Source organism: Cibotium barometz, chromosome 9 (assembly GCF_041138505.1).
Source record: "Cibotium barometz isolate CiBa-2024 chromosome 9, ASM4113850v1, whole genome shotgun sequence".
NCBI classification, from domain to species: Eukaryota; Viridiplantae; Streptophyta; class Polypodiopsida; order Cyatheales; family Cibotiaceae; genus Cibotium; species Cibotium barometz.
The window spans coordinates 15,372,899-15,444,987 of record NC_141054.1 but is presented as its reverse complement, the minus strand read 5'-3'; the positions used below and the strand labels follow the sequence as shown (position 1 = coordinate 15,444,987).

At 40.9% G+C, this 72,089-nt stretch overlaps 1 protein-coding gene across 1 annotated transcript; it reads left to right on the top strand.

Moving 5' to 3' along the window:
* The first annotated feature begins 31,903 nt into the window (after positions 1–31,903).
* Positions 31,904–61,918, top strand: LOC147635296 (mitochondrial dicarboxylate/tricarboxylate transporter DTC-like). Its single transcript, XM_086802541.1, has 6 exons — positions 31,904–32,233; positions 33,214–33,297; positions 56,645–56,706; positions 56,802–57,163; positions 57,513–57,727; positions 61,484–61,918. Exons 1-6 carry the CDS (start codon positions 32,114–32,116, stop codon positions 61,538–61,540), a joined length of 900 nt encoding a protein of 299 aa, XP_086658667.1. The 5' UTR covers positions 31,904–32,113; the 3' UTR covers positions 61,541–61,918.
* The last annotated feature ends 10,171 nt before the right edge of the window (positions 61,919–72,089 follow it).

Genomic DNA, 72,089 nt, shown 5'->3' with positions numbered 1-72,089 from the left:
TCCCATTTGCACGACACGATCCCAAAGTGAGGATTCCTATTGTACACCACCCATATGTATATATATATGCATACATGTATATATATATGCATTTATGTATACGTATATATGGATATGTATACATATACATATACATATACATATACATATACATATGTGTTTGTATATGTATATATATACATATACATATGAATATGCATATGCATATGCATATTTATTTGTCCCATACACACTATAGAGAAAAATAAATTTGTGTTGATAATATAGCGTTGAAGTAAAGTCTGATTTCACTCCCTTTTAATATTTGTATAGCTTAGATTCCAAGTTACTTGGACCCTCAAAGTTTAGAATTCACATATTTGTATAGCTTAGATTGGAAGTTACTGAACTACACTCAAAGTTTAGTATGAATTCACCCCTTGTTGCTCAAACGTTTAGATGAAAAGCCCGCCTGTTTAATTCATAAGAATCATACAACCCTAAGCCCTCCACCCAGTCACCCTGCACCCCCGCGGCCGCAGTACACACACAATGGGCGAGACGAGCTGCGCTGTGGCTCAGCAATCTCTAGCTGGCGGAGTTGAAGATCCAGCATGGTTACGAGTTATCGAGCTGAGCTTGCTGTGTTCCTTGCCCATGGCCTTAAAAGCTGCAATAAACTTGAACGTGATGGAGATACTGGCCAAGAACGGTGCAGAAGAAGGATTATCAGCAGCCCAAATAATGTCCGGCATCATCATCAACGATTCGTCGACTGCCGCCTCCAATCCTGCAAAGGCTGCAATCTCACTAGATCGCATTCTAAAGCCATGGAGTTCTCACAGCATCATCATCATCTCCAGAAACAAGCGTTGATCAATATGGCAAGGCTGTAAGCAAGTATGGGCTCAACTCAGTGAGCAAGTATTTTGTGATGAACGAAGGTGGGGGCGCATCCCTAGCTCCACTGCTGCTCCTGTTGCAAGACGAGGTGTTAATGCAAATTACTTGGCATGATCCCTTGAAAGAGGCAGTCCTCGATGGTGGAAACCCTTTCACCAAAGCCCACGGCGAACATATTTTCCTCTACGGCCAACAGGATGTGAGATTCCGCGAGCTCTTCGACCGTGCAATGGCATGCGCGCACTGCTTCAAACCACCACGACGTCCTACCATGGCTTCGACCATGGTGTGAATAGCCTTGTAGACGTGGGTGGCGGATCTGGATCCTGCTTAAGCATGATTATCTCTAAGCACCCTCACATTAAAGGCATCAATTTCGATCAGCCTCAGCTGCGCCCTGGTCAAGAGCTCTAGCCCTCAAACTTTTATTACTGTGTGTGTTTTGCTAGCCTAATTTTACGGTTCTTCCAATAATATTGAATTAGTCATTAAGATAGTAATGCTTTCCTTTCAGGTGTTAATTTTTGTGCTTGAATTCTTCTGAATAAAAATAACTAGAAATTTAATCGTGAGATCCATTCGGTGATCTGCCATTAAACAGGCGTAGAGCATGTAGGAGGAGACATGTTCGTGAGCATCCCCCGAGCTGACACTATTTTCATGAAGGTAATTTTTATCCACCTCGATCAATACTGAAGCAACAAAAAAAAATTAGAATTTCTTTTACTTCAACTCTTTTTATCCACTCTATTATTGGTGGAAGGAACTTCTTTAGACAACATCGTATAGTTATGATTTTTTAAATTCCTCGTTTTTTTTAAATAATGGATTTTGCACGATTGGGATGACGAGCAATGTGTCAAAATCTTGTGGAATTGTTACAAAGCACTTCCAAGCCAAGGGAAAGTTATAGTGGTGGATATTATCCTACCAACTACATTGGAAACTGGGCTAAGGGCTCGTGTTGGGTACTAATTTGACCTCGCAATGTTTGCTTATTGTCCTGGAGGTCGAGAGCGCACCCAAGAGGAGCTTCATGATCTTTGTAAAGTTGTCGGCTTTGCACACATGCAAGTGATCTGCAAGCTTAATGAGTTTAGTGTTATGGAAATGTATAAAGCTTAGGCCTAGGTGAACAAACTTACAAAGTTGCTTAATTAATATCATCCCTCTAATTTTCATATGTATTCAATACCACTTCAACATTTCTACAAAGTGCTACAAGCTGTGAAGGCAAAGAACCTAACAAGAAAGAGATGGAGATTGTTCATGCTAAGATGCACTAGGGAAAGGCCTTTCGAAGCCCTTTCTGACCCAAGAGGAAGATGGAGAGCTAGCGCTAGTAGCCGGTGACCCACCTTGGGAAAGGCTGATCAATAGCCTCTCTCCGTTGTCATGGTATAGGGGGAGCTTTGTTAATAGTAATATTTACTACTGTTTTGTTTTAAATTTTAATTGTTGATGTGTTCATTTGTGATAAGTTTTGAAGTTTTTATTGGATCCCATCACTACAGTGGTTGGGCGGTTGGCTAACCCATGGGACTGGATGGGTTTAGGTTAGACTGATGGATCCGTAAATCGAGACTCAATTTCTGTATAGTACGATAGATGAGGTAAATCCTAGATAAAAATTGTTCTATGGAAAAGAACCTAACAAGAAAGAGATGGAGATTGTTCATGCTAAGATGCACTAGGGAACGGCCTTTCGAAGGCCTTTCTGACCCAAGAGGAAGATGGAGAGCTAGCGCTAGCCGGTGACCCACCTTGGGAAAGGCTGATCAATAGCCTCTCTCCGTTGTCATGGTATAGGGGGAGCTTTGTTAATAGTAATATTTACTACTATTTTGTTTTGAATTTTAATTGTTGATGTGTTCGTTTGTGATAAGTTTTGAAGTTTTTAAATTATGTTTGCTGATATGTCATTGGTTTATTAGTTCTACATTTTGTTGTAATATTCTAAGTGCTGATGTGGCACCTTTTTATTTATGTGACTTTCACTAGCTTTCTATCTGTTGATGTGTCAAGGTCCTATTGAATTATGAGGGCTTTTATTTAAAAACAAGGCTTGCTAATTGAATTGCCAGGATTTAGATTCCTACAACCCCTGACCATGATGAAGTAGGGAAAGGCCTTTCCGGGCCATAGCACAGGGGATAGTGAGAAGAATCAATCAATGTAGGCCACATAACCCTCTACAAGATGAATTCGTGAGATGGACCAAATTTTGTCATCTTAGATTCTACCTCTAATAATGACAAGCGACTACATGAGCTCGATGGTGATGTGTAGGTACCGAAGATTGGATTTCTAAAAAATAAGGCCTGCTCATTGGACAGCCAGGGTTCTATCTATAATGAACCTTGTCTTTGAATTCCACATAGTGATGTGTCATGATCCTGATAGCTATAGGGTTGCGTTTGGTGAAATAATACAACTCGATTTGATGGCTACGATCGATCTTCCCATGACCCCAATCCTCGATGGAGATGGAGTCTAAGTTATTTAACTTTTTTTTAAAACTCTTGTATATTTTATGAGACACTTACAGTTTTTTTAAAATCCGAATTCATTGTTACCATTTGTTCGATGGTTAGAAAAAAATTAAAGCTACACATTCATCATTACTCTTTGCAAGTATCGAATCTATTATCTTTTAGATTTGTTTAGAGTTCGCAATAAACACAAAGCAAACGGTCATGAACCTTTTCCTAATCAAATCATTCTAATTGAGGGATTAAAGTGTCTTTAATCAAGAACGGAGTAAGGTTTTATTCACATAATTAAGAATTGATGTTTTGCATTTAAGGGTATTGGAGAAGATACACGTAGTTCTAAATTAGCACATAAAGAAAATTCTATGAGTGCACGATATTGATTGTTTCTTTACTTGGGTAGGCTAGGAAGATATTTTAAAAAAAAATTAAAAGGAGCCACATTTGGTAAAAAAACAATAAAATATATGACGATTGTATGTACAATGAAAATAGATTTGGAGTTTTGGTGTACATTTAACACACGATGACCACCACCAAGGGGGTATACATTTAATACACAAAACACCAAGGGATTTTTAGCTTTTCTTGTATACATAATGTTCAAGGGGGTTGTACATTTAACACACATGAGGACAAGCCTCAGGGGGTGTACATGAGCCACCAGCAGGGGTTGTTAGCTTTTCCAATTCTCTGGTGTGAACTAGTAGGTGGGAAACCATTTGTCCTCCAACTTCTCATCCCTTAATACATGAACCACCAAGGGGTTTTTAGCTTTTCCAATGCTTTGGTGTGAACTAGTCTCTTCCCTTAAAAAATTAACGACCAAGGGGTTGTTAGGTTTTCTAATTCTCTAGCATGAACTAGTAGACGGGAAACCATTTGTCCTCCAACTTCTCAATATCCCTTCAAGTACGTGAATAGCCTCATGAAAGATCATATTTCAAGTTGCTTTAGGAGTGTTTTTACTTTATGTTACATCAATAAGGTATTCTACCACATACGTCATAAAGAATTGTATCAAGTCCACGACACATTGAAAACCATGCATTAGCACACACATACATCGCAAATAAATGTGCTCTGATTGTTATGGGAATATATTTTAAGCCCTCTTAAAAATATTCTTCTACCCTCTTAGATAATTTGGGGACGCTTGGATTATCTTTGCGTCAAGCCAAATCATGTTAATAGCATGGGTGATGCCATTACAAATATTAATATGTTTGGTGTATATATTGTATGGCTGGGGCCTCCAATGTTTGTTACAGTTTGGTTTGTATGGGAGGGTGATTCATAGGTTACTTACACCTGGAAAACATGTGTGTGGTTATGGTTTGTATACTTATGAAATATTTGTTTACCAATTTATTGTTGGTTATTTTATACATGAAGAGGATTCCGAAGAATGAGGAGAACTCACACATAATTATTACTTGGCACACATTTTTGTAAACAGTCTTTTTATATACATGTGCTAGCTTGTGCACATTTTGATTATTTTTGGAAAGCTTTAGTTTATCAAGCATAGACTTGAACTTTAATATTTTTTAAAGCATGATATACTTTAAACCTAGCCTAAATTTATGGAAACTCTATTTTGAGCATAAGAGAGTGTCGTGCAAGAAAAGCACCTTTTTGTATTTTTGGAAGCTATGGCCTAATTCGGAATAAAGTATTACGTAAATACTCATGTGTAGGGAGAGGCCACACACATGACGACGGGGCATGATTGCACCCAATGTTGGAGTCATGATTTTTGAGCTAAGTATTATTTGTTATTCACTCAAATATTAAATATGTTGAACTTGTGGTTTTTGATGAGTTATTTGGTTTGATTTAATCAATTTCTTTTGCAAGTTCCTTTTTACTCTATTTTCCTAGAATTGGATCCGTGTGAGTGGTATTAGACCTTTGGATTAATTCAATCTTCTTGAAGCCCATCAAAGACTTATGGACAAAGAGGTGAAAGACTTTGGACAAAGAGGTGAAAGAGACAAAGGCAAGGGTGATTTTTCAATTTAATTTGAAGAAGAATATATTTATGGATTTGTATGGTTGAAAGAAGGCTTGTTTTTAACCATTGGACAACAAATCTCCATCAATCTACTTTTCAAAGGCTAAAGCAAGGTGGAAAACTATTAGTGGGTTTGTGAAAACCATAAAACCACCTTTAATCTCACAAATCCTCTTCATCCGTTTGTACAGGTCGAATCAGCAAGGGAAGGAGCATAGAGAGCCATAGTAAGATTGCTAAGCTAGTGGAAGTGTCAGAAATCTATCATGGACGGCTATGGAAATCTCTCAAGTCAATTTGTTGATTTTTTTCCAAATTGTTTTTGCTTCACAGAGGCAAATTTGATTAATTATTTGATAAATTGGAGCAAGAAAGGGTTGATTTGATACAAATATAGCAAAGAAATTGTTTTTTCAACCTCTCCACCTCCCAATTGATGGGGTGACCACTTTCATGATTTTCATGATGCATTATCTTGTATTTGTTGATCGGCTAGTGTATTTCTAGCCCCATGGCTGTAGCTACAGCTTAATCAAGCTTTTAAAGCTTCCAAAAGGCCAGAAAATAGCCCAAAAATATTTTAATTACTCCAATAAGTCTACAAAAATTTAGTCAATTGCAAATGAAGTTTCTACAGCTCATATCAAATTTCTATAATTTTTTAGATCTATTTATGGTCCAAAATTTTGATTTTTTGGATCAAATTTGCTATTTTTTAGCTTCCGTAGCTCTAAAAATTGCGCAAAAAATCCAAGACATTACCCAAAAATTTTCTTTAAAAATTTTATAGCCTCTGATATAGTTTGGGAAACTTTCCAACAACTTATACCTCTTCAATCTAGCCTCTATAGTTCAAATCTATGGATCTCGCTTTAAATTCTGAATGTAAAACATCTATTTATAGAGATTTCAGGATGTAGGATGTCTTTTACAAAGTCTTCTAAATCATCTTTTCCTTCAAGTAATTTTGATAAATCTAGAATGAAAAAGGGTGAAGATGTGATTAAAGGAGATGCTCAGAAGGAAAACAACAACAAACCCTCAAATGATCAGCCCCGCGAAGAATCGAGTCGTCAAGGGTTTTAGATGTCACATGGAAGGACACCTCATAGAAGACTTTCCTAAGAAGAAGACGAAACCCACATATGTGGCTCGACTCAACGTTATTAAAGAAGATGATGATGATTCTTTCAAGCAAGAGAGTAACTCTAATCCTAATTATTCGAATGAAGGTAAGCTTTCAATTCATGCGTTATTGAAAATTCAAGGCAAAATAAAAGGAAAATCAATTTCTATATTGCATGATGATGGTAGCTCACATGATTTCATTTTTAAAAAAGTATTGAAAGCACTTAACCTAGATGCATTGCACTCTAGTTATAAAGTAAAAGCTGTATTTCAAGGTACTAAAGTACAACTTCACGAAAGAGGTTAAGGATTTAGAATTGGAAATGGGTGCTCTAAAAGAAAAGAGAACACTCCTAGTGACTCCTTTGCAAGGAGTGGATGATGTTTAACAAAAAGATTAATTAAACTTTTCTTATTGTTTACTCTCTTGGAAATTGAAAATTGTGTAGATTGGAGTCCTTTACATCTATTTGGGGTTAATTTAAATTGAAAATAGAATGTTAAGAATGATAAATGGTCAGCCATACAAAGGAGGTTATGGCAAAATTTTCTAAAATTTTATGAAAAAGAAAGTTTATTTTTATGTTATTCCAAAAGAGTAATTCCCACCGTTTGTGCATTCTAAAAGAAATAATCTAATTTACTCCATGTACATATTCACCTATGAATATGCATGGATATCACTGATATTAATTATTGAATTTAATTTCTATGCATAGAAAGATTCCTAATGGAAATATTTTTATTATAAAAGTGTTATTTTCATTGAATTTAATTTCTATGCATAGAAAAGTGCATAATGGAAATTTTTATTATAAAAGTGTTATTTTCATTGAATTTAATTTCTATGCATAGAAAGGTGCATAATGAAAATTTCTATTATAAAAGTGTTATTTTCATTAAATTTAATTTATATGCATAGAAAGGTGCATAATGGAAATTTTTATTATAAAAGTGTTATTTTCATTGAATTTAATTTCTATGTATAGAAAGATGCATAATGGAAATTTTTTTATTATAAAAGTGTCATTTTTCTTAAATTTGAATTTATGCATAGAAAGATGCATAAAGGATTTATTTTTATTTCAAAAGTGTTATTCTCATTAAAATTGATTTTATGCACAGAAAGATGTATAAAGGAATTATTTTTATTTCAAAAGTGTTATTTTCATTAAAATTGATTTTATGCACATAAAGATGCATAAAGGATTTATTTTTATTTCAAAAGTGTTATTCTCATTAAAATTGATTTTATGCACAGAAAGATGCATAAAGGATTTATTTTTATTTCAAAAGTGTTATTCTCAATAAAATTGATTTTATGCACAGAAAGATGCATAAAGGATTTATTTTTATTTCAAAAGTGTTATTCTCATTAAAATTGATTTTATGCACAGAAAGATGCATAAAGGATTTATTTTTATTTCAAAAGTGTTATTCTCATTAAAATTGATTTTATGCATAGACAGATGCATAAAGGATTTATTTTTATTTCAAAAGTGTTATTCTCATTAAAATTGATTTTATGCATAGAAAGATGCATAAAGGATTTATTTTTATTTCAAAAGTGTTATTTTTCTTAAATTTGAATTTATGCATAAATTGATGCATAAAAGGATTTTTATAAAAGTGTTATTCCCACTGAAGTTTATTTTCATGCATAAATAGATGCGTAAAGAATCTTTATATCAAAATTAGAATTCTCTTAAATTCTATGTTTAAATTCTATGAAATAAATGAGATGTGATGTGAATCAGATAGATGTGAATGAATTGGATGGATGGATGTGATGTGAATTGGGGATGGATGGATGTGATGTGAATAGAGGTGATGAGATGTGAGGTGAATAGATGTGATGAGATGTGATGTGAATAGAGGTGATGAGATGTGAGGTGAATAGATGTGATGAGATGTGATGTGAATCAGATAAATGTGAATGGATGGATGGATGGATGTGATGTGAACAGAGGTGATGAGATGTGAGGTGAATAGACGTGACGAGATGTGATGTGAATCAGATACATGTGAATGAATGGATGGATGGATGTGATGTGAATAGAGGTGATGAGATGTGAGGTGAATAGATGTGATAAGATATGATATGAATCAGATGGATGTGAATGAATGGATGGATGGATGTGATGTGAATAGAGGTGTTGAGATGTGAGGTGAATAGATGTGATGAGATGTGATATGAATCAGATGGATGTGAATGAATGGATAGATGGATGTGATGTGAATAGAGGTGATGAGATGTGAGGTAAATAGATGTGATAAGATGTGATGTGATCAGATAGATGTGAATGAATGGATGAGATGTGATGTCATGTGTGAATCAGGATGTAAATGAATAATATGGGATGTGAGTGGATATATATGAAGAATGGATGTGAATGAGTATGTGAAAATGGATGTGGATGAGTATGTGAAAATGGATGTGGATATGTTTGTGAAAGAATGGATGTGGATGTATGTGAAAGAATGGATGTGGATGTGTATGTGAAAGAATGGATGTGGATGTATGTGAAAGAATGGATGTAGATGTGTATGTGAAAGAATGTGATGTGATGTAAAGATATGTGATGTGACATGAATATATGTGGATGTGAAGTGATAAATATGAAGGTATGAATAGACGTGGGTAGCCGTACAGGTGAACGATTGGATGGATGTGGATGAATGAGATCGATGTGTTGTGAATAAATGAGATGTGATGTCATGTGAATTGAGATGTGAATGAATGTGATGTGATGAGATGTGGAGATGGGTAGATGCGAGTGGATGAGATCCGATGAGGATAAATGAGGAAAGATGTGATGAGATGAAAATGATGTGATTGGATGAGAATGGGAATACATATGAAATGGATGTGATTTAAATAATGTGGATTGATGAGAAACAATGTGGAAAGACGAGAGTTCGTTATAGAAACTGTATTTATGACCTGTTTTTAAATAACTGTTTTATGTAAAGAATGTTGGGGAAGCATTTATGACCTATTTTTAAATGACTGTTTTATGTAAAGAATGTTGGGGAAGCATTTTGACCGTCTTGTGAATGAGGTCGTGGAGACCTAATCTGATAAATTTGCAACAGCTAACGGAGAGTCAATGGAGGATGTCTTGGGTAGCAAGGTCGGCCAAGGTCTTGACCAGCCTCGATTAAAATGGTGAGCTTCGGGTACGGTGGATGAGGAACCAAGGAAGCGGCCTATGAGTGAAGCGCTAGGTCACCTGCAAAGGATCCTAGAGGGTGCTGACCATATGGTGCTTGGGCTTTGGGTCACCGAAGATAACCACATGTGCATCGTGAAAGATATTGGAATAAGGAGTAAGAGTTGTTTTCTGAATTCGGGCATGGATGTGGTTGATTGACCTTGCTGGTCCTCAACGGATGAGTCCATGGTTCTTTTATATAGATCTGTTGGTTGATCTTGCTCATCTTCAATGGAGATTCCATTTTGATATGTGAATATATTGCCGAGTACTATGAGCTAGGAACCATCGAAAAGGCCCCTGAGTGGATAGGTGGTGAGCGTTCTGGTTGCCAATGATACCATAGGTACACCAATGAAGGAATGATTAAAAATAAGGATTCAACCAGAGATTTTGAGGATTATGATCACTGACACTATGATTTCATTTAATGATTGTTTTAAAGACAGCTAACTTTGTGAAAAAGGCAATTTCATATTGGGTGTGTAGGTGGTGTGACTAGCTTTAAGTTTGCATGAATATCCGGCTAGGGGGCCTGGGAACTCTTTTCCCTAGTACCCGGGACAAAACCTAACCAAATTCCTAATTGGATCCCATCACTATGGTGGTTTGGCGGTTGGCTAACCCACGGGACTCAATGGGGTTAGGCTGGCTTGATGGATCCCTAAAATGAGACTCAATTCTGTTATGGTACAATAGATGAAGTAAATCCTGGATAAAAATTGTTCTATGAAAAAGAATCGACGGATGTGCCTCTCAATGAGGAAAAATGTGTTGGTCTCTATGATCGAAGTGCAATCTTTTCCTTGATCTGACTATGGGACTTACGGGTTCGGTCAGATCAGTTTAGTTAGTTAAGACTTTTGACTACGTTAGAGTAAAAATATCCTCGAGGAATCGCTCGTGCTTTCCGGTGGAGGGAAGTTTTTTCGGGTTTGGTTTTGGAAGAACCGAGGGATTAGTCTCTTGTCCGGATATTCGTGGGCAAGGCCCCGAGTGAGGGACCCTACCCCGCGCAAGAAGTGCTACTTCCGCTGCTAGTACCCCTGAATTCGTTGCACGGAGGGGACAGGGATCTTTCACCCTTCTTCGCTGTGAGGCTTTCGGTGCAAAACACTCCTTAATACTTCCCTTTTGACATGGAGGAGATTAATGTCTTATCCAGAATGCACAAGGAGTTCAACGATAGAGTTATGCATGCTATTGTAAGGTTTGCTATGTCCATGTCCTAAACTTTAATTTAAAGTGTTATGCTTTCTCAAATTAATACAATGTGAATTATTTGTGCAGCTTGGTTTTGTCAAATCTTCCATGGGAAGCTCAGCGCAGGGTATATATTTTGGATTCTCTTATATCCTTGCTTCTGGTTTCAAAGAAGGTTTCCTATGTGGATATATGTCCATGGTTTAGGCATGTAGTTTTAGACTAATCCCATATCTTTGTAATGGCCTACCATGAAAAGTAAGTGTCATGTGACCTAGAGCATACTTTTTGTATTCTGACATAGATACTAGATTTATCATCTTATACTATTTTTTAGCTTTTGTTAGTGAACAATGGAGTTTGATTGTTATAGATACTAAGTCGGAGCAATGTTTTCTTGCTAATTCAATTGCAAGATTTCATGGCAATGTGAAGCAGCAAGTTCACATGATCATTTTTTATTTTAGAGAGAGAGACAGAGACAGAGAGACAGAGAGAGAGAGAGAGAGAGAGAGAGAGAGAGAGAGCTAGTATTGATAATTGAAAAATAGTGTACAGATCTATTAGAGTGATAGTAGCTAGTATCGAGGCCCTTACCCAAGAGGAAATGTTAGAGACAACCGAGATTGTTTGATGAAGGGTCCCACAGCAATATGATGGCTTTAGATGTGGTTGGAGAGTGTGCTACAATGCCATGTTACTGCTACACTTAATGTTGACACTGCCCTTAGAAAATGTAAGCATGCACTTCTTCTTTTAATGATATCTTGATTTCCTTATACATTCACACTGATAGCACATATGTAATTTTTCGTATGTATAGAATCTACGATTAGCAAAATATATAGATTTTAATGTATGACTATTTAGGGCCACAAGAATTGAAAATCTAATCAACAATATTGGGCAGCAAGAGCCTGATGTGCCCCCTCCACAACGATGAAGACCAGTGCCACTTCCGCAACAATATCCGTAATAAATGCCACCGACAAGGAATGGATATACCTTGGAGGTTCATCATCCCCTCGGTGGAAGCAAGCACAACAAGATCATGCTTGTGACTCTCTGCAAGCTTACTCTCCCCCCCAGAGAAAGAGCAAGAGCAAGCTTACTCTCCCTCACAGCAAGAGCAAGCTTCCACTACCCAACAATAATATTCTACAGCAGCCTAGATAACTAGAATTCAAATATTAAGAACACATCTCTGATGCAATGTGTAAATTCAATATAATTTATCTCTCCATGTTGCAATGTGTAAATTCAATATAATTTATCTCTCCATGTTGTAATGATGATCTCTATAATATAGTTTGTAGCACTAAGAAAACTTGCTTTGTGGTAATGTCTTTACATGAAATGGTCCTTTCATTCTCCATGATACCTATATGTAGAATTCAAAGTAATGTATGTAAATAATAGACTATTATGGATTAATGTTGAAATCTATACATTTGCAAGGTAGAGGAGCATGGATGCCTAGGATGTGTGACTACCACTAAAGAAAATAGAAAGAAATAGATGCAAAAAGAAGAAATAAGTAACATTTATACAACAACATATAGATCAAAGATAAGTCTTGAAATTTATTATAGCTGGAAAGGTTGCAATGTCAAGGTGATTCCACAACCTCTAGGATGTGTGGTTTGATACAAACAAAGCAGGTTTTGGAAGCTTCGCTCTTACTTCTGATTTTCCTACCATCTAAGATAAAAATAGAAATTCCTTAGTGCATCAATACACATCAACTGGATCTTTTGTAAAAGAAAGGCCAATGGCCGCTAGATTTCTAGATTGACAGTAGTAACGAGACTCAGCCTTGTGATTGGATTACATCTATGATGGAAGAGTGAGTTCCATCATGCATGTCTCGATCCAAGCTTTGTGAGACCTCTCTACAATGACCATCTTCTGTAATGAAATCACATGCATAATGTTTTCCTCCCAATAATGAAATAATTGGTCACATAGAAACAAAATTAATGGCCGACACCCTAATATAATTTATATAAACACAAATAAACTTTATGCTTTGATTTCACCTAAATGTAACATCTGGCATTGTTATTTTTCATTCAATGGCATCTTCTACAGAGGTCCTCTTTACATCCCATCCCTCCCCAAAAAACTGGTTCATCTAATTATTATCAAAGGGACATCACTTGATATGGTAACTTTGTTTTCTTAAGACCCTCACATGATGCAAACATCTGTGCAAAGGCACTAAATGGTATAAACCAACTCAGTTGGACATCATGAGAACTTGTTGATAGTTTCATTTACTGCATGCATATCTGTTCTTCTCTTATTCTTGTATGTTGCAATGATGCCTGTTCAAATCTGTGCAATGATTTCTGTGCAAGGACATTATTACCTAGGGATATGCCATAGTTGAGCACCCACGTAGTACATAGACTACCATGAAATACTATACAAATTTAAACTATAAAAACTTAACATGATTAAAAGTAGAGTCCATGTTGTTAATGAAGTTAAATTGGTGGGGCAGATATCCACTGGAAGATAATAGCTATACCAAAGATATATACATGAATATCCCCATGTAACTAGATCATATCACTGGGAATAGATATGCCGATGAATAATTTATTGACAAGGAACCAAAAAGGAGCCTTGAGAAAATCATCTCCTGCATGTAATCATAAACATACATTTGATGGCCAAGTCGAACCTATCCACCACGACTTGTTTTAGTTTTTTTATTTTATGATTTTTTAAATTCTTATAAAGTTTGAATACACAAAAGAAGGAGGATTTTTTTGTGAGACTCCTATCAAGGAACTATAAGGATAATTGTATAACAATAGTACATAGAGTGAAAATCCAGACTTTGAACATCCACTTTCATTCGATTGTCTTCTTTTCCTTGGGCAAAGGCATTAACTCCCATGTTGCATTTGCATCCAATGCTACCATCTCCTTATTCATGCATCTTTCCATTTCTTATTTTCAAGTGCCTACTCAAAAAAGTGGGCTCTAATTCATGTATTACTTTAACCATGTAAGCATAATGATGGTTTGTATATCCATCATATCTCAACCTCTCAACAACAAGCTACCTAACCCTTGTAGACCTACGTACACCAGGATCACTCCAAGTGTCTTGAAAATATCCCTCGTTCTCCTTACGCCAAAAGTAACCACCACAAATGGAATTCCAAGCTCCTCATCAAGGCTCTCCTCAGAGCTGCTAGAGTCACCATCCACATATGAGTGACTTGCTGATAGATTAGGCACAAAATGTAAGGTTCCCCCCTTCCACAAATAGGGGGAAACACTTAAGATAGTCCGCTAAGTCTTATCTTAGAGAAAATTTCCTACTCATCGACACCTTGACCATACAGAGATTCAAGGATACGATTCATAGGTAAGACCTAGTTCTATCCCGCAGGGGGAGCGTGGTCTTCTAAAATCAAATCACCCATAGGGTAATTGATCACATAAATTGGGCAACTACAGGACTTGATTTCTAGAGGCAACGCTTTTTTCCTCATCCATGCAAGGCACAGCCGCTGGCCTAGTCTTCTAGAATAGAGTTGCCCGAGAACCTATTTATCTAACGTAGGGCTTTCACTTAATATGTTGGAAAGCTACCCGACTAATCGGGTCCACCCGTCCGTAGGATGGTGCCATCGGGGCATTCCATCCTCCCACTTTCCACCCTACTCATGCGTCAATTTGTTTTCTAATTAATCCTACCACACTGTTTGACATAAACAAACATGTTCCTTAATTAAGACCCTTTTCACAAGGTTTGTTAAAACAGCCTTTTTCTACAATACAATCATACCAAAGACAAGATTTATAAAAACAAAGTTAAACATGAATCAATTTCATACAAGCCAAAGTGGCTCTCTTATTCTTTTCCTTTATACCGCCGATGATCTAGAATTCGGCCTTCCAGCCTCTACATGCTGGGCAAAACCCTACGGGACCATACACCTCATCGTCGGCCGTTGGCGACGAGGACTCAAGCCGGCCTGTCGCCCTCTCAGGCTCCATCGCTCGATCCTCCCGCCCCTCAGAGGGATGTCTGCGCACTAGGGTGGGCTAATTCACCGCACTAGCCTGGGCCCTCAGAACTAGGCAGCATCATCACAATCACTTGCCTCAATCGGCAAACCTCATTCTCCCGATGGTATGAGGGATACCATGGGCCAACTCCGGGCCTTACTAACGTCTCCGCCGTCCGGCTACACAAGCATAAGAACGGGGCAGCGTCAAGGCAAGGAGAAGTTGTACCTGTACCTTAATTTAACGAAGATAACAATCCATTTACTCACTAAACCATATGACTAGGATCCATGTCACCTTCTTTAAGAAAACAATCTTTTTCACAAAGATTTTAGCATTTCAACTTGAGATTGCGATAAGACATTCTTTTTTAAGGTATATGTTGTTGTTTAAATGAATACAAACTTTAAATGGTAAATCAATCAAATAGATCACTGTAACAATCAATAGAGAAGCCGGGGCCATACCTCAACCCCTAAAAACAAAATATGTATATACCTTATAGAAATTTGTCGTTTATCTCGTTGTCTTTGCTTGTCTTCAACAAGAGCTTTAGAACTTGACATATGAGAATAGAGTCTTCTAATACCTTGTCCTTTGATTGAAATCATCCAATAATCTCCAAGCTTTATCTCCTCTTACTCATACTGTGATTCTTCTCTCTTTCTAAGATCTATGGCAAAATAGCCTTCTCCTACAGGGCTACGGCATACTATTCTTTCTCTAAAAGAAAAGCTATGGAGTTTTGGTCTCTTCCTCCGAAAGACTATAGCAATCTAAGCTTCTTTTCTGAGATATTAGATAAGAATGAAGGGATATATGCATCTCAAACTCTAGGATTACCTTGAGGCTACTTGCTGTCTTCTCACAGTTTTCTCTATGTAAAGACCCTGACAGAAACAGCAAACTGTTTCGGCCATAACTCTCTGATAAAAACTCAGAATATGGTCATGTAACCAGCCAAAAGAACGGGAAGGCATCTGGTCTACAAGCCATCGCGGGCAGAATAGGCAAAAACGTGTGTATATAGCCACAAATGCGCCATCTTTGGAAACACATTGTTTTTTCACATTTTTAGTATGCATGGACTCTAAATTTGTAAAAGTACTCTAAATATGATCTCTTATCACCTAAAATCGAAATTCTATTTTTGGGAATACTTATCTCTTAATAGAACTATTCTTATGTTCTTATTTCTTTTAGGATTTTTGGAGTTAATATTTTTATTCTAACACTTTCCTAATGTTTCTAGCCTTATTGTCTCACTCTTCTCTAAGTACACTCTCTTTCTTTATTGAAATCTATATTAAAAGAGACACATATATACGTGGCTTGGGAGGGACCTTACACAAAAGGTTGATCTACCTTTTCCTTCCCTCTGCGTGATACATGTGTAGATACATCTGTCCTCAACCTGCCTGACCATGGGCTAACATTGGATCCACTGCTAGAGAACTCTCTAAATCCACTAAGCACCTATGATTGTGTAGCATCAGTACTTCTTACATCTGCATCTTTTGTTGCCTTCACTATTGGTACATACTAGCTACTCATCTCATCAAAGATAACATCTCAACTTACTCACATATTATGAGTGGTAGGGTTATAACATTTATAACCTTTCTTCTCCATAGCATAACCAATAAAGATGTATTTATCTACCTTTGTATCCAACTTTTTGCTCACTTCATCAAGAACATGCACATATGCAATACACCCAAACACTTTCAATTGAGCCACATCCGGTCTTATGCCTATAAACTTTTGTTCAGGCATCATACCATGAACAACTATAGTGGGTGTCTTATTATAATGTATACATCAGTTGCTATTGCTTCTACCCAAAAATAATGTGTCGTATTCTTTTCATCCATCAAGGCACATGCCACTTCTGCAAGTGCCTTTTTTTTCTTTCTACAACACCATTTTGTTGTGGAGTGTACCTGCATGTAAACTGTCTCTTAATTCCCCACTTCCTCAAGAAATCATTGAACTCAATGGAGAAATACTCTCCCCCACGATCTGATCTCAGGCTTTTTATTTACATGCCTTTTTCCTTCTCTCGACCAAGGCTTTAAATCTCTGGAGTGAGCAAACACCTCCTTCATGAAGTAAACCCATACTTTTCTAGTGTGGTCATTAATGAATGTAACATAATACTTGCAACTTGCAATTGTTGCAATTTTGGTTGGTCCCCATACATCTGAATATATGGCATCTAATGGCCTTGCACTAACATTCTTTTCATGTGGGAAATCATGTTTGGCCTGCTTACCAAGCTGGCATGCTTCACATAATTTTTCACATACTTTGTGCATACCATCAACCTTAAGCTTTGGCAAACCTGCAACAATATTTTGGTCTTGCATAGACTTTAGTCGTTCTACATTCACAAGACCAATGCGCTTGTGCCATATGTCAATATCTGTGATGACAAAGGTTCCATGCACAAACATGGTTGCCTTTACTTCATGCATGTTTACATCCAAAGTAAACTTGCCATTTATGTTACCCTTTGAAACCAAGTGACTATGATTTTTGAAGTCTTCCACAAAACATCCTAGAGGATTCAACCTCGCTTGCAAACCCTGCTCAACCATCTCTCTAATAGAAACTAGGTTCTTTGTAATATTCTACCGAGTATTTCATTTTACCATCTTGCATATACAATGACACATTACCAACATACGCAATGGGATGAGAGTATCATCACCTATTTCTACATAACCTGGTATTTTGATTTTCTACATGTCTCTAAACCACTCAGCATGACTAGTCATGTGGTTAGAGGTGCCAAAACCCACATACCATGTATCTTCAGATCCTGACACTTCTCTTGTTATGGAACTGAGCATGTGCTGCATCACAAACAACTGCTCACTTCTGTCATCACCTCCCTATTTACTAGAGATGATACATAGTTGCCTTGCTGTAACTTTCCACTTTTAATATCATTCTACTTTTTATAGCAGTCCTTTACCATGTGCCCTGGTTTTCCATAATAATAGGACTCTATGCTATTTGCATTATGATTTCTTTGCGACAACCACCTCAGCCTCTTTGGCTCCCTTTGTCTCTAGACTTGCCTCTTCCACATGTGTATGATTGCTGCTATGAAACATTGGACTACTATTGTTGTCTACAATTCTGATTTCCTTGTTGGCCACCACCTTGGCCTCAACCATGATCTCTACCTCTACCTCTGCCTCTACCTGAAGTAGAGTAAAATGCCTATTTCGATGTGTTCTTGCTTTGTGAATAAGAGTGCACACCTAATGACTTTTCTTCTATTATCAGTATAGACACTAAGTCTCAAAAAGTTGGAAATATTCCCTAACTACTACAATGGAGGTCTTGAATGGATTGTACTCTTTGCCAAGCTTATTCAAACAAACACTCACCAAATTATCATCTTCCATCGATACATTGATATAGACTCAAGGGATTCAACAATTCCCTTGATCTTTAAAGCATACTCATTTTGATAGACATGCTTTTCTTTTCCATATTATGCAACTCTTATTTTAGCTTCAATTTTCTTGCCTTTGTGTTGGTCTAGAACATCTACACCAGGTTCTACCACGTAACTACTGGAGTGTCAGCCTTCTATATGTGTCTCGGTATCAGCGTATCTATATGACACTAATTGAAAGCCAATACATGACTTTCCTTGCACCGTGATTCCAATCCTTGAATGCCTTTATGTGTGTTGGAGTGACATTCTCTTCGGACAACTCATGAGGCTCCTCATTGTCTCCTTTTTGACATGGTCCCGAAATCCTTTATCCATAAGGAAATTCATCATTATGAACTTCCAGGCATGTAATTTGTTCTTATCCAGCTTCTCACTAACAATCTAATTGATTCCGTCACCAGACATGTTTTCCTACAACAATAAAAAAGCTACAGTAGACAATTTATGTATGCAACCTCTAACACAATTGTATCTTCTGTGACTACTACAACGGTACTTCATCACTACCTATAGGTCACCAGATCTCACCAAAGTACATGTACATACAAACAATGTAAATAATACATTTGCAAACACTATCTGCACTCTCAAAATACACTATTGCATTGCAACAACCAGATTTTGAACAGAGACAATTCTCAACCAGAACTTCCCAAACTGCTGAAAATACCTTATAGTGATAGAAAGAAGATCGAAACACACTTGAAACGTGATTTTGGATGTAAAATAATGATAAAATTACTATGTATCACGTAGGCACGTCCAAGCCTATGAACACAGCTCCTCAATCGGAGATTGTAGCTCCTAGAGCTACCAAGGGGTGTTGTACTACTTAAATCAAGAAGAAAAAGAGATAATGATGCTCTTACCTATGTACCGTTTCCTTGCTCTCTTGTTCTTACCTCATTATCTCTCACAAGAACCAAAGCTCTGATACCATGATGAAAATGTGTGGGAGTGAGAGAGAGAGAGAGAGAGAGAGAGAGAGAGAGCTTGAGTTCCTTGTAAGCAAACACACACATACATGCTTGAGAGAGAGAGAGAGAGAGAGAGAGAGAGAGAGAGAGAGAGCTTGAGTTCCTTGTAAGCAAACACACACATACATACACAAGAGAGTGTAAGACACAAGAGAGATGGATGGCCGAATTTTCTTTTATCTTCTTCTCTTCTCTACAACCATATACCTAAAAGATAAGATTACATGCATAAAGGGAAAGTACTCTCCTATAACAACATACAAAATGGTCGATCTATAGTGTGTACCCCAACTCTATGAGTTGGTGCTATAACTATGCCATAACTCCAGTACTCCAAAGTGGTTGTGACACAGCTTATCATCCAATGGTGGCATATCAATCATAATCTCATCAACCATGCCAGTGGGATAAGTGCAGAAGCTGTCACCCAAGAGAGTAATCAATGTCCACTCTAGCACTAGTTGAGCTTGATATCTCAACATTATGCGGTCCATAAATATGAGAAAAGATTTATTTTTTCCCACATTTCTTCTGCAGCTAGAAAGATGATGTGAATACCACACATACTAATCCAAGAATTATCCTAATCACACCATCATTCCTAGATCACCACTCTACTATCAAAATCAGGATCACACTCTACTTTCAGGATCACATCACCACTCTACTTTCAGGATCAAGATCACCACTCTTCTTTTTGTATCACCACTCTGCTTTCAGGATCAGGATTACCACTACTTTTAGGATCAGGATCCCACATCACCTCCTTTTTTCTAGTTATCTTTTTTAGGATCTTAGATCACCCCCTTGTATTCTAAGGGGGATCTGTTATGATATATGTGGGTATTAGAGGTTTTGATATCTCATAGAAAGACAGTGCGATATGAACGAAATGGGGTAATTGGAGTCACATAATCACGTCATCTTTCCATCCGGCTATAAGGTTTATTCACATGCCTGTTTTTGTAATGCAGGTTTTTTATTTATGCTTGCTTGAACATACAACATCATATGTCTTCTATTTGAATATTAAATACACTAGAAGAATGGTGCAAATTAAAAAAATAGATCTGCTGAAATTTCCTAAATCATGCCATTCTTCTATAATGCAGGAGGGTCCAGGTCCAAGATTGGCAGAGAAAACAGCAAGTGAAAGTAAAGTATCAGGGCAAAAGATGAAGAAGAGGATCAACAAGCATATGAATGCCTTCATCGAGATAAGGAAGGCCAAAAACATGTTGATCTTCTCATACCCAAGCTTGCATTCATGAGGATTGTGAGATAGATTTGTGATGATTGGAAGCTTGGAATAAGATGGGCCTCTAATGCAATATGTGCCATTCAAAAGGCTGTAGAGGATTTTATTATAGAATTTTTTATTTATAGATATATTTGTTCTTCCCATGCTCATAGGGTCACTCTTATGGAAAAGGGCATGCACGCTTGCAGACTTATAAGATATAGATTTGAAAAGCTATTACATCCTATACCATTAAGTGACTATAGGATATTCAATATCATGAATGTGCCATCAGCTAGGAAATCCAAGGATATTGGTATACACTGCACGATACCATGATCGACAACACTAGCTTATTTAAATATAAAAACTGGCATATTGCTATACACTACACGATACTGTGATCGACAATCACACACCATGCTTAGATTACCATCCATTTAACATACCTCAAAAGGTACCCTTGCACAAGCATCAATCATATATGTTAAACTCACAAGCATCAATCATTGCTCAACACCTACTACTCACAAGCATCAATCACATATGTTAAAATAATTAATTTGACTCGATGTATGGTCGAGCCAAGCTTTACCACATGCGTTTTGGCTTGAGGCTGTCATGTGTGCTACATATGTACTCAACAGGTGTCCCACTAAGGCCTTGCAGTCTATTACTCTATACGAAGCTTGGCATGGCAGGAAGCCTTCTATTGGTCACTTACGTGTCTTTGGTTGCTTGGCCTATGCTTTAGTGCCTGTGCAACAATGCAGAAAATTGGATGATAAGGCTGTCAAATGCATTTTTGTTGGTTACAGTGCTGAGAGCAAGGGTTACAGATTGTATCATCCGCAGTCAAAGCGTATCTTGATTAGTCGAGATGTTGTTTTTGTGGAAGATGCTGTGCAGCCTTTGTTATCATGTACCAAAGAGACAGGTGTGAGCTCACGGGATGTATTTGATACATTGTTGCCTCTGTTTACAGGTGGGAATTCAAATGTAAGTCCTAATGAGGCAAATATTCAGCCTATGTAGATTTCAAACGACATCATAGATCAGCCTATTTCTGATGCAGATTTACAGGATGTAATTTTTGAGGATAGGGCTGAAAATGAGCAGGCTAAAGGTATGCCTAAATGGCTGGTGCAAACCTTGCGTGATAGTAAAATTGATACACCTATATCTAGTCGTACTCGTTCAGGTTTTCAGCATGCCTCTTATGCATCAGATTGTTATGATTTGGCTGTGTCTAGTATGTGTGAAGAGGAAGAACCTCTTTCATTTGATGAGGCACAAAATTCAGAAAATTGGTTGGCTGCAATGCAAAGTGAATATGATGCTATAATGAAGAATAGTACATGGTCTTTGTGTGATTTGCCTATTGGTAAAAAGGCCATTGGATGTAAGTGGGTTTTTAAATTGAAACGAAAGCCAGATGGCAGTGTTGATCGCTATAAGGCTAGACTTGTTGCAAAGGATTATGCTCAAGAAAAGGGCATTGATTTTGATGAGACCTTTGCTCCCACTTGTCGTATGACTACCATTCGTAGCATTTATGCATTGGCAGCTCATAATGGTTGGAATGTACATCAGTTGGACATAAAGACTGCGTTCTTGAATGGAGATTTGCATGAGGAGGTGTATGTATCACAGCCTCGTGGTTTTGTTCAAAGAGGGTAGGAAAACAAAGTGTGCAAGTTGATGAAAAAGGCTTTATATGGTTTAAAGCAAGCTCCACGAGCTTGGTATGAAAAGATACATGCATATTTGACTGCACATGGTTTTCAGAATAGTCCAACAGAAAGCACTTTGTATGTTAAACATGTGGATGATGTACATCTAATCATTGCTCTCTATGTCGATGACATGCTGCTCACAGGACCAAATGAGAGTCATATTGCTGATTTTAAGGCTGATTTGAATGCCTCTTTTGAGATGTCAGATTTGGGGCATTTGCATCATTATTTGGGGATACAATTTAAGCAGTGTGATGGAGGTATTGCTATGTGTCAGACAAAGTATATTGAGACATTGCTGCGGAGATTTGGCCTTGAAGACTGCAAGCCTATTGCTACTCCAATGGAGACACGTTTAAAGTTGAGTCTTCATGATGCTGGAGATCACTTTGATGTCACACTCTATCAGACAGCTGTTGGTTGCCTCATTTATGTATGCATTACGAGGCCAGACATTCAGTTTGCAGTCTCACAGGTGAGCAGGTTTATGCATAGCCCAGGGTCTCAGCATTGGAAGGCAGTTAAACGCATCTTTCACTACTTGAGTGGCACCATACATCTTGGGTTGTTTTATCCCAAGGGGGGATCGTTGCCGCCAGATTTACATGCTTTTTTGGACTCAGATTGGGCTGGTTACTATGACACAAGAGTGTCCACAAGTGGTTTTTGTTTCATGCTCGGTAGCTCATGCATATCTTGGTTGAGCAAGAAGCAACCTATTGTGGCCACTTCTAGTTGTGAAGCTGAGTACAGGGCAGCTTTCACAGCTACGGTTGAGTGTGTGTGGCTCAGACGGCTTATAGCTGACTTGAGTGTTGGACAGGTGTTTGCCACCTCTATCTTCACTGACAGTCAGAGCGCATTGGCATTTGCGAGAAACCCAGTTTTTCATGCTCGCACAAAGCACATTGAGGTGCATTATCACTATGTCAGGGAGAGACTCTCAGCAGGAGAGATTAGCTTGGCCTATGTGCCAACACAGGACAACCTCGCCGATCTTTTCACAAAGGCGCTTCCTCGTGAGAAGTTCGAAGCTTTCCGCAAAGCTTTGGGCTTGCTCCCCTTTGTGGATTGATCTACTTCGGGCATGGCACTCCCCTATACATGAGTGCCAGCTCTCGTTCACACCATCACTCCCAGGGAAGATTTGTTGCCATATATATAGGCAGTAATGTGTGTGAACACATTTAGGACCGCCGGGGCACTTTTTCCCTCTTTAGGAGGTTTTTTCCCCCCGGCTTGTATATACGCCCATCATTCTAGGGCTAACTTATCTTTTGTACATTGACACAATCTAATATTTTGTGTTGTGTGCATTCTTGCTTCTTCTTCTCCAAGCTTTGTGTGCTTTCCTGCAACCCTAATTCCAACAATAGAGATCTTGTGTTGAGTGTGAAATCTCTCTCTCTCTATAGTCATGGAGTTTCTTGTGTGGTTTAATCCACCTTAATATTATGCTTAATCTTGTGTCTAACACCATGATCAATCCCATATTAGGATTGTTAACAGTCATGGCCATGGTTTCACTATAGCTAGAGGAACATATGGGTCACTAGCTAGGATTTCATTTGAGGCTCTATTCATGCTTGTGTTAGATGGTCCTTAGACCTTTTCTTGCTTTTGTGGAGAATTTGATGGCTTTGTCAAAAATCCCAGGGAACCACAAGAGTACAACACTGTACACCAAATTGTAGACAAGAATGATATTTGAGAGATTGTGCTCCAACACAGAGAATGTCATACACTAGAGAATGTTCTCTCTCTACCGAATGTGCTAGAGTGAATGTGATACAAGAGAGAGTCTCCCCTCACTACCGAGAGACTGCTCCCCTTATCTCCTCCTCCCTTTATCTCCTCCTTGTGTGTCCTCCTCCTTGGGTGTCCTTCTCCTCGGGCCTCCTCCTCCTCGAAGTCCCAACCCTTATCATGTAGTGTAAAGGGAAGATCTCAGTCTCGAGAAAAGGGAGATGGTGCTCAAGAGGATCTCGCCCTCCCTCGGGAAAGGGAGAGGGGTGTTTCCTCCATGAGTGCCATCGGAGTTCGCCATGCACGTCGGAGATGTCGGAGGGCATCGGTGGTGTCGGAGGGCATCGGTGGTGACGGTGCCATCGTAGGTATCGAAGAGCACAGGTAGCAGTGACGGTGGTCAGAGCCGCCGGAGGGTACTGGTAGTGATGGCGGTCAGAGATTTCAGAGGGGCACTAGCAGTTGGAGCCGTCGGAGAGCACCGGTGATGATGGTGGTCGGAGGGTATTGACCAACGGCGATCGGAGATGTTGAAGGGCACCGGCGGTGACGGCGGTCGGAGGGCACCGGTGGTGGCAGCGGTTAGAGTCATCACAGAAGGTGATGGTGGGATGCTCTTTGGTGGAGTGTGGAGACATAGCCAATACATAAAAGATCCACTTATCCCAAGCCTCATTTTAGCATCTGCCAAGGTAGCCTCCAACAGGACTTTTCCTTTAATGTCAAGACTGCTCATAAACTGCCACAGAGATGGCCATACCGCCACAGAGATGGCCACTGCAGTCAAGGGGTTGAGAAGAGTTACACATGTTGTGTTATGGTATAGCAGAGTGTTAAAATTATAGCAATGTGATAAGCTATGGTGGATCAAATGCTAGAATCAATATCATTAACAAAGTGATTAGATGATAATTAAGATCAATATCATTAACAAAGTGATTAGATGATAATTAAGATGTGATTAGCTTAATGTAGGCATGGATAATAAAAAACTAGCAAATTCTCCTTAGGCTAATGCCTCAATTTAAAGAGTTTACATCCAAGCATCTAATCCCACTGATTTCTCCTTGATTCACTCCACGTCTTTTGCTTGATTCTCTCCACCTCTCCCAGAATATCTCCACCTCTCCCAGAATATCTCCACACTTCTTAAATCTTCTCATGCTACCCTTTATTCTCTCCCAGTAGATTCTTCTCACCTTTTCACAGGTTCTATCACATTTACACGTTCTCTTTTACAACCTCTAACCAAGGGCTTGTTCCCGTATACACCCTATTTACTTGTATATTTCAATACCTCCCCTCAAGTGAATACTCCTAGAACACCTAGACCCTATACCAAGTTTCCCTCTTACTTGATAGTCCGCGAGCGACCAGTGTCTAGCACTCCTCCCCTCAAGTTAACTTAGCATACCTGGACCCTCTACCAAGTTTTTCTCTTACTTGATAGCCCGCGACCAGTGCCTCAAGTCCCTAAACTCATAGTCCTTGACACTCTCTCTCTCTATGTGTCCAAGGCTTACTACAAGTGCCCGTGACCTTGACTAAAGTGCTCACATATATATCTATCTACCACGTGACCTATATCATCGGTGGCTCAGAGGTGGTTTTACTTTGTTGGGGCAGGTTACATTGGGTTGTGGGGTCTCTCTCTCTCTCTCTCTCTCTCTCTCTCTCTCTCTCAGAAAAGATGATCCGACTCCACTTCTTTTGGAGCCTCCATGAAGTTTGCCGATGTCGTTCCTTCTCCACTGGGTTTGTTGTAGCAGTCTTTTGCCATGTGTCCTGGCTTTCCACAGTTGTGGCTTTCCTCCTACTCTGCCTCTTCCTCGTCCTCCAGAGAATCCTCCTTGGGTGAAGAATGCTTTTTCTTGCTATTGAGTCGAGTCATTTCTTCTCTTTGCCTCTACTCTCTTGCTCTAGTAGAACTCCTTCTATCTCATGTAGCTTCAATTCAGGTACAATCTTTAGTGTTGTTACATATTCTCTCTTTTAAGAAAACTTATTATTATCATTTTTTTGTTTAATATTATGATTTGATGAATACTTATTATTATGATTCTTTTGTTTAAGATACTGTCGTGACGGGTGTCTGACCGGTGCTGCCATCTCGCCCGCCGTTTCGTGCTGCTCAGCCTGCGTGTCGCGTATCGTGGCAATGCTGTTGTTCGTGCTCAACCCTGTGGCGCTGTTTGTCGCTGTGTTGTCATGGTGCGGCTGCTGCTTGCACACGCGTCGTTCTGTGCCATTTCGCAGCCGTGTTACGGTCGCTGCGCCCTCTCGAGGGCTAGCGGTGCTGGTGGCGGTCGTCTGCGCGTGCCGGTGCGTGATTACCAGTTGGGCTGCAGGAGCTATGCGTGGCCTGGTGGCCGTCGGACACTGCTGTCGTTTGTGGCCTGCCGGCTGTGTTGTTGCCGCGCTGTTCCCACCGATTCTCTGCTTGCGTTGGTGGGCCTTGTGCCTACCGTCGCCTCGGTTGTTGGATGACCTCCTTGTTCCAGCTTGGGCGTTAGGTTGATGGCCGACCGCCCTGTGCACGCCGCTCTCTTCCGCTCTGTGCCCCCACCAAAGGTGCCATACATTGAAGCGGCTTCTCTCTCTTTCTCTACTGGCAGCGCACGAGGCGAGAGAAGAAGACTTTTCTCTCTCTCTTTCTCTGGTGGCAAAACGACATTTCCCACATGGGCCGGCTTCATAGCTGCGAGCAGCGTTAGTTTAAAACTCTAGTGGCTGCAGTGAGTACAGCCGCGTAAGCTTCTACTTTCCCATAGCACCTCTATTTTCTACACCTTACACAAGAAGAGAGACACGCACACCAAAAACTCGAGATAAAAATAAAACAATTGAAAAAAATAAAAATAACATAAGGCTTATCTCTTTCGAAGCTTGTTCGTGTGGGGACAAACGAGAGAGAATGTAACTATTCTTAGCTGTGATATCAATGTTACATCGTGGTAACCACCACCATAGCTAAAGAAGGCAAAGGGGTCTAGAGAATGTGGATAACACGACACCCCTGAGCACTTATAGAAGCCTGCCTACCTATAAGCTTGCCTGGCTGCCTAAGTGCTCTGACTTGGGTGCCCTCACCCCTAGATCCCAGGTACACCCACCGCGCTCCGGCATATGGACTCTGTATCCAGTTGAGCTCCCACGACTGTTACAAGCTACACGACATCGCATCTTCCATCTCTTGGGCTTGTTTGAGGTTAGGGTACTCCTTGATTTTCTTTGGAAGGTTTGTGTAGTCAATGGGTTTTCTTTCTTTGGGGAGAGTTAGTTTGAATGTCCTTGTTGTCTTGGTGAGGGAGGGAGCCTCAGACCTATCGTCCAAACCACTTTCAATGGTCATGATGTCATTGCCCTTGACAATTGATTATGTGTTGTGTTTTGGCATGCTTTTTGAGGTCTTCTTCTTTTAGACCTGTAGTTATAGTTCATTAATCTCTTTAGAGGTTGATTTAGCCTTTGGGACTTGCACCTCTAGCTCTTGTGCTGTTGGCTTTGAGATCGAACCTTGAGCTTTCTACCTCTTCGTTGCTTTGGTGGATATTTCCTAGACTTCGTTTGGAGCCTTGTGATGGCATTAAGGGGGACTGTATGAATAAGTCATCCTTGTATGATTAGCAAGTTAAGGCTCACCGAAGTGTGGTTGATACTCTTGCCATTGGGGTGCTTATCACTATGTTAGGATAATCCTTGAAAGCATGTTCGAATCCACACTGGTAACATGTGCCTCCATATGGGACACTTGGTGTGATGTTTCTATGAGGACACTTGACAACATGGTGCCACTGAAAACATTGAATCGGTGGGCATGCATGCCATATTGTTGAGGTCTCTTGCTTTTTGTTAAGGTCTCTTATGTGCCATATTGTTTACGTTTTTTGTGCCATATTGTTGAGGTCTCTTACGTTTTATTGCACCATGGCTTCAAATAGAGAGGTATAATCTATGGCTAGAGGTTGCTCTTACGTTTTATTGCACCATGGCTTCAAATAGAGAGGTATAATTTATGGCTAGAGGTTGCTCTGGATATCTATATGAATCATATCACTCATATGACTCATAGCTCTTCTATTCTGGGCTCTTAGAGTTTGTTGGTAAAGTCACGAGTACTATTGTACTGGTCCAATTCTAGGAGGAACTAGTTGGACTAGTAATACTGGAGGTGGGTATGGCATCGATGGCGGTGGTCTGTACATACCTCTCGATACGGGGTTTTGATATGTAGGCCCTAGAGCTTGTGTCTATTAAGAAACATTTGGTATGGTAGGACTAGTGGTTGCTTTGGCACTGGGAGCATAGGTCGGGGTGCAAGGTTTCCCTTGTATAGTTGTGTCATGGTTCTTCCCGTGGCACTGGCAATGAGCACAAAACTATTGTCTAGGCTACAGCATTGGATACTTCTTACTTATATGATTTCAGGTGATAAAGTATGCATTAAGTCATATCTCTTCTTGGGAATAGATGTGGGTGTCTTGCTTAAGGTGTTGGTTGGGGCCCTTGGGAATGTTGTTGCCACCACTACTGGCCTAGACAGCTAAGCAAATTCCTTAACTAAGACTCTAGCTGGTGTTTGTTAGGCACCCTTGGTCGATAATGAGGCTTTGGATGATGAGTCCCCTATCTCTTAGTTTGGGTGGATAACTTGTACATCCTTGTACTGTAAGCTATCTTCCAGTTTTATTATCTTGTGATAGCACTCATAAAAAATTACCTAGAACTGAAGAGATGATTGTGAAGCCTCTTGCTCTTAAGAACAATCATAAGCTGATTGATAAGCAATAGATCATCTAGTCTTTCATGGGTGTTGCATCTCACATAGAGATACTTAGTTCTAGTAATGTAGTATTTCATGGGTGTTAATGCAAAATAAATTCCAAATCACCAAAAAACCCAGGGTTTTGACCTAACAATGGATGAAAATTTAATACCCTAATGCAAAATAAATTCCAAATCAAAATCAAACATAAAAAATAAACATAATAACAAACAAACACATCCAGTGCTCCAAAATTGTATGTTTTTTGGAGTGTGACCTCCTAATGAACATTAGAAAATATTAGATAGTTCCCAATAGCTTGGAATGGATGAAAAAATGGAGCCGCTAGGCTAGTCTAATAGCGATGCTAAATATGCTCAAGTCAAGAGCTTACCTTAGCCTTGCCAAAGAATGTGTCATTAAGCCTTATCTTCGAGCCACAAATGCAACTTCCTATTGTGTACTAGGTCGCTATCACTCGCATCCTTACTCCGTTGTTACATCGAAATGCTCCTTATCAAAGGGGTGAAGGGAGAGCTCTCAATGCCTAGATGGAAGTAAGAAGAGATGGTTCTTCATAATGGTTCTCGCTCTATTTGAGAAAAGAAGAAGCTAATGGAGGAGGAAAATCTATAATCACACCTATTCAAACAAGCATTCATTAAGCGCGTAAGAATACAATAGCATGTAAGGAAGCAAAAAGAGAGAAGAAGGAGAGTTAATAATAAAACTATTACAAGGGAATGATTGTGTATTGCTTATAAAAAATGGCTTATATACAAATGATTAGTTTTCACACTCGGCCAACCTACCAAGAAAAGGATCGGTATCAACATTATATGTTTTGTGGACAAAGGGGTCATTCTCATCAAATTTGTCAAGAAAAATTGTTCAAAATAAATTAAAAAGCAAAGTAATTCAAGAACTACTCCTCAAAAGCATTGAAGACACCATCAAAGTGGCATGAAAGTAAACCAATTTTAAGTTGGAAGGGTGCAAAAGTCTCTAACATATATTAAACAAGCAAAGAGAGAGCTTCATAACAATTTTGAAGCAAATTCACACCAAGTAAGTACATTGTCACATGCTATACGGATTTGTAACAATTTGCTAACCTCCACTTTCAATAATGACGGTACTCATCGAAATGGTGAACAACACATCCTATAAAAATGGTTTTTGAACCATGTTAATTTTTTAAAGGAAGCCCTTCCTAGCCATACCTTGTGTATAGTCTTATATAATTTTTTAAAGGAAGCATTAGTGTAGTTAAAATGATTACCTTTATCATTGAATGATGTTGGCTAACATGTTGATGCAAGGATTTTGTGAGAGGCTTGACTTCTTTTATATTAATTGATCATAGCAATTGCCTCATATTTAACAATTACTTTCGAAAATCTAACATGCATACTTTTAAAAACATCTACATGGATCTGTATTAATTTGCTAACCTCCACTTTCATCAATGAACGTGAAAATGGTAAGTGTCCTTATGATTACAGTTTTAAGGGGAGACTTATGGTTACCTTATGCTTATAGTTGTAATGGGAGACTTATGCCGCTTCCTTGCCATACTTCATGTATAGCCACCTTTTCCCCTCCTGCTCAGACATAGATACATCCAAGAAGCACTGCCATAGTCAAAATAATGAACTTTATCCAATGCTTGAAGTTGGTTAATAAGTTAATGTGCAAGGATTCCATGAGAAGCTTCTTCTATATTTAATGATTGAAGCATCCGTCCCGTTCTTTATTATCCCAACAAGTGCACTTCAAATAACATCCTTGTTTTATGTCGATAAGAGCAATTAGAGTCAAATTTCCTTATTAATCGATTATTGTGTGTGGATATATGCACATTTTATCATAGTGTTCTTTTCAAACAAAATAGGTTTCCTTTGTTTACTTTCAACTTAATAAGCAATAAAAATACTTATCCTAATTGTCAAAGACTCATGTGATTTTCAAACGTAACGTAATTAAACACCAAAGTCTTATTTCTTCAAAATGAGAGATTTTATTCACTATGTTAGCTACGTCATGTGCCAAATACATTCATGTACTCTCAAATCTTTGCACGTGCCTCATGCTTACATGTTAAATGTGAATGAGAAATCACAGGCACACAGCATTCTAGTCTTGGGAGGTGGAGGGTGGTAAGAGTAAGACCAAGCAAAGAGGTCCCAAGAGCACCTCTATGGGTGGGCTCCATGATGGTTTCCGAATGGATGAAGTACCCACACACATTCTTCGAGTGAATTATCGTGGACTAGTGAAGTTGTTTGCTCCTCTTTCAAAAGGGTGAGTCTAACTTACGAGGCATACACTTTTTTCCAAGTAATGTCAGCCAAGTAAGGTGGGCCAAACATATATGTGGTGAAGTCCTTGGTTTACAAGACATACATTTTTTTTTCCAAGTAATGTCACCAAGCAAGGTGGGGAGATATGTGGTGCAAATGGATAGGTGAAGGTCCTCGATTTAATTCAATGTTGGCCTCAATCTAAGTGTTGTAGGTAGGGGAGGATACATTTTTTCCATCTCCTAGCATGTGTGTTTGGACATGCCCTCGAATGTCTGTGGAGTTTCGAGGGGACACCTAGTAGGTTATGCAAGGTAAGGTAAGTGTGTCCGGGCGGACGGTGGTAAGGTAAGTGTGTCTAGACGGACGGTGGTCTACAGGAGCAACTGTAGAGAGAGAGAGGTATTAATGTCGCTAGAATGCAACACGAGGGCATATACGACCAACGGTGGGACTTGAACTAGGTGGATCATGGCCTAATGATCGAAAGAGAGAGAGAAGGGCCTAGTGATAGAGAGAGAGAGAGAGAGAGAGAGAGAGAGAGAGAGAGGAGAACAGTACTAGGTAGAGAGAGGAGAGAGAAGTGCAACACGAGGGCATACACGACCAACGGTGGAGGTGGATCATGGCCTAGAGAGAGAGAGAGGGGCCTAATGATCGAGAGAGACAGAGAGAAGAACAGTACTAGGTAGAGAGAGGAGAGAGAAGGGGGCGAGCGAGCTGCAGACTCGGCAGCAGGCTTTTTGGGCGAATTAATCATAGCAAAAGAGAGAGAGAAACTCGCCTCCCTTTCAGCTCTCTCTCTCTCTCTCTCTCTCTCAACAGCTCTTGTAGGGTTGCCCTTCCAAGGTCTTCTGCACAGCTATCACTTTAGGGTCTCTGCGTAGTCTCCCCTCAGAGCCATGGCCTCCGAGAAGCCGCAGAGCAGCAGCAAGGCGTGGACTGCCGCCAAGCCCTTCCTCAATGGCGGCTTCTCTGGTATGATGGCTACATGCGTTATCCAACCCGTCGACATCATCAAGGTACTCTCTCTTTCTCTCTCTGCCATCTAATCTGCATTGAGCGTACGAAATTGAGCCGTGCAGTTGTTTATCAGCATAGCCATAACATTTGAGATCCGCAGCATCTGCCCTTAGCTTGGGTCGTGCATTAACGCTGCCTAATCTGTTTTCATATCCATTAGAGTCTGGCTTACCTCTAATACCCTAATTGTACAGAAGCCTCAAAAGGCTGCCTTTGTCAAGGCTAGTAAATCCTGACTTGCTTTGGCAATATTTTCTTTCTTAGTTCGTTTCCCTTAGTTTGGAAACTACCAGGGTGTTACCACTCGGTGGTTCCCTTACTAACATACTTATGCAGACTCAAATATATATATTATTGATTATACACGGTGATTTTAGGACAAAGAACTTGCAGCTATACATTTTTGCAAAACTAAGCAATGTTTGTATCTATGCCAACTTCCAAGAACTTCTCTCAAGGTTTTATGTTTTTCGGGAACTGTTGAGAATATGCAGCTCAAGATGTTTGCATATAAGTGTCATTGCAAGCCAAGTATATTTGCCATGACTAAGAAGTACCACACACACACGTGTGTGTATGTACACATGTAAACACAAACATATATGTAGACTACTAGACACATGCATTTGCATATCTAGACTGTACACACCCATGTGAACTCACACATCTATTTGTGTATTTTCACACTGTAAAGATCAGTATGTTGGTTTAAGCATATGTGCTATAGTCTAGGACTTGAAATGCATAGGATGATTGCCATATGTAGTATTTTTTTGAATCACAACAGACCCATTTTTTGATTTTTGCAGTAGTGGAAGTATTGCCCTTTGCAATGATTGTAGTTTTTACAATTGTCTGCATCTGCAAGTGCATTGTACCAAAGAAGCCGTATCATACCTTTCATCATTCTTCTCTTTTTTTATGTGAAGGGGGTGATGCAGCAGGCCAATGAACTGACCACATGTATGGTGATGTGTAGGTGCGCATACAGCTGGGACAGGGCTCAGCTGTGACTGTTGCGAAAGACATGCTTCAGAATGAGGGAGTTGGCTCTTTTTATAAGGTCTGATACAAACCATTTTTCAGTGTTGCCTTCTTGTAGTCAGAGTATTTACATGAAAGTATTCTTATTGATTGACAGGGAAACTTATGTCTTAACTGTTTCCTTGGCACGCAGTACAAATTCTGAATAATTTGGCCTGTAGATTATGCTAATATGCTGTTGGAAGCCCTGTGTGCACTGTGTACAAAAATTTATGTTTGGAACTAATGTCTACGAGGTTAGAGATGGTTTTTTTCTCAAAAATTATTGTGGGCAAGTTTTATGGTGGATGGGCATTGAAAACTCCATGTGATTAACTTGCATGCGTAGATTTTAGCATGTGGCATGCATGCAAAAGTAAGTGCATGCATGAGGTGCTTGTGGCATGTGCATTGTGTGCATGTTTTGAGTTCATGCAGCTTATGCAAGTGGCATGCAACACACTAGTACATGTTTCAAGAGGCTAGGTGCACGATGTTCTTAAGTGTGAAAGTGCATGCAGCCCTACATGTTAAAGGGGGATTGTGCATGCTCCAAAAGTACGTGCATGACGTTTTGAAGTGGGAAAGTGCATGCAGTCCTACATGCTATGCAAGGGATCCTCGACTGTGCATATGATATCTACCCTTTACTTTAATTTTCTTGAATTATTTCATGCAATTCTAAGTTAGATTGCAGAGTATGAGAATTCTTTACCTCTCTACACACAATACAACCTGTCTACAACAAGTCTATGCAGTCTACCTTCAATTTTGAGCTTGGGTGAAGCGGGTTGGAGCTTCTTGAAGGCAAATTTGGTACTGGTTTACCGCAGCAATCACTCTGTTCTTCTCTCTTCTTGAGAGGTAAGTGAACTTGTTAATGTGGGACTGTTAGGCCTGAAAGATTTCCACGAAGCAATGGATGTCGTACATGGTTATAGGGTTCTCCTAATGGAGCACCTCCTGAACTTTTGTCCAAGCAGATGCCCTAATGTTATCAAGGTAGTGTCCTTTGGTCGAAAGAACTCGGACTAATCATCGATGTAGAACGCATTGTCTTTCAATAATTGAAGTACTTGCTGAACATCCCACTCATGTCACTTTTCGGCAGTTGAGAAGTCGAGCACGCCATCCAAGAAGATGAAGTCACACTTGCCTATCAAGTGCTTGAATATCCTCAACATTATAAGATTGAATGTAGCTAGTGCATTTGCCAACCCAAAATGATGGGGAGTCTGCATGGTGCGGAAAGCTGTCTTGGGAATGTTCTCCACAATCCAAATGTGGTGGTATAAGGTCAATCTTTGAGAAGACTTTAGCATTGTCTAGATGTTCATCAAGGATATACTCAATGCATGGCATCAGAAACTTGCTCTTGATCATGAGCTTGTTGAGATGTGGTAACCGACATGTAACCATGATGATTCATTCTTTGGGCTGCCATCTTCATGCTTTTGGGACTCTCATACAGTTCCCGTTTGCTGCATTCTGCATCTTCTTCTAGCACACATCATCTCTTGGCTTTTGAACGTTGATACTATGGCGGAATAACGTGCTATGTGTTATGTACGTAATGCTAATCCTTGGGATTAGTGGCTGAGGGCATATGCTTATATGTAGTGTTGCGTGTGAACATGCACTACATTTAAGTAGTGTTGCGTGCAAACATATGCTTATATGTAGTGCTGTGTGTGAACATGCACTAACTCTAGGGGCACTTTTGTCCTATGGGATTTTCCTTGTTATGTACCTAGTGCTAATCCTCAAGATTAGTGGCCTAATCTGGTAGGGTTAGAGAAGCTCTGGGATCAGGAGAAAGCATGCTAATACATTCGACTAAGGTTATCAATAATAACCCATGTTTCACTTATATAGTGCCCATTGTTGCTATAAATAATCATCTTGTTATAACCCCACGGATCTCCTAAACACAGAACATGTGATTAGTACAAATCCCCTAAGATAGGTGCAAGCCAACTCACCTCCCAACCGTAGGTTTTATGCTTCGAACCACCCCTATGCTAGGGGCTAAGGTTTGACTCCCACATATCCATGCCAATTTTCCCTATAGAGGCCTTTGGCATGCTGAACTATGCTTTGCCACATGTGTGGCTGGGGTCTTGGTCAAACTTCGACGAGTAGTGATGTTTTGACAACAATAACTTATATAGTGCTCACTGTTGCTATAAATATAACCATCATGGTATAAATAGCCAATACACATGGATTTATTAATAATGATCTTTGCCATCCATATAGTTTGCTTTCTCCTAATCTGAGGGCTCCCCTAACCTTGTTGTATTAGGCCATTAATCTTGAGGATTAGCACTAGGTACATAACATTTCCCCTCGACATTTGGTGTGAAAGGACACCTAGACTAGGTTTATTATTATTACTTGTACTTGCCACTTATCATTATTGTGTGAATATACGTGCACGTACTTCCTCCCCCTCTCTCTCAATCGATTTGCTTCCTACGTGTGTGCGAGCTTTGATTGTTCCTACTTGCCAACATTTGGTATCAGAGAAAGGGTCCTGCTATTTTTAGGGTTTTTGCTCATTCCCAAACCTTTCATACAGGGTACATAACAATACAACCTGAATTCGTATGTGTAGTCAAAATTAGCAAGCCCTAATCTCAAAACTGCACGACCAAACCCTGATTGAGTTTCGCCTTCATATGTGTGTTCGCTGTGCTTTGTACATCATCTCTACAAACTCTGAACTTATTTGGAGGTAGTACATTGGTTATGTGGCATTTTGTATCTGCATACACAAAATTGAAGTTGAAAAAGTTGCAAGCGTTTGGGGATTTTCTGATTTTGGGGCTCCTAAGCTTTTGACATTGGCTATCTACACACAACACTACTCCGATGTCCACAAATTACATTCGTAAGTGCAAAATTGAGGCTTTTCGCTACTCTTTTCTTTAGTTTCTTGCAGTAAGTTTGCATAGGACAAGCACATGTGACTGCATTTGGTGGTAGTTTGTGCTCATTGTGCGTGGCAGTGCACATTAGTGCATATTTGGGTTACATATAGGATATTGTGCCTCTTGTCAGGTCTTGTCAGTTGTGCATTTTGCAAAATGACACAAAATGCAGTATGTGTATTTGGTGTTTTGTCCCAAGAGGTCAAACTTGATGGGAGCAATTACTCCTTGTGGAGTTTTATGGTTAGAAACTTGCTGGTTGCCAAGGCTTGTGGGGCTATGCCAATGGTGACGAGCCTGGTCTTGTAGATATTGTACTTGCCACTCCTGGCATGGCAGAGGTGATGAGTTGGCTCATGTTAGCATATTGATCCCCATATTCTGCCCATGTATTGTGTCCATATTTGATCCCTTTTATGGCCCTTGGTTGTGGGCTGGCCACCCCTATTTTCACCCTATTTTTCCCCGTTTTCCTGGTATTTTTCCCAAGTCGGGTGATGCTCCTCCAGTCGGCCAGTCCAGTTGGCTAGGTCTTGTGTTCCAGTCGGCCAGCCCCTCATGGCCTATATATAGGTGGGGTAGCCTCTTCACTTTTCATAGCTTGGTCATCTATTGTATCCCCACTTATGAGACCTTTATAACTCTTGCTTGGGATTGCTTTCATTATAGTATATTCAGCTTAGTTGCTTCATATCTCTGTCTCTCTCTCTCTCTCTTGCACTTCTCAGATCACTTTCAACTCCAACACCTACTCCTGCCGCTTAGGAACAAAGAAGATGGGATGCACGTGATGCCTAGTATTGATCTCTTTGTTTGTCAAGGGATCAATTATTCCACACGTATGGTCATGCAAGACTTCACAACATGCATGGGATGTTCTTGAAACTACATATTAGGCAAAGAATGAGGCCAGTGTTGCATACCGCAAGAAAGAACTTGAGAACGTGGAGATGCATGAAGGTAATAGCATGGCCAATCATCTTATGAAGATCTAGGATCTTCGGGAGCAGTCGCTTGATATTGATGAGATCATTCCTGAAAAGGAACTTGGATGGCCGGCATGGGTACCTTGGTCCGTGAACTTCGTATAAAACTGCCTTATTCTTCGACAGAAGCCATGCTTCCATCTGTGGAGGAGAATTTGTTCCGGCTCTATGACCTCTGCCACATCGATCATATCTGGTTGTTGCTCTTTTGATACATCCTACAATGTTGGACTTACATATTACTGCAACCAAGAAACATGAAAGACATTGTGCATAGTCCAACTCTTCGGCAACTTAACTATAAAGAGACATCACTTAACTTTTGAATGATTGGAAAAGAGCCGAAACTACGGAATGAAAGCTTGGGACAATGCTTGATCACTTGCTTCAGCCGTTCCTTCACGATGCGGAGATATACCCAATCCCTGTCACGTGCAGCCTGCACTGGGGTACACAATCACAACTGGCATGATCACCAGTGCAACATTTGTACAGAAGTAGAACCTTCCTTTTTTGGAAAGAAGGGACACTTGGCTGCAAATTGTCCCAACTTGCCAGAGCAAGAAGCCAAAGAGATTGGAAGATCATCAATTTGACATCATGCTAGGAAGTTCGACAAGTGGTTTGCAGTGGTGCTTAGCCCATTGCATGTTTCAATAAATAAAGCCGTGGAATCTTTGTGGACCAAAGCTGAAACAGAACCCTTCTGAAGCATTGAGACTTTATGCTAGCAAAGGACCGGTGTTGGTTATTGTAAACCTTTTTGTGGTTGAACATGATGAGGTTGCATTGAAACAGTCTTGAACCAAGAAGGCCATGCTGCGGCCTATGAACGTCAAAGACAACAAGGCATTTCTTTGGTCATGTTCCCTCTTGGTTCTCTAAGCAAGGAATTCTTCGTCTCTGAGAAGGCGTTTGAATTCGTGAAAGTCATGGTACTCTTTTGATGACATGGCTGTGGTCTCGTGAGAAAGGCTGTCGGCCTTGGTTCCCATCTTGAAGTCCTGTATTGGCCTATAGTTTTTTAGCCCTTGGTCTCCCTTTGCTCTAACATGGCTTTGTCACCCCAATAAAGTTTCTTCAAGAGAAATCTTGCTCTGATACCACTGTAAGCCTAGAGGAGCGTGCCATGATAGACTCAACCATGTGTCCAAGAGAGAAAGATAATATAGAGAGAGGGAAATAGAAATGTGTCAAATTCCCATAGGATCACCTCGTAGAACGCTCTTGGTAAAAGACTCGAAACCTGTAAACAAAACCAAGCAAACGTGAAGGGTTGCAGGCTTGACTCACCTCCCAACCTTGACAGCCGTGGGTAAGCCCACAAGTCTTGGCTATCCTCATCGAGCCACGAGCTGAGCTAACTAGATGGACATACCGACCAATCTCTACCTCGTGACGTCCCATACTGCCACGAAGCTACCCTCGCGGGCCTCGAGACTGCTACCGGTCTCGGTTGCATAAAGCAGGTGCACGTCTGCACTAGATCCAGGCTCCGGACCGTAGAGCTCTCACAAAGACACGCGAGACTCTATGAACTAATGACTAACCTTGGCCACTCTTTTATAGGCTCTTGGCCGGTCATCGGGCGTCCACACTTGGACGTCCGCCCGTCCATACTAGGGTGCCCGCACGTTAGTCTATCCCTAACTCAGCTCGCCAATCAGCCTGCCTAGCTCCAAGCTTCCCCAAACCTTGAAGCTAGTCTTGTGTATGTGTAACACACGGTAGATACACACTGTGCACATGATATACTCCCCTTCCTCTAAGAGCTCACTCTTGAGCTCACTAAAAAGCCAAGATAATCCCTCTGAAGGGTAGTCAATGTCTCCCATGTAGTGTCCTAGTATTACGCAATCGTCTTTCACGAAATCCAAGAATCTTTTCAGGTTCGTGTGAAACAAATGTCATATCCTCGACATCTATGATTTCTTGAGTAACTAACTGGTCAGTTCCACCCAGTACTTCCTTAAGTCTACTGACATGAAATACAGGATGAACTTTCACATGAAAAGGCAAATCCAATTCATATGCAACTGAACCAATCCGTCGTGTAATACGAAATGGTCCACAATATCTAGGAGATAATTTCGGAGATCGACCTGTTCGTAAAGTCTCGGAATCTTTTGGAACTCGCAAATACATGATTGTTCTTTTAGAGAACTCTCTGGGTGAACGACGTCTATTAGAATAAAATCCATCTCGGTCTTGAGCACTTCTAATAGATTCCTTCGCAACTTGTAACATTTCTTGCATATCTTGCAAAAAATTACGTGCTGCATCATGCTGAAGTCTTGAGAATCCCACTGTAACAGGTGATCTAGGTTGAAAACCATACATAAGGATGAAAGGACTAAAACCTGTACTCCTATGCTTAGTACTGTTATATGCAAATTCTAACATAGGAAGATAATTGAAACCGATCCCGTCAAGTGGGAAAGACTCCGTTGGACACCCACACGCTTAATAGCACAACTTTAAAACCACAAATTTGAAATGGACAACTTAATACAACTTGAAATTGAAATGAAATGAAATGGAAAGATGGACACCAGCACTGGGGCCGGAACGGGCCGACCCCCCCTCAATATATGATATATTTATTGGGAGTATTTAATGAATACAATGCTCCATGGGTTCCAAGAACCAGATGATGTCCATGTACATATGAAAAGAGTACCAAACAAATAGGCTCGAAGTCGAATTTCGATGTAGAAGCTTGAAGCAGTACGACCACTGGTGTGGTCCAATCTCTACGGTCCTGTGCTTTCACTGGACTCCGCGGAGAGCGCCTCACTGGTGTTCCGAGACCACGCACAAACAGGCGCTCTCGTACTAACGCCTGGCTCTCCCGATCTCAGCACCTTTGGACCGAGGTTCTCCAATAGAGCTTGGACAACCCGGCACCGAATGGGTGTTGGCCGAGCGGGACGAATCCCTTATCAGATTTAAACATAAAATACTTTACTTAAATCTGAAATTCACTTACTTGTAGATGGTTGATAGAAAACTAATACTCGTGGTATGATGAAGCCACCCAGGAGATGCGAAGTCCCCTTGTAGAACACCAGTGGAGAAGAGATGGCAACTTGCAGCCACCGGCCTGTAGGCATCGTTTGCGGGAGTGCACACACACTCGGTGGACAGCCGCCTGCTGAAGCTAGGACGCTGCTTGCATGAAAGGGACAGCAGCCTGTGAGGTGGAAGTGCAGGTTGTTGGAGAGAACATGCGCAGCCACCAACAGTAGGTGCTGCAGCCGTCAGGTAGTAGTGCACAGCCGCCTGACTATTAAGGTACGGTTGCTGTACAGGGGAAGATAGCCGCCTGTTGGAGAGGAAAGAAAGGGCAGTTTGCTGGTGAAAACGCGCGGACCAAGGGATTCACCTGCAGAGAGCAGCGTATGCTGTATGGAGGTGGCTGCCTGCAGCAGTGCTTATATGTGTGAAGCGCACCTGTAGTCAACGCTAGCCGCCTGTAGAAGAGGAGGCGCAGCCAGCGGCAGAGGAAACAGAAGCAGTCACCTTCATGAAAACATGCGCCAAGGGAGAGTCGCCGGTTGTCTCACGTAAGGTGGAAGCGATGATGTCTACGCTTGAAGGAGGGAGCCCTTTTTTTAATAAAATAAAAGTGGAGTCTTCTCTAGTGAATTCCACGCATGCATGTGGGGGGACTAGTGTGGGTAGGTGACCATGCGCACCCCCACACTCACTTAAAAGTGGGACTTCCCACCTGGCCCCTAAGTGGGTGCCCAAAGTGGTGCCCACATTTAAGTGAATGTGAACATTAAACCTTATAAAATAAAAGGTTAGAATATGAAACATTAAAACAATATGTGCGACATACTTACCACCTGTTCACATGCACCAAAATTCGTCAGAATACAGAGCAGACTTCACGACTCACTGGCAGGCGTCCCCGCTCAGTAAGTAACACGTCAAGCAGGCAAACACACAAATACATGTCATGCGAAAACAGTTTCAAACATGCAAAATATGTGTGCATGTGCAAATAGTAACATGGACATATCTCCCGTTCATGGAACAAGTACAAAATATCTGTCGACACAAAACTGGCACGACATAAAATATAAAATCTTGGTCTTCCTATGGAGTGACAGTTCCATAGGTAAGACACAGTTCCAGGCACGAGTCTCCCTATGGTGTGACAGTCCCATAGGCAAAACACGGCACGAATACTGGCTCTTCCATGGCGTGACAATCCCATGGGTCGAACACAGTCCAGATCATACACGGGTGGCATTGGTCTGGCTCCCGTCCATACGACACCATCCTGCTAACACGGGTGGCACCAGTCTGGCTCCCGTCCATGTCAGCAAAATACTGGCCTCTTCACACGAGACACCGGCTTGGCCTCAAGTGAACGAGACGCAAAAACTGGAGATGGACCAAATGGTCGGCCAATTGGTGACATCCCCCCGGGCTTCTAAAGAGTTGACCTCAACTGAAAAGCCTCAAGATATGCCTGCAACAATTGTGGATAATCTGCAAAATAATCCTCATTTACCCATTTGGCATCAATAGGCAAATAATTCTTAAACTTCACAAGGTATCTCCTGGAAAGCTTTCCTGCAGGTAGCTTTCTCTCCTTGTGAAAAACAATCTGTTCTGGCTGCAGGATTTCCTCAAGCTCTTCAATCTCTGGTGGATCTTCTGTGACAGGCTCATCAGGATCTGGCCCCACATATTTTTGAAATAGACTCACATGAAAAGCATTGTGAATCTTCCAATGACTAGGTAAAGCAAGCCTGTAGGACACTTCATTGATCTTCTGAATCACCTTGAAGGGTCCATAATAGCGAGGAGAAAGCTTAGGATATGATCCTTCTCGTCCTGGCCTCTTCCGAAGCCTAGCCTTCTCAAATTTCAGCAATACCCAATCACCTTCTTTGACTTCCATGTCCCTTCTATGCTTGTCAGTAGCCATTTTATGCTTATCCTGAGATCTTGCAATGACTGTCCGCACCTGACCAAAGGCAACATCCAAGTCACGAACATATTCATCAGCTGCAAAAATCTCATCCTTTGTACGAAGGATGGGTGGCAAGACCACTCTGCCATAAATAATCTCAAACGGAGCCTTTCTCGTGGAAGCATGGATCGTATTGTTGTAGGCAAACTCAACAAGTGGAAGATACTTCTCCCATACACTCTTTTGATCTGCCACATAACATTTCAATAAATCCAACATGGCTGAATTTGCAGCTTCACTTTGGCCATCCGTTTGGGGATGATAAGCTGATGAAAACTCAAGTTTAGTACCCATATTATCAAACAAAGCCCTCCAAAAGAGGCTTGTAGTCCTGGGATCTCTATCCCCAACAATGGATTTAGGCATACCATGATGCTTGAAAATATTAGCAAGAAAAAGCTTTACCATATGATCCGCTTTGATGGTTTTCTTGACGGGCAAGAAGTGAGCTTGCTTGCTAAACCTGTCCACAATAGTCCAAATAGCATCATTCCCATGCTGGGATCGAGGCAAATCCATAATAAAATCCATCGTGATACTTTCCCAAGGTTGCGAGGGAATAGGCAATGGCTGAAGCAAACCTGGAGGCTTTTGCCTGTCAAATTTCACCTTTTGGCAAGTAATACATGCACGCACATAAGCCTCAATGTCTTTACGCATGCTCGGCCAAAAGAAATACCTCTGAATCATGCGAGTAGTAGGCATAATACCTCTATGACCAGCATAAGGTGGAGCGTGACATTCGTCCATAACCTTTGGATGCAAATCCTTCACCACACATAGGCAATTATCCTTCATGAGATAACCCTCGTTGATAACATAAGAGGCATGTGAATGACCAGCCATCAAATCAGTCCATAAATGGCAAAAATCAGCATCCAAATGATACAAATCTCTCATAGCAGATAGATCTCCATGAGAGGCCACTGAGACTGCAGCAACATAAGGCCTCCTAGATAGTGCATCGGCCACCACATTTTTCTTTCCTGGAGTATGCACAATCTGAAAATGAAACATGGAAAGAAAGTTTGCCATTCTCATCTGTTTCTCTGAAAGCTTGGTTTGAGATAGAAAGTATCTCAAGCTTTGATGATCTGTCTTGACTACAAATTCAGTCCCAAGAAGGTAATGTTTCCAAATCTTTAAGGCGTGAATTACAGCCAAGAGCTCTTTCTCATAGATATCCATATGAAGCTCAGCATCATGCAAACGACGGCTCTCGTATGCAACTGCATGCCCTTCTTGATTTAGGACAGCTCCTATGCAATCACCACAAGCATCACATTCAACCACGAATGACTTGTGCAAGTCAGGAACAATCAATACTGGACCACATATGATCGCATGCTTGAGCTGCAAGAAAGCATCCTGTTTCTTTGAAGTCCATTTGAAAGCAGTTTCCTTCTTCGTGAGATCATGTAGAGGAGTGGCAATCATAGCAAAATGCCTTATGAAACGCCTATAGTACGAACATAATCCCAGAAAACTACGTACTTGATGTACGTTTTGCAATTCGGGCCAATTCCGAATGGTCTCTATCTTTGCAGGATCCATTGTAACTCCATCCTTGGATACAATATGTCCCAGATAATGAATCTCTGAAAGGAAAAACTCACTTTTCTTGGCATTGACGAAAAGTTTATGCTTCCGCAACTCTTCGAACACTGTGACCAAATGAGTTCTGTGTTCCTGCTCATTCTTGGAGAAAACCAAGATATCATCAAAGAAGACTCCTGTAAACTTGCGATGGGGTCGGAATATCCTATCCATCATACGATTAAAAGTAGCAGGAGCATTGGTGAGACCAAAAGGCATTACCAAGAATTCATATAATCCGAAGGCTGTCCTGAATGCAGTCTTATGGACATCTTGTGGCACCACGCGTATCTGGTGATAACCACTCTTCAAATCAAGTCTGCTAAAACAAGCTGAGCCATCAAGCTTATCCAAGATATCATCAATACGTGGAATTGGGAATCTGTTCTTGATGGTAAGCTTGTTCAAAGCTCTATAGTCCACACACATACGGAATGATCCGTCCTCCTTTTGAACAAGAAGCACAGGAGAGCAGTAAGGTGAGGAACTGGGCTGAACCAAACCTTTCTCTAAAAGCTCGTTTACCTGCTTCATGATTTCTTCTTGTTGGGCAGCACTCACGCGGTATGCGGGTTTGTTAGGTGGAGAACTACTTGGCACAAGATCTATGCGGTGATCTTCGGGCCTTTGGGGAGGTAATTCACCTGGCAACGAGTCAGTAAAATAGTCTTTGAATGCATTAAGAAAATTCAGCCTATCATTAGACATAGCATCCACATTTTGATGATTTGGCACAAGACTATCACGCACAAAAACCAAGTACGCTGAAAGACTCTTTTTCATTGCTTTATTAATTTGGATGTGTGATACAAGTGGGATGGAATCCCCTTCTTTGCCAGCATCAATAAAATGCATGCGGCCTTTATGCATAAAAGAAATCATATTAGACTTGTAATCTTTGCGGGGCTCAAGCCTATGGTGCCACGGCTTGCCCAACAATACATCACATCCATTCAGTGGAGCAACTAGGAAATGCTCATTATCAAGGTAGCCCTGGATATGGATGCGCAACTTCCCTATCAAAGGGGTAACCTGCACCTCTTTACCAATAAATGCAGCTTCGGCTTCAATCTGAGGTCCCATGTTTTCAACCTCAATACCCAATGCAGCTGCCATTTGCATAGAGATGAAATTGTCAGTTGCACAGTCATCAAACATGAAGAGTGCGGGCTGATCCTTGATTTGCCCCCAAGCCTTGCAAACCATACGCTCTTTTGCATCATGACCTGTATTTCCTTGCACATCAGGAACTGCATGTACATTAGCTTTGGTGTGCTTGTCCTCGTGCTTTGGTTTGCGATCTGGGCATTGCCGAAACATGTGGTCTTTGCTACCACAAGAAAAGCATTTTCCATCCTTGGCATATTGCTCTCTTTGCTCCGGGGTTAAGCCGAATTTGTTTTTCCTTGGGCCCTGTTCTTTAGATGTGTTATTTTCAGCTTTACCACCCTTGTAGGGCTCCCGGAAGTTCTTTTTAGGTGGCTGTCCACCCTTTTGCTGATTTGGGACAGCCTTGTCCTTCCCCTTGGAACCTCCTTGATCCTGCTTAATCTTGAGCACCAATTGCTCCGTAGCAGAGCAGAAGCTGTGAGTTGTTGCAACGTATGTTTCGGGTGCAATTCAATGCCCGAACGATATGCTGGTTGCAGTCCAAAACGAAACTTCCTCTTTCTTTCATCCTCAGTGATTTGCATGAAGGGAGTCACTTCCAGCAACACTTTCCAGAATTTGTTAACATACTGTTGCACACTTTCATTATCTCTTTGTTCCAGCCTGTCCCACTTTTGAGTGAGAGTTTGCTCTGCATTTGGTGGCAAGAATTGAGCATAAAATCTATCCTTGAATTCCTTCCAAGTGGAGATGGGATCCTTGGTGATCTTTTCAGTGTTCCACCAATGGGCAGCAGTCCCTTTCAAAAACATGCTAGCATGGCGCACCTTTGACTTTTCTGTGAAATCCTCATCGCTAAAAGCAATGTCGAACTGTGCCACAAATGCTAACACCTTTGAAGCATCATGTTCACCATGAAAAGCATCAAAGTTAACAGATTTGTCACCTGCTTTGAATTCCTTGAGCTTCCTGGCATGAGGCTCATGGTCTTCTCTTTTTCTTTTCCCCTTATCCAACGGGGTAGCCCTGTCTGCATGGGCTCCATGGGCCGTCATAGAAATTTCATGGGGCACGGTGGCATGTGCTCCACAAACTCGAAACTCAGATGCATGTGACTTACCTGCATATGGCATTGTCTCTCCATGAGACAACTCAGAAGGCAAAATTTTTCTGGAAGTAGACCTGTCACCATGAGATACATGTCTTGCATGCATGTGACTTTCATGCCCTCCATGAGTACTGGCATATATATATCTGTCAGGCTTAGTGCCTTGGGGAGAAGATGCATGTCGAGAGGTGACTGTCACCTCTTCCTTTTGCATAAAAGATTTCAGCCTTTGAGATGCGGGATCTCCTTGCTTCAAACGAGGTGGATTTCTGAATTTCAGCTCTCCGTCATCCCCCTCTTTGATATCACCTTTACGGAGGAGGTAGGCAAGTGCCAACTCCCTTGGTTTCTTGCCCACTTCACGAGCCATTGATTCGAAAGTTACATCTACCATAGCATCAGCCTTCCTGGCTTCAATAGCACTTTGCAGATGGGGATCTTCATGCAAAAACTTTAACTCTTGCTCTTGAGCCTGCAAAAGTTTTCTCATATGTTCCATTTCAGCCCTCATAGCATCAGGCTCTTGTTCAAGCATAACTGTCTTTCGTGGAGACAGTTGACCCTTTGATTCACTATCAATGACCCTTTCAAGGGGCTTGTGCCTACCACGCAGGGCATCAGACCATAGTCACCAGGGAACGGGAACGGATATGGGAACGAGGGGCCAATCCGGAACGAGAACGGGACCCCTTGCAATCCGGAACGGGATCCGGAACGACACGTTATCATATTTCAATACAGATGAGTAGACAAATATACAATTAAAAGCAGGTAAAAAGAGACAAATATACAATTGAAAGTAGACAAAAAAAGACAAGAATTTGATAGCAAACTCAATGACCTTGTTCATATTTAGAAAACCAGAAGTACAATAGCTTGTACAATGTACAGCCACATAGTGAAAGCTAGATAGCTAAGAACAAAGAAACCTAAAGTCCTAGGTGATATCAAATAGGTGCAAAGATGTCAGCTAGATCATCCATAGATGCATCATGCATCGATGCAGGTGGAGGTGGAGGGTCGTCATCATCCGACTCAGACTGTGGCTCCATATCTATGAAGCTCTCATGGTCAAAGTCACCACTAGCAACCTGGGCTAATAGTCGCAAGTTGGCTGACACATACACAAGGTCATTTGTTCTGGTAGTGAGTAGCCGATTTCTCTTCTTCGAGGCAACATGGCTAAAAACACTCCATAGTTGCTCAATTGGAGAAGAACTTGCATTCTGACTGAGAATGCGCATTGCAAGCCGTTGTAGCTCTGGAGTACCCGATCCGTAGTTCTCCCACCAAAGAGCACCTCCCATAAGTGTCCTATCTTGCTGGGCATCTGCTGAACCAAAATTACCTGTCTTTGCTCTGTACTTTCCCAAATCAATTCTAATCTTGCTTCTCATCGTAGCATCAGGCACCAATCTGGCAAGGATTTTGTCCTAGCCATTTGTGACTTCTTCATCCGATTCCTGGCCTTTGCCTTGAAACTCTGGATCAATCACAAATGCAGCTGCATGCATTGGTCAGTGATATCGGTCCCACCTTGCTTGACACAAACTTTGAAGTTCTGCCTTCTTTGTTGTGTCGGGCTCCAAAGAAAGGATACGCTCCACCATCTTGTCCATGCCCTCATAAACTTTGCCAATGCAAGGTTTTTTCCCATCCACCATACGCAGCATGTAGATAATGGGCTTCGTAATGTTGACAACATGCTCAATCTTCACCCACAAAGGAGCATCCATGATGTGGTCACATTGAAAGCGATGTGGTCATGGTAGAAGAACCTTGCAATAGCTGCATCCACGGCTTCTCGTTTGCGTGGATTCCAAGAACCCGCAAGAGTTCTTTGCGTGCCTTTGGGGGGTGGTGGTTGATGCACGGAAGAAGAGCCTACGGATGTGGAGAAGTTGCTTGAAGGAGTTGTAAAGAATGAGGGGTTCGCAGCCATAGCTCTTGGAGGAGGAGCACGAAAAATCACTTCATTATGCCTAGCTTCTAGCTCTCTCTTTTTCTCAGCTGAGATTGACAAGCATGGTTGGATTTCTTGTCCCGGCTCATGGATTAGGTGACCTCGAACTCGGTTGACTCCCTCATGTTTGGTGCTGCCACAATAGCGACATTTCCACTTCCTAGCTCCTCCGCCTTGATTGGCCTCAAGAATATCCACCTCATCCCACCATGACCATGCTTCGTTCTTCTTGGCTCTCTTGGTTCCCTTAGGAGGCATTATATGAGAGAGAGAGAGAGAGAGAGAGAGAGAGAGAGAGAGAGAGAGAGAGATTGTACTTGGCTTTGAGAGAGAGATTGTACTTGGCTATGAGAGAGAGAAAGCTGTCTTGGTTCCCTTATGAGAGAGAGAGAGAGAGAGAGATTGTACAATGTACTTGGCTATGAATAATGAGAGAGAGAGATTGTACTTGGCTATGCACAGTGCACACTGTACTTGCAGCTGCACTCTGGAGTCTGCAGGTTTTTATAAGTTCTCAGAGAGGTACGTTTTTTTTTAAACGTTGATATTGACGTTTTTTTTTTGAACGTTGCAGGGCAGCCTGGCAGGTAGTCTTTCAACGTTAAAAAAAAACGTTGCATAATCTTTTTTTTTTCCCATGTTTTTTTTTTAGGGGTCGGCGGCGGCGCTACTTGCAGGTATCCGTTTTTTTTTTAATACAAAGGGTGCCCAAAACGTTTTGGGCATCCTTTAAAAAAGGCCCAAAATTTGGGCCTTTTTTAAAGGGTGCCCAAAACGTTTTGGGCACCCGTAACCCTTCTACTCAAAAAAAAAAAAAAAAGAACGATACGCTATTACGCTGCCGGCGGCCAGAAAGTGGAAAAAAAAAACGTCAAGGGTGCCGTTTCGCGAATTCAGGGAAAAAAAATAGAAAAAGCGTTCCTCCACGTTCCGCCGTTCCCAAGTTCCATTCCTCCACGTTCCCCCGTTCCACACCAATGGAACGGCGTTCCCATGTGACTATGCATCAGACCCACGAGAGGCACTAGATGGACCCCTCGAATTTGGCACTTCCAAAGGGTTGCCTTGGCTGTCCATTGTGTTTTAAGTTTGCTAAAAGCGGGATGTCCAGTACACAGGTTCGTTTCCCCACTAGGAAGAGGGAAACAACCGTGCTCTGATACCAATGAAACCGATCCCGTCAAGCGGGAAAGACTCCGTTGGACACCCACACGCTTAATAGCACAACTTTAAAACCACAAATTTGAAATGGACAACTTAATACAACTTGAAATTGAAATGAAATGAAATGGAAAGATGGACACTAGCACTGGGGCCGGAACGGGCCGACCCCCCCCTCAATATATGATATATTTATTGGGAGTATTTAATGAATACAATGCTCCATGGGTTCCAAGAACCAGATGATGTCCATGTACATATGAAAACAATACCAAACAAATAGGCTCGAAGTCGAATTTCGATGTAGAAGCTTGAAGCAGTACGACCACTGGTGTGGTCCAATCTCTACGGTCCTGTGCTTTCACTGGACTCCGCGGAGAGCGCCTCACTGGTGTTCCGAGACCACGCACAAACAGGCGCTCTCATACTAACGCCTGGCTCTCCCGATCTCAGCACCTTTGGACCGAGGTTCTCCAATAGAGCTTGGACAACCCGGCACCGAACGGGTGTTGGCCGAGCGGGACGAATCCCTTATCAGATTTAAACATAAAATACTTTACTTAAATCTGAAATTCACTTACTTGTAGATGGTTGATAGAAAACCAATACTCGTGGTATGATGAAGCCACCCAGGAGATGCGAAGTCCCCTTGTAGAACACCAGTGGAGAAGAGATGGCAACTTGCAGCCACCGGCCTGTAGGGCATCGTTTGCGGGAGTGCACACACACTCGGTGGACAGCCGCCTGCTGAAGCTAGGACGTTGCTTGCATGAAAGGGACAGCAGCCTGTGAGGTGGAAGTGCAGGTTGTTGGAGAGAACATGCGTAGCCACCAACAGTAGGTGCTGCAGCCGTCAGGTAGTAGTGCACAGCCGCCTGACTATTAAGGTACAGTTGCTGTACAGGGGAAGATAGCCGCCTGTTGGAGAGGAAAGAAAGGGCAGTTTGCTGGTGAAAACGCGCAGCCTGCAGGACCAAGGGATTCGCCTGCAGAGAGCAGCGTATGCTGTATGGAGGTGGCTGCCTGCAGTAGTGCTTATATGTGTGAAGCGCACCTGTAGTCAACGCTAGGCGCCTGTAGAAGAGGAGGCGCAGCTAGCGGCAGAGGAAACAGAAGCAGTCACCTTCATGAAAACATGCGCCAAGGGAGAGTCGCCGGTTGTCTCACGTAAGGTGGAAGCGATGATGTCTACGCTTGAAGGAGGGAGCCCTTTTTTTAATAAAATAAAAGTGGAGTCTTCTCTAGTGAATTCCACGCATGCATGTGGGGGGACTAGTGTGGGTAGGTGACCATGCCCACCCCCACACTCACTTAAAAGTGGGACTCCCCACCTTGGCCCCAAGTGGGTGCCCAAAGTGGTGCCCACATTTAAGTGAATGTGAACATTAAACCTTATAAAATAAAAGGTTAGAATATGAAACATTAAAACAATATGTGCGACATACTTACCACCTGTTCACATGCACCAAAACTCGTCAGAATACAGAGCAGACTTCACGACTCACTGGCAGGCGTCCCCGCTCAGTAAGTAACACGTCAAGCAGGCAAACACACAAATACATGTCATGCGAAAACAGTTTCAAACATGCAAAATATGTGTGCATGTGCAAATAGTAACATGGATATATCTCCCGTTCATGGAACAAGTACAAAATATCTGTCGGCACAAAACTGGCACGACATAAAATATAAAATCCTGGTCTTCCTATGGAGTGACAGTCCCATAGGTAAGACACAGTTCCAGGCACGAGTCTCCCTATGGTGTGACAGTCCCATAGGCAAAACACGGCACGAATACTGGCTCTTCCATGGCGTGACAATCCCATGGGTCGAACACAGTCCAGATCATACACGGGTGGCATTGGTCTGGCTCCCGTCCATACGACACCATCCTGCTAACACACGGGTGGCACCAGTCTGGCTCCCGTCCATGTCAGCAAAATACTGGCCTCTTCACACGAGACACCGGCCTGGCCTCAAGTGAACGAGACGCAAAAACTGGAGATGGACCAAATGGTAGGCCAATTGGTGACAATAATCCTCCCATGAACTCTGTCTTTTGGATACATATGCTTGAAGCATATCCTCCAAAATCTGATTTACTCTTTCAGTTTGGCCATCAGATTGAGGATGATATGAGGAACTCAAATTTAAAGTTGTTGCCAAAAGTCACTTGTAAACTTAGAGTCCCTATCACTGACTATGTCCTACGGTAACCCGTACAGTCTAAACAATTGCCCGATAAACTGCCTTGCTAATTGCGTAGCTGTAATGGTCTTCCGTGTCGGTAAAAATCTAGCCATTTTTGTCAAGTGATCTACCACAACCCAAATATCATGGCCTTTACTTGTTCTTGGCAATCGGGTAATAAAATCCATGGAAATACTTTTCCATTTATTACCTGGATTTGCAAAGGATGCAACAACCCAGCGTGTCTAAAGCGTTCAACTTTATTTACTTGACAAACTTGACACTTGAGAACATAATCTTCTACATACTCTTTCATCTTTGTCCAATAAAAAGTGTGTTTCACTAACAATAATGTCCTGTGTACCCCGGGTGTCCAGCAGAAGGGGCATCGTGACACTCCTTAAGAATCTTGGACCTAATGTCCGGGATATGTGGTACACAAATTTTGTCATTATGGAATAGTAAACCATTCCGAATCATCCACTGACCTCCTGTAGCTTGAATTGTAGGCTGCTCATTCATTGAGTCTTGGTTAATCAATGAGCTCCTGTCCTGGATCTTCTGTCAAATTGGACCAAAATAACTATCAGTCATGCAAAGCCATCTCAATGGCTGAAATAAGTCAGTAGTAATCTCGGTGAACGACAAAGTATTCACCTCTCTAATCCGACTAAGCGCATTTGTGACACTATTCATGGACCCTTTTCTATAACGAATCTCAAAATCCACATTTACTTAATTTAGCATATGGTTGATTCTGTCTTAAAATAGTTAAGACAATCGTGAGGTGTCTAACGTGATCCTCAAGAGTACGACTATATATTAAAATATCATCCAGGAACACAACCACTATTTGAGGGACATGTCAGGCATGAGCTACGTAGGTCTTTCGCCTTAGGTGTTAGTGTCTGTCACTTAATCCACTTGGAGAATAGAGCATGTAGGTTATTTTAGCATAGGATTATATAACAAGCATGTAGTGCATAAGGCATAGGCTTGCCTTATGACCAGCCTTAAGGCATATGGGCTAAAAAGGGGCAGCCCATGGGCGTCAAGCCATAGGTGGCCAAAGCATGGGCATAGACCCCAGTTAGCTAGCATAGGAGCAGTCAGCCAGTAGCATAAGAATGCGCAGCCACACGTGTGAAGCGATGGCATTAAATGCTACTCTCTCTCTCTCTCTCTCTCTCTCTCTCTCTCTCAGCCAGATCTCCTTGTACCATGCAATCAAACAAGTGCCATGTGGACACGCTTTTTACTTGTAGCCGGATCTCCTTGTACCATGCAATCAAACAAGTGCCATGTGGACATGCTTTTTACTTGTAGCCACCTTGTAGGCAAAGTATGGCCCGATTTGGTTGGTTTGGCAGCCCAATAGGCGTCTGGAGGTGTCCAAGACACGGGCCAATAGTTGGGACACAAGTTGAACACAAGAAAAAGACCTTTTGGATGACTTTTTGGGGTCATAAAGCCCTAGCCAACATGAACCTGACTTGCTATTGCTTCCCTATATAACGACAAGTCAAGGGTCATTCTTGAGAATCCAGATACACAGAGGTTCCCCAGCCAAGACCAAGGGCCAGAGAACCAAGACCAAAGGCAACAGCAACCAAGGTGTCTGGATCACCACAGAAGCTATGAATCAACAAGTCATCTTTGTATGCATCAGTAGATATGTATGCATAAGCAGGATCTAAGTCAAGATCCAAGTTGATCATTGTAAATATAGCGTGCACAATACGCAACACTAGGGGCCGAAGATGCCCCCCCCCCCCCCCCCCCCCTTTCTCTTCTTCTCTCAGGTTATATTACCAAAAGGAGTTTGCTTCCAAATAGAAGATCATGGGTGCTCGGGGGTTCACCACTGGTTTGCATGAGATTGCTCCAAGTATCCGCAAAAGAACACAAAGCAAAAAAGATTTTTGGGATCCCTGAGCCAAAAGATATGCTTGGCAACCAAGAATACACACAAGTACTTCTGCCTTTGTACAAAATCACTTCACATGTACTTCCGTTTTGTTTTTCAGTCCGTGATTCACTCTTCCAGTGAACCCACACCTAGGTGTTTTCTTCTGTAGGCTATTGGTAGTCACCAGCTGCCCTGTCGTGGATGGAACACCTTGATATGATGTGCATCGCTGCTGTCCAGCCTGCCAACTATACTGCCAGTCCAGCACAGCGTCTTTTCTGCATCAGAATGTCACACGTATGAAACAAAACCGAATGGCCAGTTCTGAAATGCCTTCAGCCACCTGTATCCAGCACTTTAGCTGTACGGCCAGGCCAAAAACAGCCTGTAAATAGTGTGACCAGCCTTGTAGAGCACATAGGAATAGTTGTCCAACTCTGTAGAGTACTTGGAAGTTGACGACCAGCCCTAGTGATGAGTGCCTGTATGCAATCGCCTAGCCCGAGTGAGTGCTTGTATGCAATCTCCTAGCCTTGCAGCCCCTATTGAGATAAGTTGATCATCTCTCTTGCTCTCCCTTTTTTGCTTGTGCCAAGTTCAGAAGTGCCAATAGCAGCTTGGAATCTCACTTTTAGCAAGCTCCACCAGATTTAGATTGTGTAGGTACTTTTCATGCCAAAAAGCTAGGCGCCCTCCTAAGCAGAGTGCCCATCTGGCAGGCACCTATGTAATAATTGTCCATATGTTTAAAAACTGGTCTTGGTTCATGTGAACAATTATAAGTTGTTCGGTTGCTTTTTTAAATAATCTGAATCTGCCATCATAAACTTTGTAAGCTTATAGTAGTGATGTGTGAACTAGGAATAATAATTCTCCACAAGGGGATTTTTTTCCCTCGTGTGTGAACACACCCTTATGTTGTGTAAGTGACCTTTAAAGGTCACATCCTGTACTTTGTACCTTATCTCATTATCTCATTATTGTGTGTGCACCTTGCAAGCTCACATTCACTCTCTTTGTTCATTGTGCATTCCATGCTAAACCTAAAGCTAACCCTAAACCCAATAAACTTTAGTAATAAATTACTAAAGCAATAAATTGAGTTTAGTGAACACTTTTCAAAACCCGTAGGATTATTGCATTAGGCCCAAATAGGTGTGCACATTGTCCACAGGGTGCCCAACCGTACCCGGCCCCATGGACAATCACAGGCAGAAATACCAAGTATTGTCCAGGCAAGAAAACAACGTCACACACAGAAAAATAATGTTCAAACATGCATCAAATATGGACATGCACATGTAGACTTGAAGAAGGACCCATAAGTTCTCTTGTATTCTAAAAATATCGCTTGCCATCTAGTACACTCTGTACATGGCCATTATCAATACAAGTACTAAAGATTTCATCTAGTCTTTACATTATTTCTACTTGTACAAGACTCGAAAATCCACATAGGCACCCTCTAAAAGTCTCCACCGGCCTTGCTCAAGATAGAATTTCCATAGGACCTGCCCAAGATCCAAAACATCCTACCATGTCCTTGGATTCCACATGGGTCTTGCCCACATGATCCATACGCATGCCGAGGATTAACATGCCTTGCATGTCCCGAGAAATTGGAGGTGGAGAGTCAATTGCAGCACTGAGAAACGGGTTGAAGACCGTAAAGCAGAATTGGCAAGAGCTGAAGAAGAAGAACCTAAAGCAAGGCTTTGGGAAGAGCAAAGGAGAGCTGAGATCATCAAGATGGTGGCAAAGAGCGCGAAGAAGGAAGTACATGGATGGCTAAGAATTAGAGTGGGTTGCCTATGACCCAAGACCGAGAGTGTTGATCCAAGTGAGGGAGAGCTTCTATGGTAAAAGGAGGTCCTAGGGGATGCCATCATAGATGAAGCGATTCCAAGAGATGTTCATTGCCCAGGTTGCCAATGCCCGAACTGGAACCGGAACCGGAACCGATCATAAGCCAGAGAGCTAGCAGGCAGATCTCTCCGAATTCGAGAGGAGGATGAGGTCAACTCAGCAATTTCCGTGGAGCTTTTCAAGAGTCTTTCCAAGTCTGATATGGAGGAGGATGAGGCTACATCTCTTGTAGAGGATGTAGTAACCGAGCTAGAGAGCTTGGAGATTGAGATGGTTTATATGGAGTGGAGCCTACTAAAGGTCCAGAACAAAAGTGCAGCTAAGGTGCATCTTGTGCCCTAGTGCTCGAAGTTTAGGAGGAGGGGATGTGACATGCATCACCCGTGTTTGTGCCACATGGACATTGCAGATGCGTTCTAGGTAAAGTATGGGGCATAGTATGGCCCGATTTGGGTAGTTTTGGTAGCCCAATTGGCGCTCAGAGGTGTTGAGGACATGGGCTAATAGTAGGGGCACAAGTTGAATACGGCTTTCTGAGGTCATAAAAGCCCTAGAAGACCTGAACCCTACTTGCTATCACTTCACCATATATAAGTAGGCCAGTGGTCGTACTCGAGCATTTAAATACAAAGGTTCCCCAGCCAAGACCAAGGGCAGCTGGATCACCATAGAAGCTATGAATCAGCAACTCATTTTTGTAGGCATCAGTAGATAGGTATGCATAAGTGGGATCTAAGTCAAGATCCAAGTTCATCATTGTAAATATAGCATGTGTTTTGCATTATAGAGTAGATTAGGGCTACATCTTTCTTCTCTATTGTGTCTTGCTTAGTTTTGATTATTGTTATTCCCTCATATGTCTAAGTCTTCAACTGCGTCACTCATGTGTAGGCTTGTCTTGGGAGGATTTCCTGGTAGACTGGACCTTGGATCAGGCTTATAGCTTGCAACCTGTTACGTAACCCAACATCAGGATTTGTAGGTGTTGGTGGTATGGGATGCTAGTGTTTGGGTCAAGATGGGCTAGGTGTTGGTCTAGTCTCCCGCTTATAGAGGGAGGACTGGTTGGTGCTGTGGCTAGGAGGGAGCCCACCAGCTCTCTCCTTATGGTTCTTGGTTGATTTTTGATGATTTTCTTTATATAGAATTTCTTTTTGGGGGAGGATTTGAGCTATTGGGAACACTTAGGTAAAGGCCTATCTTCCCTATCATCTGTAATGCATGTTTCAGGGGGTGCAAAGGGGTGATGTTAGGGAAACAACAGGTGAAATAGCAGCTCCACTGCTCTGTACCAGCCTGATGTCATCAACCATTCTTCTGAGATGACCTTGCTATCTGCAATTTCATGTTGGGCTGATCTCACTCAGAGCTACGGATTGCATGTAGAATAGGAAGGCAGATGGCATTAATTGAACTTGTCAAGTCAGGAGACATCACAGTCAAAGTGAAAAACTTTTGAGATGATTGTTTGATATTGATAACGTGCATGGTTGCAAGCTCAATCTAAAAACTCTAATTTGATGTTTGGTTATTTTGGTTGATTCTGATTGTGTGTGTTTTTTATGTGGATACCAGGGCCTGTCAGCAGGTTTGCTCAGGCAAGCCACATACACAACAGCACGTCTTGGATCCTTCAGGTGTAGTTTAACAAGTATCTGAGTAGATTTGATTTTGAAAGAAATAACGCAGCCTTCTTATGTGGGGAAGTGTATGTTGTACTTTATTTGTGCAGGATATTGACAAACAAAGCCACACAAGCCAATGGAGGAAAACCACTTCCATTATATCAGAAGGCCTTATGTGGCTTGACAGCAGGAGCAATTGGTGCTTGTTTTGGAAATCCAGCCGATCTTGCACTGATAAGAATGCAAGCTGATAACACCTTGCCAGCTGCTCAACGCCGAAACTATAAAAACGTCTTTCATGCCCTCTACAGAATAACTGCAGATGAGGGTGTTCTTGCCCTATGGAAAGGGGCAGGGCCTACAGTTGTTCGTGCCATGGCACTCAACATGGGCATGCTTGCCTCCTATGATCAGAGCGTGGAGTTCTTTAGGGATACTTTGAACTTCTCTGAGGCCCCAACAATTGTTGGTAATTCTTGACTCCTGACATATTTTATCTGCATTTTATAATTTTGCTTCATTGAAAGGCTAACCCATTAGAGACATAGGCCAAGGAGATGCCTTTGGTTTCTATAGCACCAGTAAGGGTTCCATGATTTAGGTTCATTGAAAGGCTCACCCATGAGACACTAAGGCCAAGGAGATGTTTTTGGCTTTTGTAGTGGCTAATGAGGGTGCACTGAGGCCAAGGAGATGCCTTTGGTTTTTGTAATGGTTAATGAGTGTGGCTGCCTGATAAAGTGTGGTTATGATGAGTGACATCACAATTTAGTAATGGGTTTACTGATGCTGAGATTCATTTTTCAAAATTTCTGCAGGGGCAAGTGCGGTATCAGGTTTCTTTGCTTCGGCTTGCAGCTTGCCTTTTGACTATGTGAAGACACAGATTCAGAAGATGCAGCCTGATGTGGAGGGCAAGTACCCTTTCAGTGGGCCGCTTGATTGTGCGGTCAAGACTGTCAAAGCACATGGGCCCTTGAAACTCTACAGCGGCTTTGGTGTTTACTGTGTCCGTATTGCTCCGCATGTCATGGTAATTTTTGCAATGCTCCTCATATTTCAATAGCTTTGAATTCTCTTACATGCACACTTGCACACAAGAACACACACTTGTACATGCACATGAGAGAGAGAGAGAGGAAAAAAGAAAAGTTCTATTAACGGCTACAAAAGACCAAAGGGTCCATGAGACTATTAAGTGTTATAATGTGTCCATGAAATGACAGAATCATGGAAAAAACATGATAAAACACCCAACTAGAGTTGAGAGAGAAAAACAACAGCCCTGTAAGTGCCAGTGGTACAATGCTACAATGCTAGGGAATCAAAGTGGGTACTCGACATCTAACATCTATGACTCTATCTATCTATATATATATAGAGAGAGAGAGAGAGAGATTAACATCTACGAAAGGCCAAAATGACGTATGAGACCAAAAGGAATACATCATCATGAGTACTAAAATGAAAGAAAATGACAAAGCTAAAATGCTAAAGCTGAGATGCTAGGGCTGATCCATGTACAAAGAGCATAAGGTTCGCATATCATCCTAAGATATCCCGCATGGGGCGCTGCAACATGGCACTCGTGGTAAAGCTGAGCCAACGTGAGGAAGTCGTGTGATGGTGTAAGATGATGGTCATGATCCTCCTATGGTGGCACGGGCGTGAACGGGGGCCTTTGGGTTGAGGTCGTCGACCTCTGCATAGCTTGGTGGCTTTGTCTAGTCACTCCTTTGGTTCGGGCTCCTACATCAGCTTGGGGTCCAGGTAGGGTGGGTGCGTCAACCCTTGAAGCTCAGGTCTGGAAGAAATCAGCGAGAGCTCTCTACGTTGGCCCTCGGGTAGGTGCTGATGGTTTGGGCTGCAATAGTGACTCCGTATGTCTGCGAAGCTCCAGAAGGAAGATCCCTATGCATCTCTGATCCGGGAAGTCCATGACCCTAGAAGTCCATGATCTTGGAGAGTAGTCCAAACGCTTCTCGGAAGAGGCAATGGCATATGTAGTGCTCCTCCGTCTTGGCCTCTGCATGGCAAAGTTGACACATCTTTTTTTTTTTTCCGGGAAAAAGATCCTTCAATTAGTTAAAGAGAAAACAGCCACAAAGGGCTTCTCAGCTTTATCACTTTTGCTTCATCATCCATTTCTGGTTGTTGCCCTTCTGGAACATTCTGTAATGAAGGTCTGATATAAGGCTTTAACCATGAGACATGGAAGACGACGTGCATCGTCCAACTATCTGGCAATCTGAGTTGCATGACGACATCGCTTAACTTCTTAATGATGGGAAAAGGACCAAAACTTCTGAATAACAACTTTGGACATCACTTGCCCACTTGCTTGAGTCTTTGCTTCATGATCCTTAAGTATACCCAATCGCCGTCTTTGAAGTTGACGTCTCTCATTGACTTGTTTGCCTATCTGGTATAAGCCTCCTGAGTTTCGGTAAGACGCTCTTTGATTGACTCAATGATGGCTTGAGCAGATCCTTCTACATCGTTGGAAGCATGGTTCCGGATGACGACTTCACCAAGTTTAAAGATCGAGGGATCCATGGACCATGAAGCCGTTTGGCTAGATGAAGAATTCTTCCTTGAGTATCCATGGTTATTGGCGGACTACCTCGAAGCCATGCCAAGCTAAGCAGGAGGGAATGTCACGTGTACCCATGCACTGTGGTACACGGTGACAAACTGGCTCATCAATAGTGCAAGAACATGTACAGAAGTAGTACCTTTTAAGGATATTTTGTCGTATGTCGTGACCCCTTTGTGAGCCCCAGTCCAGGACATGTCAGGCACGAGCTACATAGGTCAGTCTCCTAGCCTTAGAGGTCTATCAGGTCAATCTCCCAGCCTTGGAGGTCTATCAGGTCAGTCCTCTTAACCCACTTTCGAGAATTCAGCAAGTAATCATCATGTAGGTGCTTGTAGATGTCAGCCTTAGGAGTAGAAGTCATTAATAGCATGTTAGTTGCATTCATATAGCAGGGGCCAGCCCCAAGGAAGTCCCAAGGAAGGGACAGCCTTGCAAGGGGTGTTAATACTCTTAGCCACCTCAGTAGGCCCAGTCGGCAACCATCCAAGTGGCTGGGCAGCAGTCGGCCAGCAGCCAGACAAGCCCATGCAGAAAATCAGCATTAAATGCTATTAAATCTCAGTCGTGGCAAATTCTCAGCAGGCTGACGGCCTTTAAAACAGCCGACCAGCACCTTTTGATCATATAAAAGGGCAAGCCATAATCAGTCTATAAATCATCAGAAAACAAATCAAGTCTGAAGCAAAGAGTCGAGCATGTGTGCTTAGGCCTCTAGCCTTTGCATACTTTCAGCATTCTTGTGCTTTCAGCCCAAGTCAAACGAAGCTCAGCCTCTTCAAGAGTTCTCAGCACACCAACCCTAAGCCTCGGCTAGAGTTCATCTGCAGCTTATACACAACGTTTGGTCACTTTGTCCTTGTGTTTGGCGGCCAATCAATCAGTTTGTCCACTCAAACTTGTGGACACAGTTCAGCTTGTATTTAGTTCTCCAGAAGAAATAAAGTAAATACTCCTGCTTGTAGGGGGGGCCCTTCAATGGGTAATTTGCGACGCCATGTGGTGTTGTCTCGACTACATCTTTTAGATTTATGTATGCTGTTTAAAGGATTGCTAAAGACTCACTAAACTCAGGTTTAAAGGCAGCCTCGTCCGAGGTTGGCATATGCTACATGTAATGTTAGATGTGCACATCTCTCTTTTACAGTTTTTGGAATTAAGTGGCTTATGTTTAAGGCTGTTATCAGTTTAAGTGTTTAATTGCATCAATGGTAGTTGCGAAACCCCTACTGCTTCACTCCGAGTTATTTTAATAGCATCTGAGACGTTGCTCCATGTGTAAAGCCATGGCGTCCCATACCACCAAGACACATCCTTCGAGGGTATGCATGGGGTAGTCACACAAGCCTTGAGTCAAGGTCTGTGTAGATCTCTCCCAAAGTCACTTATATAGGCCTCCTATAAATCCATAGCTATATTTAGTCCATGCCTCATAAATACCACTAACCTCCCCATAAGATGCCTAAACCACAATCCTTGGTTAACATAACCTGAAGTTAGACCTGTTAACCCTACTAGGGACTAGGGATGTAATACGTGTAGTCAACATGAAGAGGGTGGAGCATTGATTTTCAACAGAAGGTAAAGGCCGAGACATCTCTGACCTTAGTAATGCATCACTCGCGTGAAAAGTCCAAGTCCCTCCTTGAAAAGGCAGGTTAAGCTTCCTTGGTCTCTCATAGTATGTGGAACATCTGAACAAATGGCACTCCTCAATAATGCTCTGTAAAACTGAAGCTTTGTGGGAAGCTCCGGCAGAGGTAGCCATGTCTGGCTTGTGTGAAGGTGAGTGAGGTCTAGTCCATAGTTAAGACATTTCATGAAATGTGTTTAAAAAACGTTGGGTACCTAAAGGACGGGTAAAAGCTTCCCTAAAATCCCAGAATTGGTCCAACATCCTAAAATCCGTGTCTCCATATACATATACATAGGTTTATTTACACAATCATACAAATATATGTATGTGTGTGCGCGTATGAGAGAGAGAGAGAGAGAGAGTTCTATTAAGGTCTACAAAACACCAAAGGGTGTTATGATGTGTCTGTGAAGTGTCTGAATCATGGAAAAACATGAAAAAACCCAACTTGAGTTGACACACAAAATTAGCAATGTTAGAGAGAGAGAGAGAGAGAGAGAGAGAGAGAGAGAGAGAGAGCATTTTCACATGGACTCTGCTCTGTGCGTTCTATGCAGATGACATGGATCTTCTTGAACCAGATCCAGAAATTTGAGCAGTCAGTTGGCTTGTAGGTTGAAGTGCTTGAAGCAGGGCTCCTTTGACTCACACCAGGATTGCAGCACTTAGAGAAACTTAGTGTCCTTGCAGGTTCCCATTTTTGAAGGCTAATGCTACTCTCTCGCTTCACTGATTTTTGAACACGATCTTACTTTGGGGTATGTAGCTGTTTTGCTATTTGAATACCCTTGGGAGTCTTAATGGCACATTCTTTTACTTCCGTCATGACTTATAGTTAGTGGAGGAATGTTTTTGAATAGGAATATTATGGAACACACACAAAGCGAATCAGCCCTGGATGCCGAGTAATGAGGCTAGAATAATCACCAGTGCTTTCGTGTTAAGGCTATAATAAAAGGCACCTATTTATTTTTTTCCTGGCTAATTATTCAGTAACAATTTAGCTGTGTTGATCACCTTAACCATGAGATGTCTTGATTTTTTTCTTATTTCTGGTGTTTTTCAAATTCTGTCTTAAGTTTGTGCATGCAATACACAATCCCCTTCCGTCATGCGGTGTAACCTGCTTCCTTTATTGGCCTTTTGTTATATGGCTGAAGATCTTAGAAGATTCTTTTGCTCAAGAGTTTGTATTGGAGTACGATTTGGCATGTGATCTGCATGTCATCCTTGCAAAAAGTGTGGATGTGTAACTGTGGACGTGTAACACTGGCATGTGATCTGGATGTTATCCTTGCAAAAAGTGTGGATGTGGAACTGTGGACGTGTAACAATAGTTGTTGTGGGTTAAATTTTTAACTCCAGCCAGCTGGGACATTACCTTTTCTTTATCTTGCTAGTTTCTTCGAGTCAAATGAAAGCTGTGGGGCTTAGCAGTCATCTGTGTGGAGCGTGTCTGCTGACTGCTCACAGCCTATGTTCAGTAATCCTAATCTGTTAGAACAGAGAAACCCTAGCCTTGTACCACGAGCTGTACTTGGCGTCAAGATTGACTCTAGAGGGCAGCATGACATCTTCAGATTTCTTTTATTCTAGTTCGGTTCTTTCACCGTCTACAAGCTCAACATTAGAGCTCAAGATCGCAGTCTTCATCAATGGTAAATTTTGTACTGGGCAGTTGATAGAGCCAGGGTGGTACAGGAGGGCGTTGTTTTCTTTTTGGTTGTGGAGTTTGAGTTTGGGAGTTGGGTTCGAAGGGTCAGGTTTGAGCTTTGTAGTACCCTGAATTGAGTATTGCATTGTTTCTACTCACACGGGTGAACACATCAAGCACAAGGACGAAGAGAGGATGCTGTTCAGTATGATGGTAAGTCCGCAAACAGACGGTTCAAACCAGTGAGCTGGTTGAGCTCCCTGTCAGGCACCCTTAGCTCTTCAAATCCATTGGAGTCAAACAACCCAAGGGCATCCTCCTCTATGGGCTCAGTATGATGGTAGAGGCTGCAAACAGATGGCGGCTCAAACCAGCGAGCTGGTTCAGCTCCCTCTCAGGAGGCACCCTTAGCTCTTCAAATCCATAGGAATCAAACAGAACCTTACGGCATCCTGCTCTTTGGGCTGCCCGGTACCGGAAACACCCTCATTGCCAGAGCTGTGGCCAATGACACTAATGCTTCATCCTTCCTCATCAATGGCCCTCAAATCATGTCCCAAGTTCGCAAGTGAAACCACAAGAGACCTTAAGAGTCGGAGAAAAATGCCCTTCCATTGCATTTATTGATGCCCTTAAGAGTCCGAGAAAAATGCCCTTCCATTATCATCGGGCGGTAGCTCAGTCGCTAAGGCGTTTCGTTGTCAAAACCCAGGTTGTGGGTTCGAACCCTGCTGGCTACCCCGATTGATGCCTTGCCCTTGTGTTCCGATTGAAGCCTTGCCCCTGCTTTGTGGGATAAGGGGGGTCCCATGGGTACTAAGCCCGCTTCTAACGCCAAACTTCAAAAAAAAAAAAAAAAGCCCTTCCATTGCATTTATTGATGGAAAGACCAACAGTGAGGTTGAGCGTCTCGGTTCATGGATGTCTTGAAAGCTAGCTGGGCAACCAGCAGGCCCAACAGCATTGATCGTGATTAGGGCGATTTGAAAGTTTTTGATAGAGAAATCGACATCGGAGTCCTTGATGAGCTCGGGTGTCTCAAGGTCTTGCGAATCCGCACCAAGAACATGAAACTTCTTGAAGATGTCAATCTAGAGAAGGTTCTCCATAATACACATGGTTTTGTGGGAATAGACAACCTTGTGCATCTAAGCATGGAGTTAGAGCCTATGACAACAGAAGTACAATGTTCCATTATGGTCTTTTTTTTAAATTACACATACCAGTTAAAACTACTAATGTATAATCAAGGATTGATGTTGGTTAATATATTGTATAAAGATTGTATGAGGGGTCACTTCTATATTGAATAATTGAATCGTCCACCTTGTAGATACAAGTGATTTATAGCTAGGGCAAGTAATATAATCTCCATGTTATTGTACAAATGTACAGAGAGACCATAGCCACACTCATTGTTGTTTCATGCTTTAAACGATTTAGGTGATGGAGGGCTGAGCATGGAAGGGCTGTTGTACACGTGGACGACGGACGTATATTCTTTCAAAAACTTGGCATTTCACTTGGTTGAAGTAACCTACACATCCAGATTTGGCCGATGCATTTGCATTATTCTCTCCAGATCAGCACACATAATTGGACGTGTATCATTCATCTGCACGGGCTATGAAGTGCTCATCATTTCCACATCTACAACTAAAGGTCCTTGAATCTTAAAGTATTTTAAAGTGTCTTTACAGATATCTTTAGAACAAGAGTGCCAACGGGCGTAGTTCACAACTCGAAAACGGTCGGGTTCCATGATGAGGACCCAAGTTCGATGCCTAAGGACTACACGACGGATGGCACCCACGGCGCACACCTATCCACCTTCCCAACCAAAAAAGAAAAAAAGAACAAGAGTGAATTCTTGCATATTAAAAGATGTTAAGAGAAATTTTTTTTCGCACATAAATCAACTATTTAAAGGCAATGGCATCACACATAGCTCTCACGGTCATTCACTTTGAGCCTTGACTATGGTAACTATGGAACATGGAATTCTTATGGGGCGCACTTTTTTGTTCGAAAGCAATTAAAGAATGAGTTAGTAGAAGATGGAAAATTTCTATCTAGTGAACTCGTTTCTTGCACCTCCCTCATGTAATCAAAGTATGAAGCCTACAGAATTTAGAAAAACATACTAGAGGCTTCCCACATGTCAATCAAAGTAGCGGTTAGATGCAAGTTGAATAATCTTAAAATATCAACATGAGCAGTGTACCAAATCTCTCAGACAGAAGCTTGTCTCTTTGGGTGAAACAATATTGGATACAGATTCTGATTCTGCGTGGAAATCTTAGCTTTGAGGAACTCAGTTGGGAAACTATGGCTACAAGTCAATGAAACTTGGGTTGGCATTTAGATTGATTCTTGGGTTAACATGTTGTTTTTAAGTTATATTTCTCTCTCTTTTTAACATCGAGCTCTAGACTAAACCCAAAATGAAGAAAATCTGTTACTTCCGAGCTCTAGACTGAACCCAAGATGTACATTCTTAACAACCAACAGAAGCTTTGTTCACAACTCCCCCCAAACTCATAATTACATAGTTTACGTATGAAAGAAAAATGATATCACCAACGGGGCTTTTAGAACCCCAACTCTCCCAAGAACACTCGCCTTCTCGCTGAAGATAAATTTACGGGGTTCTTTCACAACATCATCCAAAACAAGCCATCTCTTATCATCTCTTACCTATAAACAACAAAAGCTACTACATCCTTTCATGCGATGATCAAAACTCCCACGCTTCTGCTGCCTTCATGGTGGTGAGCTCATAGGAAAGGGCCCGATTCAGCAACACTTTACGTACGTACGTATATGTATATATATATATATATATATATATATATATATGTATATATGTATGTACATGTACATGTACATATATATACATATATGTACATGTACATATATACATATACATATATATATATATATATATACAGTACATGTACATGTATATATATATATTTACATGTACTGTATATATATATATATATATATATATATATATATATATATATATATACATACAGTACATGTACATATATATACATATCTATATATATGTACATGTATATATATATATTTACATGTACTGTATATATATATATATATATATATATACATATATAAGTATATATATATATATCTATATATATATATATATATATAAGTATATACATATCTATAGATATGTATATATTTATATATATATATATATATATATATATATATATATATATATACATATATAAGTATATATATATATATCTATATATATGTACATCTATATATATATATAGAGAGAGAGAGAGAGAGAGAGAGAGAGAGACGCTGTGGGTAATTTTCAAATAGGGTTTCCCTCTCGCGTGCAGGTCCCGCGTCCCAGATGTAGACACAATGGAGGCCCATGATTCAAAAAGAAGGGCTGCTGTCTGACGACGCCAAAGCATATGAGGGTGTGCAAGGTGGTGGGGTGTGGCGCGCTAACCGGGATGCCTTGTCGCCCTCAGCGGCTGCTGATGATGCCTTCTAAGTTGTCCAGTACACCGATGCCAACTCCCTAATATATATGTTAAATCTTTTTTATTAAAAAATTCATGAGTATACAGCTTTTCCAGAACTCTCTTGTCTCCCCCTTTTCAGACTGGAGTGCTTTCTCTCTCTCGTGTCCCCAACTGCCTCCTCTTGTCGTGTGAAACATTATGAGCATGTGGTTCAATGGCCAGTCAAGTATGTACACAATTGATAAAGTCAAAGGCTAGACCTTTTAGAACTTTAGCTCTAAAGGTTGCAAATATTTTATAGAATTTGTAAACATAAATACATTAACCTTGGTTTTCTTCTTATACTCGATGGGTTCACCATGTGAAACAATGTAAAACCGTGGGCCAATTGCAAACTTAAATTTATTTCCCTAAATATAATTGTATACATCAACTTACATTTGCGTCTAAAAAGGAATGCCCTATTGTTAATGCTATAATTTACATTGTACTACTTTAATTTGTCCTTCAAAAAGGAAGGCCCTTTTGACAAATTTTATCTTAAGATTTATGATAGAATACTAGTTGTAACTTTTCTTTGCTAGGTTATGAAATGTAAAGCTTACATTTTCCTCTAATCATTAGTCTAAGAGTTTATTCTTATAGACTTGCATTTTATGATGCCACCATGTAGGCCTCAAATTTGAAGGGTGGCCCTATTTTTTCATTTGAAGGGTAAAATATTATTCTATATTTCTTTCCTTATATCAAAGAAGGACACTCTACAGGATTTTTCATAATCGAGCTTTTCTTTTGAAGGGTAAAATTTTATATCCCCTTATTTGAAGGGTAAAATGCCTTAAGAAGGGTTTTGAAGGCTTCAAATTTAAGGTGTGGCACCATGCTTAAGTCATTTTTAGCAACTTCTCAATCTATGCTTACAAAAATGTTAAGATGCTTGTCACCATTAAATAACATACAAGTCTTTTTAGAAACTTCTCTATTTGTGTTACAAAATCTTCACATGTATATCTCCAAGGTACAAACATTATATGTTTTTGCAGCTATCATTATTCAATAGAATATGCTAGAGAACATGCAAAAGAGTGATATGGCACATTCTAAGCTCCCATTCATTTTAAACATAAAAAAAACCCTTTTATATAGGATGCCACCCAATGCTAGATATTGCATATATTGACCTCACATTGATTTAAAAAAAACCCTTTATATGGGATGCCACACCCAATGCTAGCCTAATTTACTAAATGGAAAGTTTTTGCATTATCAAGTAATGATTATTTGTGTGTTCATAACAAGCTTTTTTGTGTCGATAAATGTGTGGAGTGACCTCTTAGAATATTAATGTGTGGAGTAACCTATGGGAATATTAACTTGCCCATATTTATTAAGTTTAAGATTAATACTTTTATTGATTAAAAGAAGTGCGAAACACATATGAGTACTAACTTAGAAGTGTGAAACAAATATGGGTACTAACTTAGAAATTTCCTTCCTAATTTCATCATCATCATTTGTTTAGGCAATCTATCATATAAAGATATTTATGGCTCTATTACACAATATCACTTTAGGAGCTAGGTCAAGTGGTTAGAAAGTCACGGGTGAATTCAAAAACCGAATTCTTTATTAAATAGAAGAATAGATATGGAAGATTATAAACCTAAACATTCAACTAAACACTCAATCCTAACCTATATGCACCACCTCTATTATCCTAATCTTTCGCACTCACTTCTATTGAAAAGAATATCTCAAAAGAAGGAATACATGAATAAGATAAGCCCTTCCCTAGCTATATTCATCTCGATACTAGCACTTAACTCACTCAAGAAAGCAATCATCAACCTCACGCCCACTCCTCACTAAATCCTACTCCTCTGAAGCATGGAAACTCTCATAGGGAGTTCACTAAATGCTAATGCCTTGAGGCATGAAAACTCTCATAGTAGGGAGCTCACACACAAGGCATACACACATAAAGAAAGCCAATCCAATAATAAGGCACTAGGTTGCAACATGTCAACATCCTGTTTGCCACATGGATTGCATCAAATGGCATAAGCCATGTGGACCAAATAATACAAACAAGGGGTATCTTTTAGCCCAATGGTTATTTTAGAGGGATCTTGGAGAATGCCAGGCTATTTAACCAAAACCATTTCTTAAGAAAATTGCCTTAAGTTTACTTGTTTTGAGTGAGTTATGGTGATAAATTTGCCAAAATTACACTACGTGTTACCATTTAAGATGGATAAAGTCTTCCATAATTTTAGGTTCATATAGAAAATACATTCGCCAACCTATACCATGATATTGGTCTCTTATGTTTTTACCTTGAATACAAATATGTACATATCCAATGACCATAAAAATGGACTAAAGTGTACAATCAAATAAGCATCCAAGGCCCTAGGCCTTTTCCATGTGCATATACATATACACCTTGAACCACCCCATAAGCAAACCAACCAAAGGAGTATAAGCATCTAGTTAGACACAAAATCCCTGAAAGACGACATAGGATATTCTTGCAAAAACTAAACAAAATCTAATAGATATTTTCTATAGTTGTAACTCCTAATACATTTGACTTCAGTTGTTGGAAAGGAAATTGGCATATCCCCTCACTAAGCCAGCTTATGTGGCAAGGAAATTGGCATATCCTCTCACTAAACCACCTCATGTGGGAAGCCTACATTGACTTCACTTGTTGGAATGGAAATTGGCATCTCCGCTTACTAACCTAGCTTTTGTGGTTAAGCCTACATTGACACGCTTCACCATGCAACTAATTAACCCTTGATGGATGTCCTCAAAATACCATCCATCATATTTGTTTTTCACCACAAATTAGTGACCCAAGGTATAACAAAACTCAAGATTGGCAAGGCAAAATATCACTAGGGCCCACAGTCAGAATGTTTATCTATAATTGCACAACCCTTCTAATCAAATTGAGCATTTCAATGAGTCCATTTCCTAAGCGCCCCCCCCCCCCCCCCATGAACTTTAGTTGAAAACACCATTATATACCCATTCTACCCATTCATAAAGGCAAGGGACCCCATGAACCCACTAAACTACTCCATGAACCCACTAGACTACCAAACCACATCATACGAATTGTCAATATAAAGGCATATCTTTGTGATTGGTGGGTAGAGATACGAGGGTCCAAAATGCCATGTTACGCTTTCAACATTATCACTCCATATTGAAACACATTTTCCACACACATGACTAGCATAAAGGAGATAAGTTGTAACTTTGTGAGACGATTTGCAAGGTTTCTAACATGCATTGGAATGTATTTCAATGTAGAATGCCAAGTAATCCTAGTAGTAAAGAGAGAGAGAGAGAGAGAGAGAGAGAGAGAGAGAGAGAGAGTTGCTGTTGAAAGAATTTTTAAAAAAAATAGAAGGGCGGTATGGACCACCATCCCATGTATAATAACATGGGGCATACTCTATTCATCATCCCTCAAGTTTGTGAATTATGAGCCACACAAATGTTCTTCAGCCAATATTGCCATAAATAAATAAATGCAATACAAAATCCTTGTATATGTATTTAGGCCATTGGAATGTACCTTCTTTCAACTCTCTTTCAACTAAAGATTCACTTTTTTATACACATCTCTTTGATACAACACAAAACCAAGACAATATGACACCATTAATAAATGCAATACTAAAATCCTTGGATATGTATTTGTAACATACCTTTGAGATTAACCAAGTTATGATTAAAGTATATCTTAAGTTTTGGATGCTACAGATTTCAGTAATGAATTCCAGTAAGTTTTCAGTGGTTTTTCAGCAGTAAAGATTCCAAGTGTTAAAATTAAGTGAAAATTCAAGATTGAGTTTTCAATTAGTATTCTCAAAGGAAGACTTTAAGTGTGTAGATCGATGTGCAAATCGAAATTTGATAAAAAAGTAAAATGTGACCTGTTTTTGGAGTCGACTTTCACCCACAATTGATTTTGGCAATTCCACCCACGATGGGTTGTAGACCACACATGTTCTGGTAATTTTAAGTACCCACATGATTAATTTATGATAATTGTGCACGAAGTTATACCTGTTGTTGCAGGTTGCAGCCCTGACATCAGATCTGAGAGGCTTTCCAAATCTACAAACATCTCTTCCACAACTTTTGGTGGAGAGTAGACATGGATTCCCAATCAATCAAGACATCATCAAATATATCGGGGAAGTACACAAACACTCCTTCTAATATTTTACTTTAAATTCCTTTGAGATTAAATAAATAAATCGATAAGTGTGTATATAAGAGAATCCGAGTCGATGTATGTCATGCTTAACCATGGCAACGATGGGAAAACACCGCAAGAAGAGGAGAGGGGGGGGTTTCGTGCCAAGAACTATTGTTGATTGCCGTAGTCCGACTCATAGAATGAACACTTTTGGAGTTAATGAATTAGAAGATAGAATATTTGACTAGTTTGTGACTAGATTTTAGGTATAATATTCATTATGAGCTATTTTGCAAAGAGTTTATCTTTCCATGTGTTTAGAATCAGATTTTAACATAAAGACAAAAGTTTTAGACGATAGAAAACTCTACAAGAGTGTATGAGATGCTAGAAAGCCAAATCCCTTTCGTTTTGAGTTATTCGAGTGCAAAGTGGAGCATCAGTGAGACCTTAGAACCCATTTTTAGAGAACCATTCACTAAGACATGTTTTATAGAGCATTAGAAGTCCTAAAACTCTATAGTTTTAACTTTTCTCTAATTCCAAATAGATTGGAAGATATTACTCTCCCAAAGAGACGAGTTATTAGGCTTTGCCTTAGAAATTGCTATCAAGATTGACTATCTTATCTATATAGACTGGATGGACTAACACATGAGCATAGTTAAGACTTAACTATAGTGACTAGAGATGACCTCGCTCGTTGAACATGATAATTGATTATGTTAAAAACAAGGATTCCCATGTGACTTAAAGAGAAGTTAAAGACTATTTAAAGAGATGACCTCGCTCGTTAGAACACGATAATTGATTATGTTAAAAACAAGGATTCCCATGTGACTTAAAGAGAAGTTAAAGACTGTTTTAAGAAAAGTTAAAGACTATTTAAAAGAGAAGTTAAAGACTGTTTAAAGAGAAGTTAAAGACTGCTTAAATTAAAAGCTTGTTTTATACTTGAAATTGATTATGATTGATTTGAATATGCATGCCTTGAAATTGATTATGATTGATTTGAATATGCATGCCTTGAAAGATTATGGATTAGAGATGAGTATGAGATGATATTTATGAGTTTGATTGCTTTGTTTTGAGATAAATGATTGATATGCATACGTATGACTGATTGATATGTATGTGTATGATGAGACTTGACATGAGATTTTGAGATTCGGGTGGCCGTCCGTAGACAGGGAATGCCGGACAGAGAACGAGATTTATGCCTTCTGGGAGCCATGTGGTAGAACCTAGAGAGGACGAGATTCAGAAAGAGGCATACCCGGGATAGCCGATGTCCAGTGTGGAGGTTGGGTGGACGGGCATCGGAGAAAGCCCTAGATTGGCTAGAATTTAGTCATTATGACTAACCATGTTGTCGAGCATGGTGATGATGACAGAATGTTTGAGATAGAGACACATACATGATTGATTGATTGAGATGCTATGCTTTAATTTGATAGAGATTTAAATTATGTGAATGTTTTTTTGAGATTACATGATTGTGATAAGAATATTGGACATGGCATGTATGCTTGTTTATTATTTAAGAAGGTTGATTTAATTGTATTGCTATGTAGAAATAGCATGATTAAGTGAGTTTAATGTTTTCTTAGATTAAGTTGTATGATTAATATATTGCTAGATTCGAGACCGTCACAGTATTTAGGTTATGCCAAATCATCACCAATTTGGGGATTTTCTTAATATGCAAAATTGCCCATCATGCTATATATCATTGGAAAGCTATCGAAGAGTAGATTCGAAATTTCCAAACT

Bases quoted from the DNA above. Each gene is read 5' to 3' on its own strand.
- LOC147635296 (XM_086802541.1), top strand. From the start codon at position 32,114: ATGGCCTCCGAGAAGCCGCAGAGCAGCAGCAAGGCGTGGACTGCCGCC. The intron at 33,298-56,644 runs GTCTGATACAAA...TGTGGATACCAG, and splicing joins GAGTTGGCTCTTTTTATAAG to GGCCTGTCAGCAGGTTTGCT. The intron at 57,164-57,512 runs GTAATTCTTGAC...AAATTTCTGCAG, and splicing joins TGAGGCCCCAACAATTGTTG to GGGCAAGTGCGGTATCAGGT.